The 72,089-nt window shown below is 31.3% G+C and overlaps 2 protein-coding genes and 7 non-coding genes across 10 annotated transcripts; all 9 read right to left on the minus strand.

Moving 5' to 3' along the window:
• Positions 1-15,994: 15,994 nt before the first annotated feature.
• On the minus strand, positions 15,995-21,668 carry LOC108486914 (phenylalanine--tRNA ligase, chloroplastic/mitochondrial). Of its 2 annotated transcripts, none has more exons than XM_017791074.2 (10): positions 21,281-21,668; positions 20,605-20,795; positions 18,667-18,873; positions 18,322-18,439; positions 17,861-17,937; positions 17,362-17,541; positions 17,221-17,265; positions 17,034-17,138; positions 16,345-16,458; positions 15,995-16,235 (listed from the first exon to the last, which is right to left on the minus strand). In XM_017791074.2, exons 1-10 carry the CDS (start codon positions 21,477-21,479, stop codon positions 16,185-16,187), a joined length of 1,287 nt encoding a protein of 428 aa, XP_017646563.1. In that variant the 5' UTR covers positions 21,480-21,668; the 3' UTR covers positions 15,995-16,184. The 2 variants fall into 2 exon arrangements, with proteins under 2 accessions (XP_017646563.1, XP_052876701.1); XM_053020741.1 differs by lacking the exon at positions 21,281-21,668 and adding an exon at positions 20,905-21,021.
• A 2,540-nt stretch (positions 21,669-24,208) lies between these two features.
• LOC108487841 (homeobox-leucine zipper protein HAT22-like) lies at positions 24,209-25,193 on the minus strand. Its single transcript, XM_053020265.1, is given in 5 exon segments — positions 24,209-24,502; positions 24,612-24,689; positions 24,783-24,920; positions 24,922-25,031; positions 25,073-25,193. Coding segments are annotated over 5 exon segments (741 nt in total).
• Positions 25,194-30,444: 5,251 nt separating this feature from the next.
• On the minus strand, positions 30,445-30,518 carry TRNAV-AAC (transfer RNA valine (anticodon AAC)). Its single transcript has one exon. It is a non-coding gene; the product is annotated as a tRNA-Val (tRNA).
• A 1,891-nt stretch (positions 30,519-32,409) lies between these two features.
• Positions 32,410-32,483, minus strand: TRNAA-AGC (transfer RNA alanine (anticodon AGC)). The gene has a single exon. It is a non-coding gene; the product is annotated as a tRNA-Ala (tRNA).
• Positions 32,484-34,401: 1,918 nt separating this feature from the next.
• On the minus strand, positions 34,402-34,475 carry TRNAV-AAC (transfer RNA valine (anticodon AAC)). Its single transcript has one exon. It is a non-coding gene; the product is annotated as a tRNA-Val (tRNA).
• A 114-nt stretch (positions 34,476-34,589) lies between these two features.
• TRNAV-AAC (transfer RNA valine (anticodon AAC)) lies at positions 34,590-34,663 on the minus strand. The gene has a single exon. It is a non-coding gene; the product is annotated as a tRNA-Val (tRNA).
• A 115-nt stretch (positions 34,664-34,778) lies between these two features.
• Positions 34,779-34,852, minus strand: TRNAV-AAC (transfer RNA valine (anticodon AAC)). Its single transcript has one exon. It is a non-coding gene; the product is annotated as a tRNA-Val (tRNA).
• Positions 34,853-34,966: 114 nt separating this feature from the next.
• On the minus strand, positions 34,967-35,040 carry TRNAV-AAC (transfer RNA valine (anticodon AAC)). Its single transcript has one exon. It is a non-coding gene; the product is annotated as a tRNA-Val (tRNA).
• A 114-nt stretch (positions 35,041-35,154) lies between these two features.
• Positions 35,155-35,228, minus strand: TRNAV-AAC (transfer RNA valine (anticodon AAC)). The gene has a single exon. It is a non-coding gene; the product is annotated as a tRNA-Val (tRNA).
• Between the last annotated feature and the right edge of the window lie 36,861 nt (positions 35,229-72,089).

Here is a 72,089-nt window from a genome sequence, read left to right on the forward strand (position 1 = left end):
GCCAAATACTAACACAAACCTCTTGTTCGTATACATTTTGCAAAATCTCAATTCATTAGTACATTTAGCATATGTTCACATACTTAGATCATATATCATCATTTGCACATATACTTACCTTTCATTCTCACACATATTACACAATTCAAACGTACCTAAATCGGATGTATATTCACTTTCTCGGAATGTCAGTTGAATCATTCAGAATCTTAAGGTTACGCAGATAACTCGGAAAACTCATACAATGCCAACATCCCAGACATTGTCTTACATGTAATCAAATATCGATGCCACTGTCCCAGACAGGGTCTTACATGAAATCAAATACGATGCCGATGTCCCAGGCATGGTCTTACACGTAAATCATAAGTCGATGCCAATGTCCTAGACGTGGTCTTACACGATAACATATAACGGAAATCCTATGTCATGACTTATGTATCCTAACTATTCCTAAGATTCGTACAGGGATTTTCGGATGTCAGAACTTTGTCGATACTTTCTCGAATAACACATATTGAGCTCGAATATTCATTCATCACAATGTCATATCATATAAGCAATAATAATTCAATTCAATCACATTTATTTGTATATCGACTTACCTCATACGGATTCGGATAGACAGAATCGACTACTCAACGACTTTCGACTTTCCCCAATCTAATTCCGTTTTCTCTAATTCTTGATCTATATAAATTTTAATTTAACTTATTCAAGCTCACATTCATTCAAAACATTCCAAAAACACACATTTAGGGCATTTTACAAATTAGTCCTCACATTTTCACATTTTGACACTTTAGTCTTTAATCACAAAAATCACAAAATTATACAAAATTTCCTTACACATATGCTTAGCTGAATTTCCAAAGTGTTCATATAAGTCCATATATTTCATTTATTTCACATTTTAGTCCTTCAAAATATCATTTTCACAATTTAGCCCAAATTACTCAATTTCATCAAAAATTCAAAGACAAAACATATTAACCCAAAACATATCTTTTATTTTCCAACAAATAACTTCAAAAAGATTATAATTTCATCAATGGCTCAACAAATAACAAATCATCAACGAAATCAGAAATTGAGACATGGGTTTGATAGTATACAAAGCAACGATTACAAAAACGTAGAAATTATCAAAAATGGATCAAAATACATACCTTAATCATAGATCTCCTTAGCCAAACCCTAGAGTTCTTTTTCTTTTCTTATTTCTTTGATTTTCGACAAGCATGGATGAAAAATGGCAATTTTAATGCTTTTGTTTTATTATAATAACATATTTACTATTTTACAAATTTAACCTTTAAACTAAAATTTTAAACCATTATAAGTCATGGTTATAATCGTCCATCACTTAAACAATGGTAATATTTCAACATAAATACTTCATATTATAAATACAACAACAATTAGGCTCTTTCACATTTAGCCATCAAATTTTCATTTTATTCGATTAAACCCTTTTTGCAAATTAAGCACACAAACGATCAAATTTTCATACAAAATTTTTACACATACTAATTCACATATAATAAACACAGAAAAAAATATTAAAATATTTTTCTAACTCATATTTGTAGTCCCGAAACCACTATTCCGACTAGGGTTTAAACCGAACTGTTACAGTATCGATGGTTCGATCCATAGCTTAGATTTGGGTGGTCCCTCCACCCTGCATTGTACGTGTTCGAATATTGATCATAACGCCTTTGATGTGGCCCTGGGAAGTTCCCAACGACATCTACTTATGTAGTTTTGTTCTCAAGTAAAATCGAACACGAGTCGGTAGGATGATTAGGCTTGGCACAAATCCCATACAACCGAGCTCGGTTTGTCTTTCCTGCAAGCATATTTTTAACCACATTAGTAAGCTCGTCAATATTATCTACTAAGGAAGGAACACTTAGCTCATTAACCCTTCTCATAGGTTCTATGATGGTCGATACTGTTGAGAATTCGCAGTCATGGTCGAAATTAATTCCTTAGCTCTTTGAGGAGTCATGTTCACAAGTGCCCCTCCACTAGCGGCATCAATCATCTTCATTTCCATAGGGAGTAACCCCTTATAGAAATATTGTAAAAGTGACTTTTTAGACAGGCCATGTTGTGGGCAACTTGCGCACAACTTCTTGTATCGCTCCTAATATTCATAAAGTGACTCTGCTTCTTTTTGTTGAATTCTGATTATATTTCTCCTTAATTCGGCTGCTCAAGCTGCTAGGAAAAACCTATCAAGAAACAACCGAGCCATATCAGTCCATGTATTAACAGATCTTGAAGATAAATAAAATAGTCATTCTCTAGTAAAGTCGACTAATGAAAAGAGAAAAACTCAAAGTTTAATTTGATCCTCAGTTACTCCTTCTGGTTTCATGCTCAAACAGACAATGTGAAATTCCTTCAAATTAGTGTGGGGTTTCTCGCTTTTCAAACAACAAAAAGTGGGCAATAAATGAATTCAACCCGATTTCAACTCAAACGGCGTTTCTCCCACTAGATAAGTTATGCATGGCTGTTTTTGTTCATCTAGTGCTGTTGTAAGTTCGCATATAGTTTGATCTGTCATTTCGTCTGGTTCTTCGAATGAGAAAATATCTTCGGTATATGATCTTATTTCGAAGTCGAGATATGGTCGTTTACTACGCCGAAAAGCTTATCATCGAGGTGATCGAGCTACCTTTTCTATTTTTGGTACAAATTCTAGAGTCCCCGATTCTGACCTGGTCATAAAGAAAATAAACAATGGAAATTTGCACCAATCCCCGGCAACGGCGCCAAATTTGATGGGCGTCGAAACCACCAAATATAAATTCCTATGACAAAATAGCACTAGATAGCAGTATAGAACAGTAGGGTCAAGTCCACAGGGACTGGTTATCTAATTTTGCCTTTTTTTTCATGACCAAAATTAGTATCATGTTACAATTGTGCCCACGACCTGTGTGTTGTGAGTTGAAAAATAAAAAAAAAAAGGGTTTAAGTTGATAGGGTAAATAAAATAAATAAATAAATATGTAGTGTAATAAAATAAAAATAGATTTGAAATTGCAAAAATAAATTTAAGAAAATAAAATAAATGGGTAAATAAAATATTTTAAAGCTTAGCTTTAGCCTCGGTACACCCCAAACTTAAACTAGTCCTTGAAAGAAGGTTTTTCCTTCCAACCAACAAGTTGGTTATAGTGATCGAGGATGCCTCAAAACACTAGTTTTTCCTCTTGTAGTCGGTTCCAGTACGACCTACGAATCGAACCGTGTCAAATTTCTAACCACATGACACATGCTCGTAATTTAAGACTTTGACAGCCTTGCAATCTGAAAAGCCCAACTCAAATCAACGGCCTCAACCGTGTGGTGGTTTAAATCCGATCACTATCTCCCTTGAAGGAATCCAACTAGCTTTTCTCACTTGAACACGCCAATTTGTTCGTGAGATTTTGAATACGGCACGGCTGACTCAACTTTCCAACTATATGCCAAACGATTCCAACCCAATGCGCTCTTTTTGAATTGAAATCGAATCAACTTTTAGGGACAAATTTATACTATCTCATATACTGAAGATATAGCAAATAACGAATTGCAAAGTATTTAGTGTGGGTTCATATCTCACGGTTACTTTGTCAGAGCGATAACCGGACTAAGGCTAAAAAAGACTTAGTTAATCATGAAATAAATCATGCTAGATGGAGTATGAAAGTGGCTTTTAATGGAAATTGTGAAAAAGGGAAATGGGAAAGGGTTTGGAAGGAAAATTAACCAAATTATTGAAATTGGGAAAAAAAATTGGCAGAATGCCAAATGCTTACTGACGTCGAAATTCAAAAGAAAGAAAGGAATTTTTTTTATTCAAGGCCAAGTCTCCCCATTGGTTATAGCCACCAGGTATTTATACATACTTCTAATGCTAAAACTTAGCTAGATTTTTCCTAAACATTATCATTAGATAAATCAAATTTTAAAATCAAATTTAAACTAAAGATCAATTTAAACTAATTACAGAATTTTAACAATATCAAAAATAATTTGATCTTTATCCAGCCATTTTTTTTACTCTTCAACCTTTCAATCTTTATCCGACCAACTTTAAATCTTCAATCTTTCAATCTAGCCCTCTTCTTTACTTCTTGTTCCAATTTAGCCCCTTTTTTATATGAATTCAAATTTCAACACACCAGCTTCATTCCTGATAAGAAAAACCAAATTTTAGTAGCATCTTATTCAATAATTAGCCAAAAATAAATGTATTAAAAATACAAATTTATCTTGCTATCAAACTCTATCTTGAATAACACAAACTAGCCCTCCAAAAACAAGCGGAAAATCACTTACCCTTGAAAGAAAAAACAACCAAACAAATTCTTACCTTCCCCTAACAGAACCAAATTTTTTCAGTCCAAAAACCTACTTCCTGACAACATAACAACGACCTACTAACAACAAAACAAAAGAAAATACAAAACCCTTCCAAACTCCAACAATATGCAAGACCACACCACATGAAGTGTTATCGACGACACCATAGAACAAGAGTAACAATAAAGAATCAAGAAAAGCACAAAAGAAAAAGAAAGTCTCTACAAAAAATGGAGAGATAAATGGCACAAGAGATAGTTTACTGTAAGAAACAGAAAGGAAAGGAGAAATACAGAACATGAGAGAGGGAAAATAAACTTGGGACGAAAAAAGTGGAATGAATGAAAAAAGGGGTAGCAGTTAGTGGGGAGATTTTGAGGGTTAATTTTGGGAAATTTTCAAAAAGATTTATTAGAAACTACCCACTTCTTCCACTCAATTTGATTAGCTATCCTTATCAGAATTCTCCCCTGAGTTTAAAACAAAAAATTCCACTTTGAACACACAAAATTCAAATACAAGACCTTTGAGTAAGCTGAAGCCTTACCATTGAACTAGCAAGCTCATTCTTATCATTAGATAAGAAAAAATAATATATAAGCTATAAGTTCAAATATAGGGGTTGGGACAAAATTAACAAAAATTCAAGAGAATGGATTCAAACCTAGAACCTCACACACACAACCCCAACACTCAACTACTGAACCAAATCAATTCACTTAACAAAATTTTCACAACTTTAATTCAAAACATAATGTGACCACTCTTAGTTTCACTAACGCAATTTCTACTAACCCAATTTTCAGAATGTGACAATATAAATATTAAAACAATATATATTTTAAGTTGTATGTGATTAAAATTTAAGGAAAAATAACATATAAAACTGTTAAATATTCAATTAAAATGATTAGGTGAGCTTAAACAAAATCAAGTTTATATGAGATGAAAGTCAAGGAAAATGAAGGGGAAAAAAAGAAAATGAAGGTGAAAAAAGGAAAATGAAGTAAGAGGATATTCCAACAGTCGTTATATGGTTGAAATTGAAATTGTTAGAAGTAATATAGTTTTTTTAGATAAAGAAAAAGATAAGTTGATCAATGGGTGTGTAATTAGGTTCATTAGGAAGAGAGGTACAATAAATGTATTTGTAATATCCCGAATTAGGGCCTAATCAGAATAGTGGTTTCGTGACCACAAATTCGAGATAGAAATAATTATTTTATAATTATTTTGAGGTTTATGATATGATTGCATGATTGTGGGAAAATTTCGTGACGAAATTCTATGCATAAAGTGCTTAAGTTGAAATTAGGGACTAAATCGAATAATTTGCAAAACTTGTATTCTAGAAGTTTTTAGTATGAAATTGCTTTGGAATATTAATGAGGAGGTCTTAAATGTAAATTTGACCAATTTCTAAAATTTTGGACAAAAATGGGCTTATACATGAAAATTTTCAAAGAAAGGTATTAAGGGTATTTTAGTCATTTTGTAATTAAAATTAACTAAAAGGGAAATTAAGGGCAAAATGTGTTCATCTTCATCAAGCCTTGGCCGAATCTTACCTCTCTCCATAGATAGGGTTTCTTCAACTTCCAAGCTTCATAGTAAGTGATTTCAAGCCCCGTTTTTAATGATTTTTATGTTTTTGAAATCCCGGTAGCTCGATTTAGCTTATGCTAGCAATAATTCAACCTAGGGTTCATATTTGGAAAAATACCCATAGGTGAAATTTGTGTATTTTGGTGATTTATAATAGAATATGAGGTTTTAAATTATGTTAGACAACTTGTGCTACTCGGTTTTAAGTGAAAGCGAGTAAAAGGGCTTAATCGGTAAAAATACCTAATATTCATAAGTACATGTTAGAGTGTGAATTTGATGTTTCCATAGAGGGGAAAAATGATCAGCATGTCATAAAACATAAGAAAATAGGATGAGGTTTAATTTACGAGCCTTGGGGCAAAAGTGCAAATATGTGAAAGTTTTGGGCCAAAATAGTAATTTTACCAAAGTTCATACTAAGGGCTGTTTTGATGAATGTATGTATTAAATAAAATTAATTTGGTATTATAGATCAAGAGAAACAAGATTCAAGTTGTGATCAAGGGAAAAACAAAGTTTACGAGGAATAGGCTCGATTGCTAATATTTTGTATCGAGGTAAGTTCATGTGTAAATAAGGTAACATAATTTTTATTTTAAGTGATTTAATGATATTTGTATGATATGATATTTATTATCATGAAATATTGTGCTTTGTGAATTATTATTTGGTAATATGCAAATTATGTGAATAATTTGATAAGTATGAGATGTTAGCAAGTATCGGTTTTTTACATTTCGAAGAAGGTGATCAAAATGTAAAATTGAGAAGAATCTCGTTTGAACCTTGGGAATAGATTAGGGTACAAGTGACATGTCACTAGGATGGTTGAGTTCCGAACTCGTTGAGTTGAGTCCGAGTTCGTGAGATGTAACTAGGCATCCAAGCTTGTTGAGTTGAGTCCGAGTTCATTTATGGGCGGGTTACCTGGTATCTTGGCTACATATATTTCAAAAGCTATGGAGCTTGTTCAGTTATGAGTATAGCACTTACGTGCACACTATCCGCGTATCCGAAATTATATTCTGATGTGTTCAACGGGAGAATCCTAAGAGAATAGAGAAAGTATTTAAAACGAATGTGATTCGATGATGAATGTGTTGAAGAAGTGAAAATGGACAGGCATGAGTTAAATCTTTGGTTGAGAATTGATAAGACAAAATTGTGGTAAGATAGTAAGTATTATTATGACATAGGTGTTTTAATGATGTTTATGTTGGATTGCATGATCATGGTACTTATTATTTGCATGTGAACTTACTAAGCATTTATGCTTACTCACTCCTTTTCATTCATTGTAGTTTTTACAAGCCGGCTTGAGAATCTGGATAGGTCGAAGGCTCGTTCACACTATCCGAAGACCTAAATTGGTAAATTGGCTTGTATATTTTGAATGTGGCATGTATAGCACTATACTCACTTTGTGTAAATGATCATATGATATGGTTATGGTTTGGTAAGAAAAGGGTTTGTAAATGATTAGCTATTAGAATGGCTAATCAAGTTTATATATGATAACATGTATACTTTATGTCTTAACTGAACCATGAAAATCCTTGGAAAGGTAAAATTGGCCACAAAACAGAATCAGACAGCAGCAGTGACGTGAATTTGAAAAATCACTAAAAATAGTAGAAATGGAATTAAATGATGAATAAGTTATAAAATCTAATCTTGATGAGTCTATTTTCATATGGATGGAACAAAACAGGTAAATAAGTTATATTTTATGAGATATTTAAGTTTTGGTGGAACAGGATCAGAGTGGTCTCTAAATCCCCTGTTCTGAATTTAAAAATTTATCATAATTTGTAAAACAATAATTAGGAGTCTTACCTTACATGTATGAAATCCTTATTGAGTCTAGTTTTATGAGGAACAAACGGCATAATCATTGAAACTCTGTACAGGGAGATATCTGATTCGTAATACACAGGGGTCAGATTAGTCGAACCCTGAAACAGGGGAGACTTTAACTAATAAACTATACTAATTGGCCTGACCAAAAATTCTAGAAAAAATTTATTAGATATATATATGAGTCCAGTTTTAGGAAAATTTACGGATCTTAATTTCAAGTTTCAGATCTCGAGATATGAATTTTTAAGCGACTGTGACGCAGTTAGCCAGCTTGTCTAGAAATTTTTAAAATAAATTGTTTGAGTTGTTTAATTAATGAATTAAGTTCGTTAACACATCGTGCTCGACTCTAGCAACAGTCTCTGGTACGGGGGTGTTGCAGCATTTTTGGATAAGAGAGAATTATTTTCACATGAGAAAGAAAATTTTACCTTACAAGAATAAATTTGAAATTTTATATGGCTAGATTCCAATTCTCGACATTTTGAACACACCTTTTTAGACATTGAATAGTGTATTTTTTTATATTATATGGAAGATATTGATTCAAATACTATTATATTCTTTAACAAATAATTTTAAAACTTTTATAATTTAAAAAAAAAGAATCATTAGAATGAATTTGGATAAATGATTATCCATATTTAAATATTAGGACAAATTTTTGTCTATATTCATGCTAGACTTAGATGAAAAAATAGTTTTTGTTATAAAATAAAGAGAGATAGAGACTAAAGAACAAAGAAAATATGAGAAACAATAAAGAATGTATTTTATTGATCAATGGGATGATTGCAATACTTCATCGAGTCTCTATTTATAGGCATAATAAATATAAAAGAAGTAGAGATCTAATTCTAATAACTATTAGAATTTAAAGTATATAAAAACTTTATCTTGATCATGATGGACATCCACTTAATAAGATATTCATAACACTCCCTCTTAGATGTCCATTGGTAGATAACGTGCCTCGTTAAAACATTATAAGGAAAAACATTGTGGGATAAAAACCTAATCAAGGAAAAAGAGTACACAATCTTCTATTACAAGTTGTCTCATTAAAAACCTTTACTAGGAAAATCCAATGGGACAAAACCTTGGTTAAAGAAAAAGAGTACAACTTGTTTTAGACTCCCCCTAATGGAAACATTACATTACATCTTTGAGTTGACACATTCCAATCTTGTGTAGTAGTCTTTCAAATTTTGAAGTTGGCAATACCTTAGTAAAAAGATATGCTAAATTATCACTAGAACGAATTTGTTGAACATTTATATCACCTCTTTTCTCAAGATCATGGGTTAAGAATAATTTTGGTGAAATATGTTTTTTTCTATCACCTTTGATGTAATCACCCTTCAATTGAGCTATACATGCTACATTATCTTCATATAAGATAGTTGGCATCTTTTCTTGTAAAGGCAATTTACATATCTTCTGGATATGTTGCGTCAATAACCTTAACCAAATACACTCTCAACTTGCCTCATGCATTGCAATTATTTCTGTATGATTTGAAGAAGTAGCAGGTAATGTTTACTTTGTTGAACGTCATGATATGGCAGTACCCTTACATATAAATAAATATCCTGTTTGAGATCGACCTTTATGTAGATCTGATAAGTATCCAACATCAGCATAGCCGACTAATAGGGATTTTGAATTATTTGAATAAAATAACCTCATATCAATGGTCCCTCTGAGATATCTAAATACGTGTTTAATTCCATTCCAATGTCTACATGTTGGAAAAGAACTAAATATTGCTAGCAAGTTTATAGCGAAAGCTATATCAAGTCTTGTGTTGTTTGCAAGATGCATCAATGCCCCTATGGAACTTAGATATGGTACTTCAGGACCAAGAAACTCTTCATCATTCTCGCAAGAACGAAATTGATCTTTATTCACAGCTAATGATCGTACAACCATCGAAGTACTCAATGGGTGTGTTTTATCCATGTAAATTCTTTAATTTCTTTTCCGTATAAGTCAATTGATGAACATGAATTCCATCTTTTAAATGCTTGATTTGTAAGCCAAGACAAAACTTTGTTTTTCCAGGATCTTTCATCTCAAATTCTTTCTTTAAATAATTTACTGTATTTTGAAGCTCTTTAGGAGCTCCAATAATATTTAGATAATCAACATAAACAAGTATCACAAAATCTGATCCAAACCTTTTTATAAAGACACAATGTAACATTCCAACACCCAACCTAGGAGTTTAGGCTGTATTTCGGAGGTCACATTGATCACCGAAGTGATCGTGGAATATTTTAGTTTAACAAATCGAAAAACATTACAATATTTAAGTTCCGTAAAAACTCTCAGATATAAAATCCTGGTATTACAAAAACCTCAGTCCAAATAACGTTTACAAGTATTTAATACAAAAATTCATACCATAGTTTTCAAAACAATACTTAAACTAATTATTTAAAACACATAACTCCAAGACCTCCGGCGTACCGAGTCCAGCATCAGAATTCGAAAATGTACCTGAAAGGGGAAACACTAAGGGGGTGGGCTACACGAGCTCAATGTGAGTTCGAGACATGACTAACAACAGAATTACAAACCTAAATTTCAGATAGCAGTACAACAGTGAAACGTACTTACAGAGATATACAGAACCAGAAGGTATACACGAAGCCTACGTCCCAAACGAACGTACTCAAGCAAAGCACTTATCATCACACACAATGTTATAAAACCTCAGCACAAGCAAGAACAGTCACAAATGATAAGTCAAACAGACAAAATGCAGACAAACAAACTTACACCCAATCACTGAATTAGATGCTTATGAATGCAGTCAAGTAGTGAAAACCCACCCATCCAGTCAAAACACCTCTCTGTCCCCCCATCACACCCAATAGAGCTATTTAAGCTCATCCAACCAGACACACCACATAGGATCTCAAAAGGCCCATCCAACCTTACACACCATGTACATGGACTAAGCCACTTAGATAATAGAACGTAGCAAAGCTGACATATATACAGTATAGTGCATTGAGGTAAACCGCTGTACAGATATGTTACAGTTAAACTGCCAGATCATATCAGAATCAGTCTTCCTTCTCTTCACAACCAAACCCCAAATCATGATACAGTGCAACAATGCACACCAAACACGAACAGTCACACAGACACGGAAGGTCGTAAATAGTCAGTCAAATACAGAATTCTGTGTGATTACAAAAATACACACTCTTTGGAATCAGACACACAGAATCAGAGTACAGAATTAGAATGCCCTTACACACACAACTCAATGTCAAATTTTTTCACATATATCGGACACGGTTTCGTTTCGTAGAGCACATTACAACACAAACTATCAAATCGAAAGTTTAGCACCACACTTACAGTTAATCACACGACCCCAAGCCATATCAGAGTTCTTAATACTTATACAGAGGCCCCAACAACCGTTGGACGGCATAAGAAACATAATGGATAATTTATGCTACAAAACAAAAATTTGTGAAACAGTGCCACACGGTCGTATGCTCCGGCCATGTGGCGATCAACACGCCTATGTGGAGAGGCACACGCCCGTGTGACCTAGAGACCTGGCCATGTGATCCGGCCGTGTAACTCTCTATCCGTTTGTGCTAAAATAGGGTACAAGAAAGACACACCCATGTGAGGGTCTCACACGCCCATGTGCCTACCAAACACGATCGTGTGTCCAAAACACACGCCCGCATGGGATCCCTAAATCCCCAAATTGGCCACTCGGACGTGTGGCCAGGCCGTGTAGCATCAGAACACATAACCCTAATTCTCAAGCACACACGCCCGTGTGAGGAAGGGACACGACCGTGTGGAAGATGACTAAAATCCTCAAATCATCCACACAACCGTGTGGTCAAGCCGTGTGGCACCCAAATTAACCCCAAATCCTAATTGCACATGACCGTGTGAACTGCCCGTATGGGGGTACACGCCCATTTGGCCACTTGTATGGTCACGAAACCACACCGAAACTGGCCAAAATCTCAGTTTTGCGACATCAGAACAAACCCCAGTCGTTAACCACTATTTAAACAACAGAATCTTACAAAAATCCTCCAAATTCAACAACAATTTCATGTCAAAAATAAGCAGTTCAGTACACACACAAGTTGCCAAATTTCACAGCAATTCGATACCAATTACCCAGTTCAGTACACACTCGAAATTATCAAATACTACAGAATTGAATTAACAAATTAAAAATTAGAAGAAAAAATGTTAGAAACCCACACTTGATTTGTAAGATAAGCATTCGAATTATTCGATTCGCTCCCCAAGCCAATTCAGAGACGCACCGATCAACAACAATGAACCAGAAATTAATTTGAAAATCATCAGAGGAAAAGAAAAAAGAAGAAAATCTCTCGACTGAAAGAACATACCCAAGGGAGGGAGAGAGGACGTCCAGAGAAAAAGAAAAAAGGAAGAGAACATGCCAATTTTTCCCAAAAATAAAAATAGCCAAAAATAAAGTTAAAAATTAATAAATATTTTTAACTCAAAACAATTAGAAGGTGAGAATAAGAAAAAATAAAAAAATAATTCCTTAAAGCATACATGAGGACTCGAATCCAAAACCCCAAGGAAAAGTAACACACAACTAACCATTAGACCAGTAGGCCCATTTTGACACTAAAACGTGAAAACAAACTCAAATGTCCGATCTAACCACTGACTCTACCTACAAATCTCAAAACTTCTAACCCCAAAATCTAGGGCGCTACACACATGGACAAATTGGATTATCTTTGTAACCTTCTTTTAACAAGTATTCACTAAGACAATTGTACCACATACGTCTAGATTTTTTTTAGTCCATATAAACTTTTCTTTAATCTGATCAAGCAATTTTCCCGAGAAACTTTATATCCTTCTGGGATTTTAAATTCTTCAGGGATTTTTATATAAATTTCACTATCAAGTATATCATATAAATGGGCTGTAACAACATCCATTAGATGCATGTCATGTTTTTCACGTACAGCCAGACTAATAAGATATCTAAATGTGATTGCATCTACCACAGGAGAATATGTCTCTTCATAAACAATATCGGGCCTTTGCGAAAATCCTTGTGCTACAAGTCGTGTTTTATATCTTATGACTTAATTTTTTCTATTTCATTTTTGCACAAATACCCATTCATATCTTACGGGCTTTACACCTTTAGGTGTTTGGGCTACAGGTCCAAAAACTTCACGTTCAGAAAGTGGATTCAGTTCTGCTTAAATTGCATCTTTCCATTTTGATCAATATTTTCTATTTTTCCATGAGTCAATAGATGTAGGCTCAGGATCTTCATTTTCTTTTATTATTTCAATAGCAATATTACAAGCAAAATTGTTGTCAACAATTACATTTTTTTTTTTGGTTTCATCTTTTTCTCGTATTGACATAACTTATCGAGATCTCTTTATTTTCATCATTTTCATTTTCACTTTTACGTACTTGAATCTCTTTTTGAGTTTTATAATTAGTTATATCATGGGTCTCTTCAAGAACCTCTGTCTCCACTATATAACCATCTTGAATGTTTGCTCATTTTCTTTTATAAGGATTTTTATCTTTGGAACCGATCGGTATTCCACACTTCAGGCATGGATTACTTTCTTTTGCACTAACAGTTTGCCCTATTAAGACATCAATTCGTATTGAAGCATTTTCAATTGGTATGTGGGATTTAATGAATCTGGCAGTTGATTTGTAAAATAAATTATCTGTTGAACTTCTGATTCACATTACTTTGTATGAGGATCTTAGACATTGATAATTCATTTCAAGTACTATATTAATCCAACTTTTTATTCTCTCCCCCTAATGTTGGGAAAACTGGCAACTCATGTCATAACTAAATCTCGAATTAATAGCTCAAAAATATTATAAGGAGACTCATATACATTCTCAATCTCTTATGATGACCCATCTTTGTGCGTTGTGGTGGAGTAGTTGGAACATATATCGCACATCCAAAAATTGTAAGATGGGAAATATTTGACTCTTAACCAAAAATCAGTGTAATGGAGAGTATTTATAATTTATTGGCTTGATGCGTACAACATTTAATCAATACAATCTCACACTAAAATAGGAAGTTTTGTTCTTATAAGTAATGGTTTAGCTATAAGTTTGAGGCATTTGATAAATGATTCAACTATATTGTTTTATGTGTAAACATGAGCTACAGGTCCTGATTGACATACAATAATTATTGAAAGCTTGGGACATAAACTCACCAACATAAGCAAGATGAATTCTTTTAATTGCATAATATGAAATTAATCATTTAAACAATCAATCTCGCAAACGACAGGTTGCGAGTTGATAACGCATGTGATTATTTTGTAGATGCATCTACCAAAATCATATAATGTCAAAATCATTCACATGGCGAATGAATAGGCCCATATTCATTTCGGAAATGCAAAACATTAAATCTCAACTTTAACCAGTGAGTTTGTAATAATCAATTATCATTGAAAACAAGCAACACATTAGAATTCTTGAAATTAAAGAATCTTTTGGTTCTTTAATAAATATCTATATAAATTCTCAATTAATTTTCGCATCATAAATAATCCAGGATGGTCTAACTGGTCACGCCAAATAGTAAATGTATTTGTATCAATAAACTTCTGATTTACTTAATCATGTTTTTCAATTGTATTAGTAATGTAAATATAAATTTTGACACTTAATAACTTTATCATCATTCTTTTATTTTGTATTCACATATAAACAATATTGTGACATTTATTTCGGAAATGTCTATATCAATGTGAAGTCCATAATATTATTGACTCAATAAAATAAATATAATTTGCAAACAATTATTTGCAATATTCACTTTAGGAATATACCAAAATCTTCAAATATTTTAACTACAATTTTCTTGTTTTTCATAATTATTCTTTTTCTAGTGGTTAGAAGTACCACTATTATAACTACATTGATAACGGTTATTAGTACGTCTCCAACCATATCCTCAATTATAACAACAATCATAATCTCTATATTTTCATTTTTCATAATTGTTATATACTGCTACATTCACTTCGATGAATGAAACAAAACTAATGGAAAGAATTTCATAGTTTTTCATTAGTAACTTATTATTTTGCTTAGCTACTAGAATGTATGAGATCGTTCGAAAATACTTTTAAAGTCATTTTCACAATATTGCTACTACAAGAGCACATTAGATATTTCAAGTATATAGTATAATGTATTCCTTCAGAAATATATATAATACATAAGTATCTCATGTTATTTCTATATATGGTTTTAATGTAAAACACATTAATGTTTTATTGAACTTATATCTTCTTGATCTGAAAAATAATATTATATTTTACAAAATTTTGCATCACAAGAAGGTAAAATATTAGCTCTTAAAAGTTCTTTTCTACAATTTAATGCAATATTAGCTCTTTAGGAGCATATAATAATTTTATTATATAACCTTAATGAATGCTTAATTTATTTTAAATAATATACACTTTTGCAATTCTTTTTAACATGAATGATAAAAAAAAGATATTAATCTTCTAAAATTTTATTTATTCATATAAAATGAATAGGTATAAATAAAACATATGTTAAACATAACAAATCATGTTACTAACAAATCATTATGGTTAGATAATATATATTTTATATATAAAAAATACAAAATATTATAACGTCAAATTAAAATAACTTTACAAATATAAAGGTTTAAACATAAACATTTTCTAACCTCCACCTCTTTTAACATAATTTTATTTCAAATTTCACAATGATATAAAATTATCACAAACAAGATAAATATCCCAAAGTTTATGACATATAAGTATTTTTACTGCATTCCGTAATAATCATATATCTTAATCAAAATTAAATCAATAAATTCTATTAAAATATATTTATTTCCACATAAAAATCTCAATAACTAAATGCGTGAAGAGTTTTATTTTATGTTTGTTTTGCTGTTCATAAAATTACATAATTTTAGTCTATTTTTCAAGCTTAATATATCATTTAGTATTTTATGTAATTGTTAATTTTATTAGTAATTTATGAATTTTCATCTAATCAACTCTAAAACCTGAATTAAACGCTAAAAATTTAAGAACGCATATAAAAAATGTATAGCTTTTATCAAATACAAGTATCACATTGGACTAGGAAAAAATTGTCAAATATAGATACCAAATAATGTATTAAACCTATATTCCATGAATTAACCAAACATAAAACCTTGCAAATAACTGAAATCTTTGTAGTACGGTAATTTAAGATGCAACACCTATAACTTCAATAGACAAAAAACAAGTTTAGACTACTCATCTTAGAACAACATTTAACTTGTTCTGCACCTGTTCTCGCACCTGCCACTGCATTCACAATTGAAAAACCAACATATTTTACCATCAAACAACACTTCAAAATTAAAACTATAGTAACATCAATCATAATTACGACATAAGTAAGGCATAGCGGTACCTGCAGGTCATTAATCTCCTCGTCTGTGAGTGAACGCTCCATGGATCGATATGCAATCCGATAACAATGGCTTGTCATTCCTTTCTTGTTGGTAAAGTTATCTATCAAGCTCACCTGAATGTGATGAAACAAAAAATTATCTATCAAACACCTATCAAGTAAGACCCTCAAATGCTTCGTATTTATGATTGTTGAAAGACTTTAGGTCATCATTGCTTAATACCTTTCCGTATTAAATTTAAAATATAATTAGTGCATCAATAAGACATCTTCATAGACACACTAGTACCCGCAACTGCCCTTGATATGCAAGGGATTTTAAATGCTTATAATTGCTATCATAGCCTCTGAGACAAGATATAGGCGAAAAAAATCTTTTGGCGACTGCCTACTTACATATCATATTAAGAATGAAAACTAGAAATCAGAAATTACGTACATAAACTCCATTAAATCAGTTATTTGTGTTTTGATGTCTATAAAGGATGAGATTAAGGAAGCCAATCAAACATGCTTACCCCTCAATTGACACCTTTTCCATTATTTCGATAATTTATAATATTTATAAACTGATAATATATACTCTATAGAACATTCAGTTAAGAAGCTTAAACACATAATGATATATGATATAGATGAACATGTTTCATGTCCTCAAAAGATATCTGGCCAAAATTTAAATTGCATACCTCTTCAACAAGATCCCCAGCTATTCCTCTTATAACTTCACATAAGTTGTTCTCTGTAAATGAATCATTGATCCAAAAACTCATGTCTTTGTAACAGGGAGGATACTGCAAAAACAATTGAGGTGTCCAGTCATGCTTTTGTAATAGTTATTAAACAGTTAAAAGAAACCATTTGCTTAACTTCTACCTTCGAAAATGGTTTAAACTTGACTCCCATTTGGCCTTCGGAAAACTGCGTTCAAATTGTTTAACCAGACTTAGGTGCAGAAACTAACTTAGGATTCCAAGAATTCAGCATTCAAATCATGGAGCTACATTCAGAAGCTACCTGTGAGGTGAATCGCTCATCAGTTGACCAAAAAAGCCGGATATCTGGAATGTCAAATAAAACCATTGCTAGCCGCTCCAATCCAAGTCCAAAGGCCCAGGCAACACTGTTTGATCTACCACTAATTTTCAATATTTCTTGCTCCATCACCCCACAACCCAAAACCTCCATCCATTTCCCCTGAAAGTTGTTGTAGTTTGCTGCTAAGTTATACTCAGAGCTAAAGTTACCAAATTAACTTAAAATAATTCAGATAGAACAACAATCAAAGTAGAAATGAGGACTACAAACCAGATTACAAACATGTAGTTAAAGGTATTAGAAATATCCATATCATAATTTAGCTTAATCAAATTTAAGATTGCAACAATAAGCATAGGGCTCACCCACTAATAAATGAAGCAGGAAAAAAAGAAAAAAGCTACTAAAAACCCTCAACCAAACAACTCAAGCTTAAAGAAAACACTGAAACTATTTTTATAAAATAAAAAAAAAATACCTGAAAATAGATCTCAAGTTCATAGGAAGGATTGGTAAATGGAAAATAGGCATCAATCCAACGCATCTCCACAGCACCTGGAATGTTAACAGATTGAGGCTTGGTGTTTTGCAGTCTTTACAATGCAAACCTTTGATGACTAATTCCATAAAAGTGATCAGAATTTATAGCAGCTAGTTAGATACTTTTCTCCATAAAATATGTTATACATTGCACAACGCTAATATATACATCTCCATCGTAACTAAAAGAAAAAAGAAGCAAATATGCGATGATTTATTTTCGCAAAAGTTCCCACTTCTTGCCAAAAACATTATTGCATTTATGATGTAAAAAAAGATCTCCATTCAATATGGAATATGATTTTTTCCGAAGCCAAATAGTAAACTCATTGTAGCAGATATGCATAATCTTTTTGCAAACTTGTAATCCCTCAATAAAGCTTTGAATCTAAAATTTACCAAATAAGTGACGAGCTAGGCCTTCTAGACTTTTCTTTAAGTCCTCAGCTGCATATGATGTTGGATCCAAACCCGATGCCTCCCAATTGTCTGGAGTAAAAACACGAACCCCTTCCATCTGCAATGCAAAGGGGAGAAAAATAATTGACCCTGAATTATCAACATAACCATCTTAGACAAATGTTACATGTCAAATCAAAGCTCTTCATCATGTGGACCCATAAAGAATGCCATGGTAGGGCCCAACAAATGGTTGAGCATCACATGTAGACTTAGCAGAATACCTAAGAGAAGAAAATTCTAAAAAGCTAGACAAAACTGAAGATGTTTTCAACAAAACGAAACCTGATGAAACACAGGGTAATGGGTGGAATCTATAGAATCTCTACGGTAAACATCGCCAGTTACAAGGAAATGAGTGTGTCCCCTTCTCAACAGCTCTGCTTGATGTGCACTTGTATGACACCTCAGCACAGTTTGAGAGTCAACATAATATGTATCATTATAACTCCGGCTTACATGATCAGCAGGCACGAGGACATCATCAAAATTCTGGAAAAAAATAATTATTTACTGTCATAAATAAATAAATATTCTTAAAAACCATTGTCCAAGAATCCAAATTTGATAAAATTATCCAACATATATTGTAACATAACTAAGACAATAAAATTAATTATCAAACAGATGACAAATTGTATTTTCATTTCAGAGGAGCACAATAACTGCTTACCCATCATCCAACTTTGAGCACATAATGTTGGACAAAACATAGAGCACAATAACTTTCCTAAAGAATGAATCTATTTGGAAGGTATCTTTAAATATTGGAAACAGCTAGAACTGGAAAAAGTTATTAAAGTTGCGAGTAAATGCTGCTTCAATCCTTAAATCACCTGCTGCAGTAAACAACAAATTGTCCGTGACCACAATCTGGAATTAAATAAGGATAAAGAGGAGAGTTACTTGAAGTAGACTTATTTGGTTTTCCCTGCATATTCGTATGCCATCTCTTATTGCTTGGATGGCTGTAAGGGACAAGTTGCCTACAAAATATAGGCGTATTTCATGGGGATTTAATGTAGAGGGATGCTGCAAATTATGCGAGGAAGGGATGGAATCTCATAATCACTTGTTCTTTGAGTGTGAGTACTCAAGGAAAGTGTGGCGGTGTTCTGAAATTATACCCGATACATAGAGGTGTCATGTCTTGGCACCAAGAGTTACAATGGGCTGTCAGGAGGTTGAAGGGAAAGTCACTGATTTTGAAGCTTGCTTGTAGTGCATATATATACATGATCTGGAAGGAAAAGAATAGAAGGCAATTTGAAGAGAAGCAGGTAAGTACATAAGAATTACTGAGGAGCATCAAAAAAATTGTATGGCTAAGATTGTTAGGGAGGAGTATAGATAGAACTGATAGTGTAAATCTTCAACTTTGGATAGATTGGGGTATACTGGATGCAAATAACTGATTGTATAGAGTTGTAATCCTATTTGCAGCTATTCTATCAGCAGTTGTTTTCTTGTAGCATAATTCTGCTTATTTTGGGTAAAAAAATCAAATTTATCCCCCCAAGAAAAAACATAGAGTTCTAGAATCTGTAAAGTACAACTTTAAACAATTCTGCTGAGTATATATGAGCTTAGATAGGCATGAAAAATTTTGAAACATTTTAAGTTCAGTTTTTAAGGAAATCAGTGTTGCATGTATGCATGCAAATTACTGCATTCATCATTCCATCACTTCAGAATTCAATTACTACAAAACCAAAAACAAGAACCTTACTGCCAGGTCATACTTCTTGCAGATCTCAAAAAACAGCAATACAGAACCTTTTTGCATTGGAGAGATTTAATAATACTCAAAAATCACATGCTCAATTTAAGAAGTTGACTAGAGAGCCACGTATTTTTCGAACAAACATGCTTTATGGGGCCATAGATGATACATATGGAGAAAAAAGGCCCATAACCTAAAAATATGCAATCCAAAATCATTCTCTCTCTCTCTCTCGCTCACTCGCTAATCCACAGCCAAACACATACACAGAGGTTCAAGCGTACATGGTAACACATGATATCAATAAGGTAATACAGAAGCATATAAACATCTGTAATCTGATCAAATCCATAGAGATACAAATTTCCCAGGAATTCCAAAGCAGAGCATAGGTTGAATTTTCAGAAATATCTAAACTCAAAAGCTATTCCTTTTCGATCCAATCATATGGAACATAAAAGAGGAAAAGAGAATTCACAGAGCAGTGGACCACATTGTACCTGTTTTACTGAAACAACTGGGCAGAGATCATCAAACTTGTGGAACATATTTGGGAAATTAGTATCAAAATATTCATATATTCCATTCTTCAGAATCCCAAGAGGATGGTTATTCCTTCTGTGGAGCTGCAACCCCAGCTTCGAAAAAATTGTGTCCGGAACATTGTTTGTCGGGTCATCCCTCACCACATCTACAATTCCCACCATCCAATAAAATACTAAATCATTCAAAAACTATGAAAACACATAAAATCATGAATCAAAATTCACCAATTAAAAAATTTCAAAGCATATACAAACCAGAAAATTTGGTTCCCATTGCATAAAATTTTCAATCATTTACCATTACACCAAAAAGGGTGTAATCCACCTAAAAAGCTTATACCTAACTTCCATTCCAAAACATGTTGCACCAAAACTCCATGAATTTAAATTTCCTATCAAAATACAACTTGAACACACAAAGGGCATATTTTGGAAACTCCAAATCAGATTAAACTAAGAGAAAAATGCCCATTACCCATAAACATTTTCTGGTATTAGAGAAAGAAAATGCAAGAATAGATAGGCTCGCCTAGTTAAAATTCAATATCAGCAAATATTGAAACGACCCAGTTCAATAACAGTGAAGAAAAACATAAAAGAAAAAAGTACATAAAAAGAAACATTTGGGTACCATCTTTGGCAATTTTGATTCCACCAAGCTCTAACACGGAGGAAGCCACGGGTTGTCTCCATTTTTTCTTAGAAGAAAGGGAAGCAACGGTAGAGGATGAAAAGGGTAAGCAAAAAGAGAAGCGTTTGAAACCATTTATGTGGTGAAAAAGGGAGGTTTTAGAGAAGATAGTTGAATGAGCACTTGAAACAACGGCCATAAAAAATCTTTTGGTCTTTTTTCTGTGTTGGGTAGGCTGGGGATTTTGCAAGGGGAAGAAACGAAAGATATAACTCAGTTTTGTATGAAGCAGAAGAGAAGAAAGCCACTTTCACACAGCCCAAAGAACAAAAAAGATAATACTTAAAAAAAAAAAAAGAACTTTAGCCATTCGACCCGGGTTTGATACCGGATGCCGAAAATGAACCCTCATTTTCAATATTTGAAAACTTAACTGATGATGAGTCAACTCAGCTCAAAAAAATATTTAAATGTCAAAACGTTTTCTAACCCTTCAAATTTTAATTTTAATTTTGAGATATTAGGTTTATGTATTTTTATTTAAAATTGTAGTTCTTTCTTTATTTTTATTAAATTTAATAATATTAAAATAATTTTTAACCCTTAATATTTATAATTTTTGTTAATTTTGTTTTAAAAATACATAAAAAATTTTGAAATTATTCCTTTCATATTTTAAATAAAAACATAAATATTTTAAAAATTAAATATATATATATATATTAAATAAAACTTATGGGAAAAATAAAAACTTTTAAATTTTAAAATAAAAATAAAAAGATTTTTAAAATATAAACAAAAATTTAAAATTCAATATTATCTAAACCAAACCAAGTTGGCGGTTGAGTCGAGAATTGTTGGGGTATCAGTTCGGTGAAAGATAAAAAGTTAGTTAACACGCAAATTGGTACAAACTAGTTGAATCGAACTAAAAAATAGTTGAACCGACATTTGAATCGATTTGAATTAGTTTAGCCAATTGATTTCAAAACGATCGGTCCAACCAATTCAAAGAAAATAAATTATCAAAAATAAAAATATTAAAAATTATAAAAATTAGTTCAATTTCCAGTTCAAATAAAATTTTAACTTTGATTTAACTATTTTGTATCAATTAATAGGTCTATTAATTTTTAAAATTTTAAAACTCGTTTAGATCTCACATTTATAGTTTTTGTCAATATGGTCCATACCCTTTAAAAGTATGTATTTTAAAAAATTAAAATTACTTTTTCTTTATTTTAAACAAAAAATTAAAATTATATTTTTAAAAATATTTAAAATTCAAAATATAAATATAAATATTTTCTAAAAATATATTTAAAATATAAAAATTTCACAATTCATTGTTATCTAAACTGGATCGGACCGATTGGATCAAAAACCAACTAGAGTATTAGTCTGGTGAGAGGTAAAAAACTGATTAACCCAAAAATCACTGCGGATTAATTGAATCTGGTTAAAAATTATTTATATTTTTTAAAAATTTATAATTTTCATTTTAAATTTTTTTTTTTTTATGTTTTCTATTTGAAATATGAAAAAGCTCATTTTTAAATTTTTAATGTACTTTTAAAAGATAAGGATCGAGTCTGCTACTCTAGCACATCTTAGTCTACTTCTCTAACAAGTTTCATTTTTAGGGTTTTTGTCGTTGTTCTGATTTGGTTTTTGCAGTGGTGGAGTTTAGGAGGGGTTGTTAATTTCTTTTCGTTTTGATTTTGGTCTGTATGGAAACTGATTTGGCGAGTCTTACTTTGGATGATGAGGAGGAGATCTTACAAATCCAAAACAAGGTTGAACCTGTGAAGAAGATTTTTTATCTTTGCTTGGTGAGGTGTTTCCTTACTGCGAGTGTGATTCACTTTCCCCAATGAGAAGTATCATGGCTAATCTCTGGCATCCGATGAGAGGGGTCCAAATTACAAATTTGGGAGAAAAACATTTTTTGTTCCGTTTCTTTCACAAAATGGATCTTGATCGTGTGCAAAATGGTGGTCACAAATTACAAATCTATTTGAACTTTAGCTTTCACTAACATCAAAGTATATAAGCCACGTATACACAATTCATCATCTAATCAGGATTTAAGGTATGCGACACTATGAATGTAACAAGTGAATATATTCATAAACTAATTTAGGATCTATTTTACTTGGATCCTATCCAATATACTGTTAGTCTAGTTAATCACATCTATATATTTATCTTTTGGGAATCATTCGTTCTGATATCCAATATAAGGTATCTCATCAATTGGACTTAATATACGTCATATTAGTCTTTTAATCGATTTGCTCAATTTCGATTGGACTAAGGACGTGTTTAGATTATTTACTAGTATAAGTTGTCTTTCCACATTACGATCATTCATGTAATGTTGCTTAATATTAATTAAATATTAGAATATCGGTGAGCTAATATTTACTTTTATTTTACTTTATGTGAAAAAACCGTTAAGGATAACATACAAATAATATTAATGATACTACTAAATATTTATTTAAACTAATATAATCAAAAATTACAAGTACATAGACGAAAATATTATAGTAAGGGCACTAGATCCCAATAATTTTGGCTTAAATATATTCAAATAAAAATCCTTGCAATTTAATTAGAAAAAAATCATTTTAATCACTCAAATATTAAATCTTTAACTACAGTTGATTTTACACATCACATTATATTTTTTTTATCATTTTTCTATCATGCTTACTTCATCATCGTCCCTCCTCACCACCCTTGTTTCCACTATTTTTTTCTTCTTTGCTCATTGGTTCCACCATTTTTTTTGTCTAGAAATTAATTAATTATAATTACACTACTTTTTAATCTCATGCAAACCCTTTTAACCCAAAACTAGAAAGGATGTGAGTATTTTTCTCCCATTATTTTGTTACTAAATTCTAAATCAAACTTAATTAATTAACATGCTACAAAAGGATTAGTGATGGGTTTATAGAAATGAGGCTTTGAAGGCATTGAAAATTGGTTGTTGGAATTCCTATCGCCAACAATGCCACCGATTCTTTCACAAGATGGGCACATGGTGAGAGTTGTTGCCAACATGTTCATGCAAAAAGGTTGAACCATTGTTTTTAGTCCTTTGAGTTCTTGTAACTCCTTTTGTAGGCTTTTGTTTTCATTTGTTAGTTTCTCACAAAACCTCTTCAAGAACTCACAATCCACCTCAATTTGCTTCAGCTTTGTCTTGCATGCCTAATGAAACAATTCATTAGGAAATTAAAACTTAAAAACAAGCTTTACAATATTTTCTTTGGTAATGATCAAGGAAATTTTCCAGGTTATGGTTTTTTCCTGACCTTGCTCTCCTGTTTTGAAACCATACAACTTGCCTAGGTTACCAATTTAACTGACTTGCTAAAGATTGTTGTTGGTTTTGTTTTTCATAATATATAGCAAAAAAGATTAATTGATGAGGTTGATATAGTTATAAATATATGGAAAAAAAAAGAATAATTGGAAAGATGTTTACAATATTGAGGGTGTTATGTTGTTTGAAGCTTTCATTGCAAAGAGTGGATTGTTGTTTGATGAGTCTAAGTTTTTCTCTTGCATCAATGTGATCTTCATCTTCATCACTAACTCTATATGAATTCTTATCTACCTCTACTTCTTAATTTGTTGCTATGGTCTCTCTTCCTCGTGACCCTACCACTAGAAAAAGATGAAAAAATACTAAGGTGAGAACATTGATGGTACAAATTACCGGTGGCAGGGGCAGGGGGAGAGTCTTTATGATGAAGATAAAGATAACCACCAACTAATTTTTGTTCACATCAACCTTTTTGATAACAGTAACTCTATAGCACTCATTGGAAAGACCCAGTGTTAGGCATGGTTCGAAACTTATGACCAGCACCACATTGGCTATTGACTTCTTGGGCATTCCTTGGCTATTGACTTCTTGGGCATTTAGTCGTTGGCCTTAGATGAGGAGGCTAGTCATGTATAGTCAGTCGTAGATAGGGATTTATTGTGTAAACATAGAAATGCTACAGTGGTTTGAAATAGAACGTAGTTTGTAAGTAAGGAAGGAGGATCCTTATAATATTAAGTAAAACATGCATTGTTATCCATTGGTTGGATAACACCAAGATGGTAAAATCAAGCTTTGGACATAAATAGCTGCCACTGTGTATTAATTATTTTCCTAGTATTTTGTTTGGGATCATACCAAAGTACTATATAGCTACAAAGAAATACAATTTTTGGTATAGTGTAATACATACCCATATGTTAAAAAGTTGAGAAGACAATTTTAGCCCATCAAGACTTGAGCCACTATGGATAAGATTTCTAAATAAGAAGATTATGCTATCTCCTAAAATTTTCAATCTTTCAAAAAGAAAGATTTCATGTAATCCATAAAAAGCATAACCATATTCTTCTTCTACAACCTTTTACTATATATTACTTTTGAATACCAAAATTTCAAACTCATACTTATATTGGAGACGAGTTCTAAGTATCTTGTAATCATTAGTTCAAAAATCATAGCCAAATCCATAATTCATTACTATTTCTAAGGTTTTATTAATAGTTGGATTCCACAATAAGGTTTTTGGGTGGTTGTCATTTATATAACTTCTACATATCAAACCATTACAAGACCCTTCAACAAAGGCGAATTCATCATGGTTAGATATTCAAGGTGGCTAAAATGATGAAGATCCAACAGTATATGTATCTTGAATACTTAACAACAATGTGTTATATCGATGAGTCGAGAAATAAGGAGTGGAACTAAGGTATTGTTGGCAAACTGCTAGTCAAGGATGTTCAATGTGGTAGGAATGTTGACCTGGTAGATCGGAGTGCTAAGAAGACCCTTTTGGAAATGCTAAAGGTGTAGAAAATCAATATGAAGCTTGTTGATTCATTAATGGGGCTACCACCTATGAGAGAGGTGGGTTGTGCATCAAACTTTGGGGAAAAAGTAGTGATGCAAATTGGCAGTCAAATCGAGTAAATGCTATAAGTGAGGTACATCTCAAACATTTTTCTAGTGTTTTACATTATGACTTATCGTTGGTTTGGCAAAGACATAAGGACCATTTCAGAGTTCTGAAATGGGTAAGTCGAAGGGCTTACAAATCAAAGTTAACGACAATAACTAAGGTTAACCTAGTGTTCAATGTGGGTGTGACAAAGCCTATTTTTGAGGATCAAGGGGATCCTGATAGAGGCGAGTCACAATGGGGGAAAGTAAGAGCAGTGGTCTCTTACGATTGAGATGTACAAGAGAGAAATACAATTCGATTTAGAAGACAATGAAGACATAAGCTGAAGAAAATGTTTCGATAGGTGAAATTACCTAACATAAAGACTAATTGGGAATCGACTGAGGTATTGAGATAGTTGCAAGACCACTTCCCTCGCTGTCCTCATGGACTTCAAAAGAATAGAATCAACACTAAATACAACAAATGATCAAAACTTATACTATCGTACGGTGCCTGCAAGTATGGACTACTCCGAGGATCAAACCCAAAAGAGTCGACGATTGAGCAAATTATAGCTACAAACATTCAAAATAAAGAGTCTAACTAACTAATTACTAAACACTATAGTACAATAAGCCATAAAATCAAGAATAATTACCCTAATTTATCAACTAATTAACATAAAGACTAAATTGTAAAATATACAAAATTATTAAATTAATCAATGAATAACAAACGATTTTTGAATGATTTCAATGCAGTTCACTAATATTCGAATTAGTGATTTAAATTGCTTAAACTCCTAAAGTGGTTATGTTTTACCTCTCGACCTCAATTTTACTAAATTAGACAAATTAGTTTGGTTTATCTCTCGACCTCACCGGCTAACTCGGGACTAATGAATTGGTGCTCAAAAAGATTACCTCTCAGTGTCACTTGCCTAAATATTCCCTTAGGGGTGTCAATCCTAAGTTTTTAGGTTTATTCAATTTTGTCCAATTTATTTACAACTTAGTCCTTCACCCAAAAATCAACTTACCCGCATCTTTATCAATCAATCCCTTTAGAGTTTTGTTATCCATCTTAAAAACTAAGCTAACAAACATGCAAGGCAAGGAAATGATAGTCATTAACATAAAGCTTGAGAAAAAGATAAAAGTTTGTATTTTTAATCTACAAAACTTAAAATAAAAGTGTAGATGAACATTCAACAGTAAAATGAAAGGTACATAAAAGCTAAAGTCTTTAACAGATTAAACTAAAAAAACCTGAAATATATTAAATTGAAGGCTGAAATGTCATTACAAGTAAAGGAAATGGACTAAAAGTGCAAATAAACCTTAGCTATAGTAATAACTAACTTAACTAACATAAAGAACAAGAAGAAAAGTTACAAAAAAATGACTCTACAATTAAGGAAGATGAAAACTAAGAAACCCTAAAAATGAAGAAAAAAACTAAGAGAACTAAAGAGAAAATTTAGCTAAAATAAGCTTCATATGTGTATCCCTCTCTCTTAATCCAAAATTAGCTATTTTAGCAGCAATTTCTAACCCAATTTTATTGACCAAAATGCCCTTAAATGGGTCTCATCTGATTGGTGCTTCGATTGGACAAGACTACATCTGGCGCCATTTTTTATCCCCTTTATGGTGTGGATAGCGTCATACTCAAGGTAGGATATCGCGATACTATAATCAGTATTGAAATTGGGTCCCTCTTGGAAGGTGGATATCACGATACCACTATAGGCGATCTTCATTCTAGGCCTGTTTGAGGTATCGCGATTCCCATGCTCCTATGTCATGATGTCCCTTTCTTCGGTGATGTTTTGGCACAATTTCGAGCCATCATTAAGTACCTACAATACTCAATCAAACGTTAAGTCCCCCAATGGTACAATTGGCCAATTTGGGTCTCAAAATGAATAAAAAGAGGTATTTACACTTATTAAATTGGAAATCTAAAATCTACACTAAACTATAGAAAAGACGTTAATTTTCCAGAAAACAAGCTCCTTAAGTATAATGGGGAAGCCTAATTTAACATATCAAATTATAGCAGATCACAAGACGAGTCAATCCAATGTAATTCTAAGGACACGATGAGTGCGTCGTGAGAATGGGTGGGGGAGATTGTCATGGGTTGCGGATCAAAACCCATGATGAATGCGCACAAAGCGTCCTATGAAGGTCAGCTAATTAAACAGGGCCCATTCAACTCACTTGAACTAGCCCAATTTGTGGAACACATAGAGAAACCCATTTACTTGAAGTGTTGATGATCCAGTGAAACATTTCTGTAAAACTAGAATTATGAGGGTAATTATTATAAATCCTAAAAGATAAGAACTCTTATCTTGTAGATAGACACTAATCTCAGCTATTGATGTAATCCAATTTATATCGTTTGTATTTATGCTTATCTGAATTTTGTATAACTTAAAATATTTCATTTCATTTTTTAGATGATATGTTTTTGTTCTTCCTTTCGCTATATTTTTCAATGTCTTAATTTTTTTTCAATATCATTTTTCTTTTCCATAATCCATTCATATTATTTTTATTCCTAATTTTCATGGTTTATTAAGTCTAATTTAAGAGGAATCTTTGAGTAGTTCTAAAATCGATGGATTTTTATGTAGCTTTTGAGTTCTCTCCCCATTACACTGCATTAAACCATAAGTTGAGCATCAATCTATTAAAATTCAGTCATGAATGCATCAATATTTAATATTTGTTTGTAGAGTGAATAGATTGCTTTTAATTTCATTAGAATTACTATTGATGTGTTTTCAATTGTTGTTTGCCAATGAGTTTCAGTTTGTTTGTCTACGTGACTAAATATGTTCCGTATTCAACCATGAGTTACCAATTACTCAGTAAACTTGATTCTATGAAAACAGCCAACAAAAATCAAAATCAGTGGCAAGACTTTGGGAAGCATTCACTGCTGCTGAACCGGACAAATTATTGAGCCTGGAGTTTGTAGGTACTGGGGCACAAGCATTTTTCAGAATGTTCCGTATTTATTGGATTACTATTAAAATAGTTTTTAGTAATAATTGCTTGCGCAGCTTTAATACATCATCGTAAAATAATGACATGCATTTCTACGTTGGAGCTTTTGATGCACCGATGTAATACCCTCATGGGTTTGGGTGGGTTGGTTGTGTGTTGATTTATATTGGCTAAATGGTTTCATCATATCTTTTATAATAGTTGAAGCACAAATTCTTCACCCTGTGTATTTTGTTTTGTCAGACAATAAAGTTTGGTTTAGGATGCCACTCAAAACGTGGGCGATTACATGTTGATATCGTGGCAAGCCTAGAAAAAATAACATAGAAGGATTTAAAATGCAAGGTGGAGAATTGAAATTTATTGCTTAAAGTGCATCATATAAAAAGCAAAATAGAAGTTCAATGGGAGATACTCTTTGCTAGCTTTGTAAGTATTCCTATTTCTTAACACACCCATTTTGATAGTCTTATGATTTTCAAGATTTTATTTGTTGGATATTAATTCCGTTAGATATTTGTTGTTTTTATTTATTTATTTTGGTGTAGGCATGAATTGTTTTGTAAGGTATTGCTCTTTCGCATCACATCCATCTTTGTAGTGTTTTGATTTTTAAGATTTTATTGGATTGATTGTGACTTAGTTAGATAGTTGCTGCAGGCATTAAGCTAGCTTAACTTATATCAAATTTAAGGTTAGTCTTCATTTTCATTGTTCCTTTGTTTTGAATTTTAAGGCTGTCTCTAAACAATGTCCCTCTTTACATTGAATAACAAACCCCATGCCTTGAAACAAGCTTCTTCCGGAAAGCCCCGTAATTGTTGATTTCTGGTTCACCTCGACCTCATTCAGTAGCTATAAAATCTTTCAAAAAAATTTCTTCAGCCATGTCATTATTGGCTACACAAATTATTTAATCGATCATAAAATAAGGAAATGTACAAATATGAGATGAATAAACCAATGTTTAGAACCTATTTTCAAAAGATAGAATTGACGACGGGTGTTGATATCGTTTGTAAGCCAACAAATATTATAGATGGGCTTTAATACGCTGAGTGAAGTATTAAAGTCGTAGTATAGTGGCTAGTATTCCCGCCTGCCACGCGGGTCACCCGAATCGGACTCTTTTTTTTATCAAAAAAAAAATTTAACAAAATATATTTAAAATTAATGGCTACGCCCGGACTCGAACCGGAGACCTTCAGTGTGTTAGACTGACGTGATAACCAACTACACCACGAAACCACGGCAATGATTACATTTACATTTACTGAATTACTACCTTTGATAAATAATATGTAGAAAGTAAAATGTACAGAAACCAAAATTTTAGATATTAGCGGGACGAAAACTTGAGGATAGAGGTGATCATGGGCCGGGCCGGGTTCGGGCCGGGCGGGTTTGGGCCGGGCCCAAGTAAAATTTTAGGCCCGTCTACTAGGCGGGGCCCGGCCCGCCCGAAATATGGGTCTAAAATTTTACCCAAGCCCGGCCGAAATAAAATTACTAAGCCGAGCCCGGCCCGCCCGACCCATATTAATTTTTTTTCTTATTTTATTAAATAAAAAATTTAAAAATATAATAAATCAAATATATTTAAAAACATAAAATAAATATTAAAACAAATAAAAATAATACTAAAACAATTCTTAAAACAATACACAAATTAACAATATAATAAAAATAGTTATATTAAAATTTAAAATAATTAAAATAAAAACAAAAATATATTAATATATAATTGGGGCCGGGCGGGCCCGGCCAAAAACTCTTACTGAGGCCTGCCCGTTTTTAAACAGGCCTCGTTTTTTGCCCAAGCCCATTTTTCGGCCTATATTTTTACCCAAACCCTCCCATTTTTCTAGGCGGGCCTTGGTAGGGCAGGCCATGACCATGATCGGCTCTACTTGAGGATCTTGGTATTCATTTAAGAATAAATTGAACTCTTGAGTAAATCAAACTTTAAACCTATGACTATATTATTTTAAATCATGATAGTGTCGAGCTAGTTTGTAATTAATACTATTGAAGTGTACATAATACTTTTAAAAGTTAAAATGTATTAAAAATTAAAATAAAGTTTAGTTGAAGGTAAATTTAAAATTTTATCAATGTAATTTGCTGGTTAAAATTTTATTACATCATAAGTTTTATTATTATTTTAAATTAAAAAATTAAAGCGTTTTTAAATAATATAATTTATCTTAAATAAGAAAGTATATTTTAATAAATTTCATAATAGATTTAGTTTTTAATTAGTGAAATTGATTCAATTAAAAATTCAAATAATAATATAAATATGTAATTGATAGAGAAAATATATTGTATATAGTAAAACAAAATTCAAACATATGAATAAATAAAACAATCTTGGCAAATTTAAGGGTTTTTTAATTATTATAATTTATATGAGTTCAAATGTCACTATATAAAATATTTTAAATATTGTTATTTATTTTAAAAAGAAAAGACATTATTGTATTTTTTTGATTGAATTTGTGTTAATTAGGGATTTTATTTGATAAATATATTGAGTTCTCTTTATTGATTAAACTATACAATTCATCATAAACAATCTGAAGAAATCACCATGATTTTAGATTAAATATCTTGTTGAGAGCAACTTCAATTACTGCATGAATTATAAAGTTTTTATTTTTATTTTTTTAAACTAAACATTGAGAATCATATATAATTTCACCAGACATTAAAAAAAGGGCTTCTCCTAGCTTTTATGTCTCTAAACAATATTCCTGATTACATTGAATAATAAACTCCATGCTTAGTTGCTGCAGCCATGCCTTTGAAATAAGCTTCCTCTCAGTTAACCGTTGAATTCTCGCTCACCTCAACCTCATTCGGTAGCTTTATCAACTATAGTCGTGTCAGGTGGTCACAAAATAAGAAAATGTACAAATACAGAAACTAATTTTGAAAGGTAGAATTGATAACTAGATTGTAAGCCAACAAATACTATAGATAACTTTTAATTCGCTTATTAATGTGAAAAGGTCGTTGTAGTATAGTGGTAAGTATTCCCGCCTGTCACGCTGGCGACCCGGGCTCGATCCCCGGCAACGGCGTAGAAGTTTTCATTTTGTTTTTTAAAAATGAAACGAACTTTATTCTATATAAATGGCTTCGCCCGGACTCGAACCGTAGACATTCAGTGTGCTAGACTGACGTGATAACCAACTACACCACGAAACCACTCTGAGAAGTGTATTTTTATAACAGTACTAATTTTGAGACACAATATCTAGAAAGTAGGATCTACAGAAACCAAAATTTTAGATATTAGTGAGAGGATCTTAGAATTCTATAAAAATTTTATCAATAAAAATTAATTAATAATAACACAAACATAAATCAAACTTTAAACATATAAATATATGATAGTACATAAATATAATTATTTATTATAGTATTATCATTAATCTTAAATTGATGTTAAGTTAATTGGTAATACTAACTAATAAACAATATTATTAAAGTATGCGTAATAAAATTAAAATTTATTAAAAATTAAATTTAAAATTTATTAATGTAATTTGCTTTGGTTCAAATTCCATATCCATAAGTTTTATTCTTTAAATTAAAAAGATTAAAGCAATCTTTAATGATATAATTTATTTTAAATACTGAAAAAATATTTTAGTAATTTTATAATAAAATTGGTTCTTAGTACTTATGACACCAACTCGGTTAGAAATTTTAGAAAATATTTTAGTAATTTTTATAATAAGATTGGTTCTTAGTACTCATGACACCAATTCTTAGCACTCATGACACCAACTCAATTAGAAATTTAAATAATAGTATAGATATAAAATAAATATAATGAAATACTCATAATAAAATTAAAATATATAAATAAAAAATTTAAGTATTTTTGTATTGTAATGGGTAAGATAATAAATGGGCTTTTATTTTTGAGACATGGATAGGTTATTTTCTCTTTATCCATTAATAGGTTATTTTCTCTTTAGTATTACTTCTAAGAAAAACTTTTGAGACAAAAAAATTCTAAACAAACTATTTTTTTTTTAAAAGTGTTTCACCTAAACTAAAAATTGGTCCAAAAGCAATTTCTTCGTAAATTGAAAATTTTAGCTTATCCCCAAAAATGTTTTTTTCTTATAAAGTACTTTTGAGAAGTATTCCTAAACTAGGCTTAAGTGAGGGCTGAAAAATCTTTTTCTATACACATCGGCCTCTCTTAAGACAGTGGAGACACATCAGCCTTCTCATGAGGAGGTGGAAACTCCCTCGAATGTGGCAAGTTTTAAGCTTCTCTACTGACAACTGACAAGATCTAGTCTCTTGTATTAATACCTTTTGTTCAATTTCCCCTTTCTCCATTTTCTCCCATTCTTAGATACTTTAACTAGGGGTGAGTATTCGATCAAGTTGAGTGAGATCGTGTCAAAAAAATTCAAGTTAGTCAAGTTGATGAATCCTAGTTTAGCAACCCAACTCAATTTGAATTTTTTTCGAATCGAATCGAGTAAAAAATTTCGAGTCAAGTAGAGTAGAGTTAACGAATATTATTATTTATACTCAATGTTGCGTTTACATGGACCGATTATTTAACTAGTAGACGAAGTACAAGATTACTTAATTGCATAAACAACATAATGATTTTGCATTTTAACTTAATGAGTAAACATTTATCAAAACGATGTAGTTTTTGCCTTTTAATTTAATGGTTTTGACTTTTAACCTTAGAAAAGGTAAACATTTATCAAAACGACGTAGTTTTGCCTTTTTTTATTTGAATTTTCGGATAACTCGAATTGTGTAATTTATATTTAAGTTAAACTGAAAAACCTAATTTTTTATTTAAGTTTATCCGAATAACTTGATTATCTCAAATAACTCAAATTATTTAATTAAAAATTTTAAATTTTTATTGAATTTTTCGAATCGAATAGTATTTGGATTACCCCTTACTTTAAACTCATTCTCGGTCACAAAATAAGGGAATGTACAAATATGACATGAGGTATCTAGGACGTTGCAGTATAGTGGTAAGCATTCCCGCCTGTCACGCGGGTGACCCGGGTTCGATCCCCGGCAATGGCGTAAATTAATTTTTCTTTGTGAAACAAAATATATTCTGCATGGATGGCTTCGCCCGGACTCGAACCGGAGACCTTCAGTGTGTTAGACTGACGTGATAACCAACTACACCACGAAACCACGTTGAAAAGTATTTTACATTTTTATTTATAGCTAAGTAAATAGTAAAATGTGCAGAAACCAATTTTTTTTTTTTTGGTTATTAAAAATGAAACAAAACACATTCTGTATGGATGGCTTCGCCCGGACTCGAACCGGAGACCTTCAGTGTGTTAGACTGACGTGATAACCAACTACACCACGAAACCACATTGAAAAGCATTTTACATTTTTATTTATAACTAAGTAAATAGTAAAATGTGCAGAAACCAACTTTTTTTTTTTTTGGTTATTAAAAATGAAACAAAACACATTCTGTATGGATGGCTTCGCCCGGACTCGAACCGGAGACCTTCAGTGTGTTAGACTGACGTGATAACCAACTACACCACGAAACCACGTTGAAAAGCATTTTACATTTTTATTTATAACTAAGTAAATAGTAAAATGTGCAGAAACCAACTTTTTTTTTTTTGGTTATTAAAAATGAAACAAAACACATTCTGTATGGATGGCTTCGCCCGGACTCGAACCGGAGACCTTCAGTGTGTTAGACTGACGTGATAACCAACTACACCACGAAACCACGTTGAAAAGCATTTTACATTTTTATTTATAACTAAGTAAATAGTAAAATGTGCAGAAACCAACTTTTTTTTTTTTGGTTATTAAAAATGAAACAAAACACATTCTGTATGGATGGCTTCGCCCGGACTCGAACCGGAGACCTTCAGTGTGTTAGACTGACGTGATAACCAACTACACCACGAAACCACTTAAAAAGGTTTTTACATTATGTTTTATAGCTCTATTAATTTTGAGAAACAATATTTAAATAGTAAAATGTGCTGCAACCAAAATTTTAGATACTGGCAGATAAATTTGAGAGTATCCTAATATTCTATACAAAAATAATCATACTAGAAAAAACCAACAGAAGCATGTATTTAAAAATAATATATAATAAATAATTAAATGTATGATTCAAAATTTATTAATAATAACACATAAATTATGAACAATTTTAAAATTAAAAAAAAATCAAACTTTGAGTAAATTAAACTTTAAACATATAAACACATCATATTAAAAATATTAAATGAATACAATTACTTATCATGATTTTGTCATTAATCCTAAGTTGACTTTGAGTTAATTAGTAACATCAACTCAATAAACAACATTATTAAAGCGTGCATAATAAAATTTGAAATTTTACCTATTTGGCTGGACTGTCACCTGCAGACACTGTTGATAGGAGTCTCTAGCAAAGAGAAACAGCAAGGAAGCTACTCAAGTTTCATTTTAAAAGAGCTCAAAACAGGATGAAACAAACAACTGATCATAAGAGAATGTGATCGAGAGTTTCAAGCGGGTGATTATGTTTGTCTCAAGTTACAACCTTACAGGCAACACACTATGAGGAAAGTCTTGAACCAGAAACTGTCTCCCGAGTTCGTTAGGCCCTTTACTGTCGAGGCTAGAGTAAGAAAGGTGATGTATAGGCTTCATCTACAACTGAGTTCCCGTATTCCCTCCACTTCATGTTTCCCAACTTTAAAAACATGTGGGAAAGACACTTGTTCAATCTACTCTACTGGTAGTTAGTATTGATGGTGCTATGCTCAAAGAACCTATTTGCATAGTAGATCGGCGTATGGTCAAGAAAGGAAATAAAACTGTCACCGAGGTATTGGTGGAATGGACAAACACATTTCCTGAGGATTCTACATGGGAACCTCTACAGGAGCTACAACAAAGATTTCCTACATTCGATCCTTTAAGGATCTTGGGAGGAATCGGTTTGTTAAATTTGTTGCTGCTACGCTGTGTTTTAGCAAAATGTTTGTAAATAAAACGATGTGTTTTAGTTAGTTTTATGTAGAGGTGATCATAGGCTAGGCTTCAACAAAACTTCCGGCCTATTTTCTAGGCTCAAGCCCTATTTGGCCCGAAATATAGGCTTAAAAATTTGTTCAAGCCCGACCCAATCCTATCCATATTAGAAAACGGGCTTAATTTTTTGTCCAAACTCATTTTTCGGGTCTATATTTTTCTTCAAACTCTCCCAATTTTCGAGTAGGCCTTCGAGCCGAGCTGGGTGGCTCAACCCATGATCAGGTCTAGTCTTATGTTTAATGTTTAATTGAAACAACTAGTTTTGTTGTTGGTGGTTACAACTGTTTAATAACAACTTCCATAACCAACTATGTAACTCTACTTCTTTGCATTTTAAGCAGGGAAGGAAAATGGAAACCATTATGCAATTATGTGAATGAAAAACTTCTTTGTTCATTCTCTTCTCCTTCTCATTCTTCTCTTTTTTCTAAAACTTACTGTGTTAGAATTGTAAATCAAGATATGATATAAAACTTAATAAATCATAAATCAGGATCTATCATGTCAAATCATCAAGAACAAAATGATAACATAGAACTAGATGTAAAAGCGTACCTAAATCCATGAATTCCTTGAAATTTTTCGGATCTTGAGAATTTGATCTTCAAAATTAGCACAAAAGTAATCTTGAGAAAGTGACTCTCTTTTCTAAAAATAGGATATTAGAAAAGTTACTTTGTGTATAATTTGGGGACCATAACCCTAATATATATAATTTTGACACATTAGCCCTAATTTCTAATTAGTCCATCATCAATTAGAAATTAGTTACTAGAGTATCTATACATATTCAACCCATACTTTATTTAGTAATTAATGCCCAATTAACCTTAAACAAATTAGATCACTTTTAATTTGGGCTAACCTATCATGATAGTAAATAATAATATGTAATTACCTTTATTTTATATGTGATGTCCATATTTTTCAACATCTTGCACCTTGTAATAATTTATTATGGGCAGTAGCAATTTCTTTTTATTTTACTTTTCTCTATACCTCTCTTTCATTTTCCTTTTTTGGATTTTGTTTTTATTTTATGCTTCTTCACAATTGATTAATTGTTTTATTGGGTTCAATTTGATAATAATTTCTTATAGACAATGTCAATTTCTCAACTCAACATGTTTGTATAAGTTTTGTTCTGTTTATAACAATTGGTATGTACCTAAAGTGGTGATTGGTATTAGGGTCTATTTTGGATGTTTTGGTATAAATGGTAGGAATATTGCATTTTGAAAATATCAATATGTATACTTAAATGCATATTCATGATCAAAGCTAGTAAAACAAGTGTATATGCTCATTTAGGATAAGTATGAACCATAAGACTTAAATGGATGTAAATACGCTTATGATCATATGTTTTAAGATGTTAAGAGTAGTTTAGGATTTGAGTTAATACGTATACAAAAATATGCAATGTTGAGTTTTTGGGTCACCTAGGTCATTTGAGTATTGTACTTTGCAGGTTTATGATGAATGGAGTAAGGGGGAAACTGCATTCGAAGTTGCAAGACTCCCCTATTAGTGTCCCGACTCGAGTTTTTATTGCCAAGAAAACTATATTTAAAACTTAATTTTAAAAAGAACTCACATTAAATATAACTAAAAAAAGTAAATATTTTGAATTAAAAAACTATCTCAGAACTAAAAATTTTCATATATGCTTTTGTACCTTTTTTTATATATAATAAAAATATACTAAATTATTTCATAATAAAATTTATTATTTATTTATATAATTTATACATATAATATGTGTGCGACGTAAAAATTTCTCTTTCGGTCGCTAATTGAGGCGATTATTTGAAAATTTAAAAATCGACTTTCGATTTTATTAAAAAAGGGAGTCGCCACCGATCTTTTTTCTAGGTGTGACCGGACACCTAATAAATCATCCTTTTTAGAAAAGAAAACTTATTGTTGCACAAAATGAAGGCGAATTTAGGTCTCGTCAAAAGCCGAGTAACGTTGGGTTCGGAGTCGATTCTGCGAGGAAGGTATTAGCACTCTCGCGACGCCCAAAATTGGTATCTTATTAAACACGTGTTGTCTTGATTTTCAAAAATACGAATTCAATTTGACATTTAAGTGTGATCCGATTGAAGGAAATGAGAAGTTGTAAGTTTTGGTTTTTAGAAGGATATCCGTTTTAACACGAGCCAACTAACTTCACCCAACATAGCGATGAAATCAATGACTTAATGTTAAAATCGGTACATTGCCTTATTCTTAAAATTAAAATGTAAAAAGTTTCTAAAATGATAGTAAAAAAATCTAAGAATATTATTGTAAAAATGCGAATAGTGATGTGAATAATATAAAATATTAAAATATCAAAATATTAGAATAATAATAATTAATATTGACAAATAAAAAATAAAATAGAAATAAAAAAGTGTACATAATATATATATTAGAAATAACAATGATGTTTAAAAATAATACTATTAATAATACTACATAAATATGTACATATATAAAAATAAATACGTGATAATATTAAAAATATGTACATAATATAGTGTAAAAATACATACATAATATAATTAAAATATATACATAAGATAACATGTAATATATATATATATATAAATAATATAGTATTAAAGATATATACATAAAATAGTATAATATATATATACGTAATATAGAATTTAGAATATACCTAATATATTAAAAGAATATATATATATATATATATAATATAATATAATATTAAGAAATATAATAATAACAAAAAAGAGAGAGGAGAGAGGGTGATTTCCTACCACAAGGCCGCCATCCGATCACTTGGACATGCCACCACCATCGGTGACACCGTACACGGCAGCCGGACCTAAAAAAAAACTTTTTCGGTAAAAATGGATAAGCTTCCTCCTTTTATTTTTACTTTCAGATAAAAGAAACAAAATAAGATTGAAAGAAAAAATGATAAGCAAACAAAGAACTTAAAACGAGAATAGACGAAGAAACCTCTTTTGCTTTGATCTTTGATTAATTTCCAAAAAAAACTACTCTCTCCAACAACTAGCCTTTACAATAACTCTTCTCCTTGATTACTCTCAAAAATCCTTTACAATAACTTTCTCCCCCAAAACTTCTTCCTCTCCTAAATACAAAATATGAGAAGGCTTATATAGCCATTTACAAAATATTTTTTATTGTTTATGTCTTCATTTTAGGTATAAGTGGTGGTGGAGTGTGGCTAGTGGAGTAGGTAGTGGAGCAAGTGTGGCTAGTGGAGTTGGTGGTGAAGCAAGTGTGGCTAGTGGAGTTGGTGGTGGCAAAGGCTAGGATTTAGTTGAGAAAAGTTTATATTGTGGGCTAGGGTTTTTTATTTTGATTTGGGCTTAGGGTTTGGGCCATTGTGGTTTTAATGTAAATTGAGCTTTGGGTAGTTAAGATTTTGGGTTTTGGGTTTAATTTGGTAGGTTAGGTAAGGCTAAATTGGGTTTTGATGTAAATGGGTTAAAATTGGCCTACAACAGCTGCCCCTTTTTGCTTATTATCGTGTAACGGGAATAAAGCAAAGACACAAAGAAAGGCCAATTCTGCCTGGTCTTACTAAGTATGGACTTTTTTGGTGCTCTTCTCATCCAGGTAGTCTCTTTCCAGTCCACTGCATCTTGTAGCTTTGGTTCAATCCACTGCAAATTCGGAGATATGCCTTGTAGCTTCAATCTGTTCCAATGTAACTTCAAGGATATGAGATTTGTGGCTTCGATCCGCTTCACTGTAACTTTAGAAAGATAAAATCTACAACTTCAATCTGCTCTTCTATCGCTTCAGTGAGATAAGGTTTTGGTCTTCTCTTCTGCCACTTTAGAAAGGTAAGATCTGATATCCTCGATCAGTTCCAACGCAACTTTAGGGAGACAAAATATGGTGTCTTCAATCAGCTCTAATCTTTATTCTTTACTCGGCATGTGATCTTGAGCTCAACTCATTTCTTGCAATATGAATTGACTCTCTCGCAATATGAGTTGATTTTTGAAAAGCAGAAATTGAAAACGCCTCAGCGTGTGACCCGAGGCTTAACTCACCTCTTGCAATATGAGTTGATTCTTTTGAAATGTAGAAATTGAAAAGCAGAAATTGAAAATACCTCAGCGTGTCCCAAGGCTCAACTCACCTCTCACAATGTGAGTTGATTTTTTTTGATAAAAATAGAATTTGAAAATACCTCAGCGTGTCCCGTGGCTCAACTCACCTCTCGCAATATGAGTTGATTTTTTTGAAACACAGAAATTGAAGAACAAAAATGGAAAACACCTTAGCGTCTTGAGGTTTAACTCACCTCTCGCAATATGAGCTGATTTTTTTGAAAGATAGAAATTGAAAATACCTCAACGTGTCTTGAGGCTCAACTCACCTATCGCAATATGAGTTGATTTTTGACAAACAAAAATTGAAATTACCTCAGCATCTTGAGGTTCAACTCACCTCTCGCAATATGAGCTGATTTTTTTTAAAGACAGAAATTAAAAATACCTCAACGTGTCTTGAGGCTCAACTCACCTCTCGCAATATGAGTTGATTTTTGACAAACAAAAATTGAAATTACCTCAGCGTGTCCTGAGGTTCAACTCACCTATCGCAATATGAGTTGATTTTTTTGAAAAACAGAAATTGAAAATAGAAATGGAAAACACCTCAGCGTCTTGAGGTTCAACTCACCTCTCGCAATATGAGCTGATTTTTTTGAAACACATAAATTAAAAAAAAGAGAAATTAAAAATAGAATTTGAAAGGACCTCGACGTGTGACCCGAGACTCAACTCACCTCTCGCAATATGAGTTGATTCTTTTGAAAAACAGAAATTGAAAATACCTCAGCGTGTCCCGAGGCTCAACTCACCTCTCGCAATATGAGTTGATTTTTTTGATAAAAATAGAATTTGAAAATATCTCAGCGTGTCCTGAGGCTCAACTCACCTCTCGTAATATGAGTTGATTTTTGACAAACAAAAATTGAAATTACCTCAGCGTCTTGAGGTTCAACTCACCTCTCGCAATATGAGCTGATTTTTTTGAAAGACAGAAATTGAAAATACCTCAACGTGTCTTGAGGCTCAACTCACTTCTCGCAATATGAGTTGACTTTTTTTGAAACATAAATTAAAAAAACAAAAATTGAAAATACCTCAGCATGTCCTGAGGCTCAACTTACCTCTCGCAATATGAGTTGATTTGAAAAGCAGAATTTGTAAGGCAAAAATTGAAAAATAGAAATTGAAAATACCTCAGCGTGCTCTGAGGCTCAACTCACCTCTCGCAAAATGAGTTGATTTTTGAAAAACAGAAATTAAAAGTAGAAATTGAAAAGCAAATTAAAAATACCTCGGCGTGCCCGAGGCTCACTCACCTCTCTAATATGAGTTGATTTTTGAAAAGCATAAATTGAAATTACCTCAGCGTGTCCTGAGGCTCAACTCACCTCTCGCAATATGAGTTGATTTTTTGAAAAGCATAAATTGAAAAAACGGAAATTGAAAATACCTCAACGTGTGACCTGAGGCCCAACTCACCTCTCGCAATATGAGTTGATTTTTTTGAGAGACAGAAATAAAAACATCAAAATACCAAAAGATGTCATCTGGTGAAACTCAGGTGTCCTTTCCTTTGATTCAGTACAACTATCATCGAAACCTCTTGTTCTGCTGAAATACATGTATATGTCATGCATGATGTTATCATGATATGCACATGTTTACCTTAAATGCCTTTATGCCTATATGATCATGCAATGCGCCTTGGGCTTGCTTGTCATATGTCCCTTTCTATCAGGATTTTTGATGATCTGCGTTCATTGCTTTGACTCTTGACTTTCTCTTCAGGCCCTGTACCCGTCCTCTAGCTTCACGACTAATCTGCGTTTCTCAGATATCGCTCTTTTGCCCCTAGTTGAACTTTTTCCTTGCTTTGAGGCTCTTGTACTTATCAAATTCTTATCCGGGTAATACTTAGCACTTCTTTTGTTTAGAGTATGTCATTTCACTATTTATCATATAAATGAACCACATAATGAGATGCATGAAAATGGTCAGGTAGGGGACAAAAGGATACCTCACATTTATTCATTTCAAATGTAGCAAACAAAGAAAGTTAATCAATGATAGTAAACAAAGTGTCATAAAGAGAAAGGGGACCGCATTTCAACAAATACAAATGCTCTAGATATTCAACGCATGAACTCTTCCACGTTCCTCAATCAAGAATCTTTTCGAGCATGGCTTTCTTGCGTAAGAGATTTAAAGTTTTCAGAAATACTTCAAATACTGTAGTCTCTCTGTTTGACCCACCGTTCAAAACGCCTTGCTTTTTAAGCCAGTGCTTGCTTCATTAGAACGCCTTTTCGGGTTTTCATCCTAATCTTTTGTGTTAATCAAGACGCCCTTTTTGGGTTTTCACCTTGATCCCTCTCTCTTTTTCTTTTTTCTTTTCTTTTCTTTTTTTTTTAAGATGTCATTTTTCGGGTTTTCATCTTGATTTTCCTTTTTTTAAGCATAATATTTCTTCACAGCATCTGAATTCACTGGATTCGGTAACTCCTTCCCATCCATCTCAGTGAGAATCAAAGCTCCACCCGAGAATACTTTCTTTACAGCGTATGGTCCTTCCCAATTTGGGGCCCATTTTCCTCGAAAGTCCTTTTGTATTGGGAGAATCTTTCTCAGCACAAGTTCTCCTTCGTGGAATTCTCTTGGCCGTACTTTCTTATCATGGGCCGTGATCATTCTCTTCGGGTACATCTGTCCGTGACAAATTGCCTTTAGACGTTTTTCTTCGATAAGGTTTAATTGATCATATCGAGCTCAAACCCATTCTTCTTCTTCTAGTTTCGATTCTATTAAGACTCGTAGAGAGGGGATCTCAACATCGATAGGTAGTACAGCTTCCATTCCATATACCAGAGAGAAAGGAGTTGCTTCCATAAATGTCTGTACAGATGTACGATATGCATACAAAGCAAATGGTAGCTTCTCGTGCCAATCTTTATATGTCTCGGTCATTTTCCCAATAATCTTTTTAATATTCTTGTTGGCCGCTTCAACAGCTCCATTTATTTTCGAGCGATAGGGTGATGAATTATGATGCTTTATTTGAAATTGTTCACACACCTCCTTCATCATCTTGTTGTTCAGATTCATGGCGTTATCTGAAATGATTATTTCAGGCAAATCATATCGACAAATGATTTCCTTTTTCAAAAACCTGCAAACTACAGTCTTCGTCACGTTGGAAAACGAAGCGGCTTCTATCCATTTTGTGAAATAATCAATGACCACAAAAATGAATCGGTGTCTATTAGAAGCTTTTGGGGAAATTGGCCCTATAACATCCATGCCCCACATACAAAAAGGCCACGGAGAAGTCATGACGTGAAGGGGCGAAGGGGCCGCATGAATTTTATCACCATAAATTTGACATTTGTGGCATTTTCGTGCAAAACTAATATAGTCACTTTCCATCGTCAGCCAGTAATAACCGAGTCTCATAATCTTCCTAGCCATAGTGAAACCATTGGCATGTGTCCCTCAAATTCCCTCATGGACATCTTCAAGTATTTTTCGGGCTTCAACAGCATCTACGCATCTCAAGAGCACCTAATCTTTTCCTCTTTTGTACAGGATGTCCCCATCAAGAATGAATTCCGCTGCCATTCTTCTGATTGTTCTTTTGTCGTTCTCATTTATTTGTTCGGGGTACTTTTGATTCTTGACGTATTCTAAGATATCATGGAACTATGGCCGTCCATCTGGCTCTTTCTCAATGCTGAAACAATGTGCAGGGACTTCATATATGCTCATTTGAAGATGCATTATTTATGTTTCTCTGTTTGCTTTGAACATTGAAGCCAAAGTGGCCAAGGCATCAGCCAATTGGTTTTCTTTTCGTAGGAAGTAATTAAAAGTTATTTCTTCGAATTCTTTAATCAGCTCTGCCACTAGATCATTGTATTTAACCAATTTCAGATCCCTCACTTCCCAATCTCCACGGATTTGGTAAATCACCAACGCTGAGTCTCCATATACCTCTAAAGTTTTGACGTTTCGTTCAATAGCCGCACGAAGTCCCATGATACAGGCCTCATATTCTGCTATGTTATTGGTACAGAAAAAATTCAGCCTGGCAGTGAACGGATAATGATTCCCGTCTGGTGAGACTATGATTGCTCCAATTCCATGCCTCAAGGCATTCGATGCACCATCAAAACTCATCTTCCATGGCTTCTCTTTTGATGACTCGAATTCCTTTTCTGTGATACACATTAAGTCTTCATCTGGGAAATCGAATCTCAAGGGCTCATATTCCTCTGTCGTTCGAGTCGCTAAGAAATCAGCTATTGCGCTCCCTTTTATCGACTTCTGACTTACATAGGCAATGTCGTATTCTGATAGGAGGATCTGCCATCGTGCCATTCTTCTTGAGAGTGCCGGTGATTCCATCATGTATTTTATTGGGTCCAGCTTTGAAATTAGCCATGTCGTATGATACAACATATATTGCCTGAGTCTCCGAGCTACCCAAATTAGAGCGCAACAGTATTTTTCAATGGACAGATATTTTACCTCATATTCAGTGAACTTTTTGCTGAGGTAGTAGATCGCCTTTTCTTTCTTTCCTGACTCGTCGTGTTGCCCCAGTACGCAACCCATTGAATTTTCAAACACAGTCCAATACAATATCAATGGTCTTCCCGGAGTTGGTGGTACTAGCACTGGAGGATTAGACAAATATTGTTTTATCTTATCAAAGGCCACCTGGCATTCCTCATTCCATTCTCCCGGGTTATGTTTTCGAAGAAGCCGAAAAATTGGGTCGCATTGGTTGGTAAGTTGAGCGATGAATCGGGCGATGTAGTTTAATCTCCCTAAAAATCCTCTGACTTCCTTTTGTGTGCACGGAGGTGGTAACTCTTGAATGGCTTTTATTTTATCTGGATCAACCTCGATACCTCTTTCACTGACAATAAAGCCTAACAACTTTTTCGAGGTAGCCCCAAACGTACATTTGGCTAGATTAAGTTTTAGGTAAAACTTTCTCAGCCTTCCGAACAACTTCTTGAGGTTCACTACATGCTCTTCTTCCCCTTGGGATTTAGCAATCATATCGTTGACGTAGACCTCTATTTCTTTATGCATCATGTCATGGAATAACGTCACCATAGCCCTCTGATATGTTGCCCCAGCATTCTTTAACCCGAATGGCATCACCTTGTAACAGAATGTTCCCCACATTGTTACGCAGGTAGTTTTCTCCATATCCTCAGGGGTCATCTTAATCTAATTATACCCCAAGAATCCATCCATGAAAGAAAATAATGAATGTTTTGCTGTGTTATCCACCAACGTATCAATGTGTGGTAAGGGAAAATTATCTTTAGGACTTGCTCGATTCAGGTCACGGTAATCTATACACATTCGTACTTTGCCGTCTTTCTTTGGTATCGGGACTATGTTAGCCACCTATTCTGGGTATTTGGAAGCTTGTAAGAAACCCGCATCAAATTGATTTTTGACCTCTTCTTTTATCTTTAACAGCATCTAAAGTCTCATCCGTTTTAGCTTTTGCTGAATGGGTTTGCATTCTGGTTTCAGTAGGAGTCTATGGACTGCTACATCTTCATCCAATCCTGGCATGTCTTGATATGACCATGTGAATACATCTTTGTACTCGCGGAGCAAAGCAATCAAATTATGCCTGGTGTCCTCTGAAATAGAAGTCTCAATTTTCACTTCTTGCTTCTTTTATTCAGTTCCCAAGTTTATTGTTTCAACAGATTCTTATTGAGGCAAAATCTGTTTATCCTCTTGTTCCACCATTCTTAGCAAGTCAGGAGACATGACATAGTCTTCAGCATTTTATTCGGCTTCGAATTCTCCTAAACAAACAGCCTTCTCAAAATCAATTTCAGGACTCGTAACGGGTTTGTTCATGCAATTGATATCTGAGCACCTAAAAGTTGAATGGAAAAGGAAACGATAGAGGGGCATCTAAGTATTGAAACCAACAAACTGAATGTTATGGTATTGCATGAGGCAAATGTAAAGATAGGCTATGAAATGATTATGGAATTAGTGATAATGCGAAAAATTGTGACAAAATGCATCTTCATTGATATTCATTTAAATGATAAAGTGCGAATGCAAGCTCTTATAAAAGAATTCTATTATATCTAAGGACATAACAGAATGTTAACGTTTGAGCATTACACTGAAGACTTATAAACTACAAGAAAATCCTCGGCAGTCCAATTGTTTAACATGAAACCCGGGGGACAAGGGCGTATCTTTGAGACGTCTTTACTCGCGTTAGCTCCTTTGTCAATGACATTTATACTGATATTCTGAAAACCCTCTTCGATCATTAACATTGTGCTTTGTGCACTATACTGCCCTGGGTTTATCATTCCCGCAGACGTAAATGTTTTTGACAAAGGAGGGTACGTTATAGGCTCCCATTCTAATTCTCGGCCTAAGGCTCTTACAATCCACCTTTCTCGATCTTTCTGTAACTATTTTCTTCTTTATTGCATGTCTAGCTGGAACCCCAAATCGTATCGGGCCTTGTGGTGCACTGGCTTTAGAGCCCTGACTACTCCTTGCAGATACCTTCCCAAACCTTTCCTTACTCGGGCTTTTTTTCGTTTGACCAAAGCAGTCATCATCTCCATTATTTTAACCATTTGATCCCTTTGCTCGAGCGATTCCTCTTGAGATCTCACCATTAAGTCTCTTGTCTCTTGTTGTGACTTAGCCAATTGTTCTTGTAATTCCCTTTTGACTCTTTCCATTCTTTCGATTCTTTCATTGAACTCAGCCTCAATTGTTCTAGCTTGTCGACGTGTTCTATACAAATGGCGTGATTCCAGATTTGAAGTGTTGTGACTGCGAATTATATGATTCTAACCTTAGCGAATGATCATGGGATAGATATATGAATTGAATGAATGAGTGTATAAATGAATGTCAATCATGAAATATATGCAAAAAATGGGTGTTGATTTCAAGATAGCCCCTATTTAGGCATTTCATTCATCAAAAGAGTCTATTACACAATGCTTCGGTCACTCGTATAATTGACTCCTCCATTAGAAACCCGTTTTTGGCAACCATTCTCTAATCAACACATTCCTAACAAGATGCCTATAATACATGATGAAAATAAAGCAAAGACGAACAACCCTGGTTTGTAGTCAAATATAGGCAAAAAAAAAATCATGGAAAATTTATCAAATTACGCTACCCGATCTAGTTTATTAACCAACCCAATCCCCTTGCATACAAAGTGAAAGTGCAAAAGGTAAGAGGCGTTTCTCCCGTGAACTTATTTTGGTGACTATGGAACAAGCGGAGGTTCGGCATGGCTCTAGTTAGGGGGCTCGTACTGTAATACCCTGAAAATCTTTACAGTAATATATTATCCTTGATATAATAAAATAAGGAAATAAAGTGATAAAAAAGGGAAGTTTTGAGTTATGGCAACATTGGGAAGTAAATTATGATATCTTGATTCAGGAAAGGACTAAATTGTAAAAGTTAGAAAAGTTTTGTTGCCTAAGAGTAAATACTCAAGACTTAAAGGGTTAAAGTGTAAATATGAAAAGTTGAAGGACCAATAGTGTAAATATTTTAAGGGTAGAATGATCTAGAAACTAAGGAAAATGGATGAATTAGGACCAAATTGAATAAGTGAAGAACTATGAGGGACTAAATTGTAATTTTACCAAATTAAATGATGACTCAAGGATGGAATTCTAAAAGATCATGAAGGGCAAAATGGTCAATTAGTAAGAGAGAGAATTCTAGAATGTAATGATTATGTTAATGATATTTTAAATTAATTAATTAGATAAATATTATTTTATTAATATTTTATGAGATATTTAATATTATTTTATTATTATTTATTTAGTATATAAGGAAAGAAAGATGAAGAATTTTCATCATCTTTCCTTTCCATGCAAACTAACGTGAGAGAAAGAGAGGAAGAAAGAAAGTTTTACTTTCTTTACAATTTGGTCCTTTACCAAAAATTCACCATTTTCACCCAAAATCAAATGAATTTCCATAGCTACCAAGAGAGAAAATGTTAAGGAGAACATGGGGAGTTAGAATATCAAGTTGGATTCAAGAAATAAAAGCTGGAGGAGAGAAAATAAAGTTAAAGATTGGTATCAAGAGAATAAGGTAAGTACATCAAGATTTCAATATGTTTTTAAGTTTGTTATTGTTGATAAATCATGGAAATAATGTTATAGTAGAGTTTTATTACATAAGGTCCTATGTTCTTGATATGTTAGTGAAGAGAAAATAAGAGAAAGTGATGAGAAATGGTGTAGAAAAGAAAATAAGGGTGTTATAACATGGTAATTAATATCTTGCACTAAAACAGTTATGGACAGCAGCAGTAGTCTAACTTTGAAAAATCACCATAAATGTTATAAATTGAATTAGAAGATGAAAAAATATGGAATTAAATCTTAATGAGTCTAGTTTCTCATAGAAGAAACAGTGTAAGCAATGAATTTGTAAATTTTGATATATAATGAATTTTGTGAGACAAGGTCAGAATGAATTCAGGTTCCCTGTTCAGACTTTGAAAAATAATAAAAAATGAATAAAAATAATTAGAGGCTTAAATTTATATTTATAGAATCCTGAATGAGTCTAGTTTTATTAGAAACAAACTAGAACATCATTTGAATTCTGTAAAAGGAGATAACTAATTTTTAGTGAAGAAGGGTCAGAACTGTCAGACAGCAGAACAGGGTGACTTTAATGAATAAACTGTACTAATTGGCTAAACCAAAAATTCTGAAAATTTTATGATAAGAATACATGTGAGTCTAGTTTCAGGAAAAATTAACGGATCTTAATTTCGAGTTCTGTAGCTTAATATATAAATAATTTAGTGACTATGATGCAAATGGACAGTTTTGAATGTACATATAAGTAAATAGTGAAATTATTGATAATGTTACTTGTTTTATGTTATATAAATTAAGGATGTGGAATGGAGAGGAGGAGGAGGAAAATATGTATGAATATTCATCTAGCATGGCTAATTTGCATGTTTTAGGCTCGGGGACTAAATTGAATAAAAGTAAAATTTTATGGGCAATTTTGTAAAAATGTCGAAATGACTAAACTGCATGAAATAGATTATTTTATTATTTAAATTACAAAATTTAATGAAATTATCAATTTAGTTCAAGATCGGGGAAAACATGTTTTAGGGATTAAATTGAAAAGTGTTGAAATTATGGAAAATTTTGATATTTTATAGAATTCATGGACTGTTATCAATATATATGAGAATAATAGTTGGAAATAAGGATTAAATTGCAAGAATTTTACTTTCCGTCCCTAAGGATGAAATCGTCATTAATTAGAAGTTTAGGGGCAAAATGGTAATTTTGCCTAGAGCATTAATTAAATGTATTAGAATATGAAATGAATGAAAATGATGATCAAATTTATTTATAAAGATCCGGACGACACAAATACGAGACTTGATCATGGAAAGAAAATATATCGAATAATGAAATAATAAACACGAGCAATCAATGAGGTAAGTTCGTGTAACTTGAATTATATTCGAAATGCTTGAGATTGTATGTTATTGATGTGAATATGATTTGAATGTTCATTGTATGAAAATTTATAAAACAGTGATATATTTGATAAAATGGGAAGAAATCCGGTTGAATGAAAGGAAAATTCGATGGATCTCGAAAAGGAATTGACGGTAAAAAGGATCTAGCAGGACGGGTGATCCTATCTGATATAGCCCTCCGAAGAATATGTGTAAAATGGATTTAGCTTGGACGGGTAATCCGAATTAGAGTCTGAATTTAGCTCGGTAGTAATTCGGATCCAAGCTCATTAGAGTAATTGTCGTTCTGGGATTTAGCTTTGGACCGGTAATCCATTGCAAGGATGAGGTTCATGGAGTGTGCTCTCGATATGAAATGTGTAAGACCATGGTTGAAAGATACCATGGCAACTGAGTGTAAGACCATGGTTGAAAGATACCATGACAACTGATATGAAATGTGTAAGACCATGGTTGAAAGATACCATGGCAACGTGATATGAAATGAACAAGACCATGGTTGAAAGATACCATGGCAACATGATGAAAATGAGTAAGACCATAGTTGAAAGACACTATGGCATCATGTCAAAGATAAATAAGACCGTGGATGGGAGACGCTCTAGCATCTGTTGAACAATTGATATTCAGGTAATATGTATCAGATGACGAATGGTTATATGAAATAATTATGAAGATAGATAAACGAAATAAGTATAAGTATATGAAATATAATTTATGTTGAGTTTGATATAAGCTATTACCGGAATAAATATACATAAAATATATGGAAATGATGGAGCATGAAATATTGATATAATGAAATGAATGATATATGCTTATGAAGAAACGGTAAGAGCATGATATGTTTCATGACATGTACATATATGATTATCTTTGATATGTTGATACAAGGAAATTATGTAATTGAGACTATTATTAAACTCAAGTGCGATATGTCGAGAAAATAGATATATCAGTGTTGAATTTATATGAGATATGTGCAAGTATACTAACAATATTGTTTGTTTGATGCTTATACAAGCTATCAAGCTGTTGATTGAATGGTAATATATTTATTTATATGATGCATTGAATCGGTAAGTATTTAAATTTTTTAGTGATCTGTAAATGGTAGTAATGCTCCGAAACCCTGTTCTGGCAGCGGATACGGGTTAGGGGTGTTACATTTAGTGGTATCAAAGCTATGGTTTAGTCGATTCTCGGACCAAACGTAGTACATGTGAAGTCTAAAAACACATGTCATTATAATATGTGATAGTGTGATATCTTTCGACTCTGATGAGATTTGTTTTATTTATAGAAAGAGATATTTTTCAACCAAGCTAATTCGATAATGTTAAAAGCGATACTCAAGTATATGAGTAGAAAGTTGATTATGATGAATCGGTATAAAAAAATGGTATGAATAAATGTTTTATAATACATGTCGATGATTAATATGATGCTATATGTATTATTAAAAGCAAATTATATTACTACATGAAATATTGTGCTGATGACTAAATTACAAAATATATAAAAGTAATATATGAAGTACATGATAAAGATTATTAGAGAATTATGAATAAATAGTGAATTTTGAAATATATTACATGTATGGAAGATACGAAAGATATAAGTATATGAATTATTGGTACAAGGATTAAATTGTAAAGCATGTAAAAGTATCATGCGAAAGGTGTAAAAGTGATATGCGTGCATGAAATAATTTGCCCAAGTAGACAAGATTAGAACTACTAGTATATTAAGGGACCTCAAGATGCTTTACGATTATTAGCACATTCAACATTTGTACTTTCAGTATAGCACTTGATGTTTTACATTTAATAGTGCATAATAATGCACCTTTATATAAGTCCCATATATCCAAAGTGTTCTATCTAGTCTCTTGGGCCTCTGCTAAGTAAAAAGTAAACAATTTTAGATTCTGAAGTAAAGGATTATCTCTGAGTAAAAATGTTAGTTATGATGAAGTAGAACTCGTAAAAGTACGAATAAATGTTTTATAGTACTTGAGAAAGATAAATGTTATTTGAGTAAATATATGACAATTAAATTATGAGACTTTACGATCTATACCCTTTACTAGTACAATTATATGCAATGAAATTCATGAGATTTATATTGATTAAGTTCGAAGCGGAAAGTGAAAAACTCAATGGTTGAACAATTGATAATGCAATGGGCGAGAATGAGTTAATAAGTAAAGATGGGTTCGAATAAAGATATCGATTTTTCTTAAACTAGTTGAGATATACTGATATCACCGTTAAAGAAAGAAGTTATTTATGGGAAAATCGATTTATTTAAATATGGTATTTGAGAATAGTTAACTGAAAATTTCTTCCGAATTAGTTTTTTTGAGTGGAGTAAATGATGTGAAATTATTGATGACTATACTAGTCAATAGATTGGTGAATAGATTGCAAAAATATTTGAATATAGCCGTTATAACTGGGTATATTATAGTAAATTTTGGGATTTTATATGGGTATCTTATATATATTGATATTTTCGAGGCATATGGAACTGTTCATGTTTGGATGCTATAATCAATATATGAAAAGGTTGGATAAATATGCTAATAGACGAAATTATCGCAAGTCGATTGATTCACAAGTGGTACTACTCTATCTTTCTTTGGTTTTCAAGCTAATATATGTGATAGAACACTTGATAATAAGATTCATATGATATTATTTTCTATTTCTATTGGTAGAAGCTCGAAAGGTAAATGTGAAATATTGTATTGAAAATAAATTATGAAATGAAAAGATAGAGAATGGATATAAATGATAAACTGGGTAAATATGTACAGAAAGAAACTATAGAACTATAGAAATAATGAAATTCATGATCAAAAGAAAACAAGAAAATTTCGAGGACGAAATTTATTTTAAGGGGGAGAGAAATGTAATACCCTGAAAATCTTTACAGTAATATATTATCTTTGATATAATAAAATATGGAAATAAAGTGATAAAAAAGGGAAGTTTTGAGTTATGGCAACATTGGGAAGTAAATTATGATATCTTGATTCAGGAAAGGACTAAATTGTAAAAGTTAGAAAAGTTTTGTTGCCTAAGAGTAAATACTCAAGACTTAAAGGGTTAAAGTGTAAATATGAAAAAGTTGAAGGACCAATAGTGTAAATATTTTAAGGGTAGAATGATCTAGAAACTAAGGAAAATGGATGAATTAGGACCAAATTGAATAAGTGAAGAACTATGAGGGACTAAATTGCAATTTTACCAAATTAAATGATGACTCAAGGATGGAATTCTAAAAGATCATGAAGGGCAAAATGGTCAATTAGTAAGAGAGAATTCTAGAATGTAATGATTATATTAATGATATTTTAAATTAATTAATTAGATAAATATTATTTTATTAATATTTTATGAGATGTTTAATATTATTTTATTATTATTTATTTAGTATATAAGGAAAGAAAGATGAAGAATTTTCATCATCTTTCCTTTCCATGCAAACTAACGTGAGAGAAAGAGAGGAAGAAAGAAAGTTTTACTTTCTTTACAATTTGGTCCTTTTACCAAAAATTCACCATTTTCACCCAAAAATCAAATGAATTTCCATAGCTACCAAGAGAGAAAATGTTAAGGAGAACATGGGGAGTTAGAATATCAAGTTGGATTCAAGAAATAGAAGCTGGAGGAGAGAAAAATAAAGTTAAAGATTGGTATCAAGAGAATAAGGTAAGTACATCAAGATTTCAATATGTTTTTAAGTTTGTTATTGTTGATAAATCATGGAAATAATGTTATAGTAGAGTTTTATTACATAAGGTCCTATGTTCTTGATATGTTAGTGAAGAGAAAATAAGAGAAAGTGATGAGAAATGGTGTAGAAAAAGAAAATAAGGGTGTTATAACATGGTAATTAATATCTTGCACTAAAACAGTTATGGACAGCAGCAGTAGTCTAACTTTGAAAAATCACCATAAATTTTATAAATTGAATTAGAAGATGAAAAAATATGGAATTAAATCTTAATGAGTCTAGTTTCTCATAGAAGAAACAGTGTAAGCAATGAATTTGTAAATTTTGATATATAATGAATTTTGTGAGACAAGGTCAGAATGAATTTGGGTTCCCTGTTCAGACTTTGAAAAATAATAAAAAATGAAGAAAAATAATTAGAGGCTTAAATTTATATTTATAGAATCCTGAATGAGTCTAGTTTTATTAGAAACAAACTAGAACATCATTTGAATTCTGTAAAAGGAGATAACTAATTTTAGTGAAGAAGGGTCAGAACTGTCAGACAGCAGAACAGGGGTGACTTTAATGAATAAACTGTACTAATTGGATAAACCAAAATTCTGAAAATTTTATGATAAGAATACATGTGAGTCTAGTTTCATGAAAAATTAACGGATCTTAATTTCGAGTTCTGTAGCTTAATATATAAATAATTTAGTGACTATGACGCAAATGGACAGTTTTGAATGTACATATAAGTAAATAGTGAAATTATTGATAATGTTACTTGTTGTATGTTATATAAATTAAGGATGTGGAATGGAGAGGAGGAGGAGGAAAATATGTATGAATATTCATCTAGCATGGCTAATTTGCATGTTTTAGGCTCGGGGACTAAATTGAATAAAAGTAAAATTTTATGGGCAATTTTGTAAAAATGTCGAAATGACTAAATTGCATGAAATAGATTGTTTTATTATTTAAATTACAAAATTTAACGAAATTATCAATTTAGTTCAAGATCGGGGGAAAACATGTTTTAGGGATTAAATTGAAAAGTGTTGAAATTATGGAAAATTTTGATATTTTATAGAATTCATGGACTGTTATCAATATATATGAGAATAATAGTTGGAAATAAGGATTAAATTGCAAGAATTTTACTTTCTGTCCCTAAGGATGAAATCGTCATTAATTAAAAGTTTAGGGGCAAAATGGTAATTTTGCCTAGAGCATTAATTAAATGTATTAGAATATGAAATGAATGAAAATGATGATCAAATTTATTTATAAAGATCCGGACGACACAAATACGAGACTTGATCATGGAAAGAAAATATATCGAATAATGAAATAATAAACACGAGCAATCAATGAGGTAAGTTCGTAACTTGAATTATATTCGAAATGCTTGAGATTGTATGTTATTGATGTGAATATGATTTGAATGTTCATTGTATGAAAATTTATAAAACATTGATATATTTGATAAAATGGGAAGAAATCCGGTTGAATGAAAGGAAAATTCAATGGATCTCGAAAAGGAATTGACGGTAAAAGGATCTAGCCGGACGGGTGATCCTATCTGATATAGCCCTTCCAAGAATATGTGTAAAATGGATTTAGCCAGACGGGTAATCCGAATTAGAGTCTGAATTTAGCTTTGGATGGTAATTGGATCCAAGCTCATTAGAGTAATTGTCGTTGCGAGGATTTAGCTTTGACCGTAATCCCGACAATACTCTATGAGTTTATATTGCGGATTTAGCTCGGTAGGTAATCCATTGCAAGGATGAGGTTCAGCGAGTGTGCTCTCGATATGAAATGTGTAAGACCATGGTTGAAAGATACCATGGCAACTTGAGTGTAAGACCATGGTTGAAAGATACCATGGCAACCTGATATGAAATGTGTAAGACCATGGTTGAAAGATACCATGGCAACGTGATATGAAATGAACAAGACCATGGTTGAAAGATACCATGGCAACATGACAGAAAATGAGTAAGACCATAGTTGAAAGACACTATGGCATCATGTCAAAGATAAATAAGACCGTGGATGGGAGACGCTCTAGCATCTGTTGAACAATTGATATTCAGGTAATATGTATCAGATGACGAATAGTTATATGAAATAATTATGAAGATAGATAAACGAAATAAGTATAAGTACATGAAATATAATTTATGTTAAGTTTGATATAAGCTATTACCGGAATAAATATACATAAAATATATGGAAATGATGGAGCATGAAATATTGATATAATGAAATGAATGATATATGCTTATGAAGAAAGCGGTAAGAGCATGATATGTTTCATGACATGTACATATATGATTATCTTTGATATGTTGATACAAGGAAATTATGTAATTGAGACTATTATTAAACTCAAGTGCGATATGTCGAGAAAATAGATATATCAGTGTTGAATTTATATGAGATATGTGCAAGTATACTAACAATATTGCTGTTTGATGCTTATACAACTGTCAAACTGTTGATTGAATGGTAATATATTTATTTATATGATACATTGAATCGGTAAGTATTTAAATTTTTTTTAGTGATCTGTAAATGGTAGTAATGCTCCGAAACCCTGTTTTGGCAGCGGATACGGGTTAGGGGTGTTACACGTACGGTTCACTATATGCGGTTTTGGTTCTAGATAGGTACTCAAATTGTTCGTACTATCGTCTACTAAGACTAGTACGAAGTCTCAGTCATGGCCCATCACAGGCTCACGAGTTCAATTCGAGGGATCACATTTACTTATGCCTATGCGGAGGGACAAGTTAACTCACGAAAGCATAAGTCATATGTAACCCGAAAGTATTCACTAGCCTGTGCGAAGGGACGAGTTAACTCACGAAGGCGTAGCATTTACTTTCACTTAAACAGACGAGGCCCGGGTAGAGAGCTCATGTTATGCAAAGATGCTCGTGCACGGTGTGTGGGGAGAAACTCACAAACCTTTACGTTTTATTTAAAAAACTAAACCAAAACTAAAATCACAAAAATTTAAAGCTGAAAAACAACCGGATAAAACAAGTTAGAATATATACAACACGATGCAAATGCATGATTTTTTTTTAAAACAAAAAATTTGAGGATCATGACTAAATCTTAATTTGAACAAGGAACTTTGAAAATTTTGACAACGCGAGTTTAATTCGACTCGACTCTCAAAAAGGGTCCCAGTGGAGTCGCCAGTTGTAGCGACGTAAAAATTTCTCTTTCGGTCGCTAATTGAGGCGATTATCGAAAATTTAAAATCGACTTTCGATTTTATTAAAAAGAGAGTCGCCACCGATCTTTTTCTAGGTGTGACCGGACACCTAATAAATCATCCTTTTTAGAAAAGAAAACTTATTGTTGCACAAAAATGAAGGCGAATTTAGGTCTACGTCAAAAGCGAATAACGTTGGGTTCGAGTCGATTCTGCGAGGAAGGTATTAGCACCCTCGCGACGCCCAAAATTGGTATCTTATTAAACACGTGTTGTCTTGATTTTCAAAATACGAATTCAATTTGACATTTAAGTGTGATCGATTGAAGGAAATGAGAAGTTGTAAGTTTTGGTTTTTAGAAGGATATCCGCTTTTAACACGAGCCAACTAACTTCACCCAACATAGCGATGAAATCAATGACTTAATGTTAAAATCGGTACATTGCCTTATTCTTAAAATTAAAATGTAAAAAGTTTCTAAAATGATAGTAAAAAAATCTAAGAATATTATTGTAAAAAATGCGAATAGTGATGTGAATAATATAAAATATTAAAATATCAAAATATTAGAATAATAATAATTAATATTGACAAATAAAAAATAAAATAGAAATAAAAAGTGTACATAATATATATATTAGAAATAACAATGATGTTTAAAAATAATACTATTAATAATACTACATAAATATGTACATATATAAAAAATAAATACGTGATAATATTAAAAATATGTACATAATATAGTGTAAAAAATACATACATAATATAATTAAAATATATACATAAGATAACATGTAATATATATATATATATATATATATATATAAATAATATAGTATTAAAGATATATACATAAAATAGTATAATATATATATACGTAATATAGAATTTAGAATATACCTAATATATTAAAAGAATATATATATATATAATATAATATAATATTAAGAAATATAATAATAACAAAAAAAGAGAGAGAGGGAGAGAGTGAGTGATTTCCGGCCACAAGGCCAATACCGTCGATCCATAGGACGTCATTAACCACCATCGGTGACACAGTACACAGCAATGGACCTCAAAAAAACTTTTTCGGTAAAAATGGATAAGCTTCCTCCTTTTATTTTTACTTTCAGATAAAAGAAACAAAATAAGATTGAAAGAAAAAATGATAAGCAAACAAAGAACTTAAAACGAGAATAGACGAAGAAACCTCTTTTGCTTTGATCTTTGATTAATTTCCAAAAAAAACTACTCTCTCCAAAAACTAGCCTTTACAATAACTCTTCTCCTTGATTACTCTCAAAAATCCTTTACAATAACTTTCTCCCCCAAAACTTCTTCCTCTCCTAAATACAAAATATGAGAAGGCTTATATAGCCATTTACAAAATATTTTTTATTGTTTATGTCTTCATTTTAGGTACAAGTGGTGGTGGAGTGTGGCTAGTGGAGTAGGTAGTGGAGCAAGTGTGGCTAGTGGAGTTGGTGGTGAAGCAAGTGTGGCTAGTAGAGTTGGTGGTGGCAAAGGCTAGGATTTAGTTGAGAAAAGTTTAGATTGTGAGTTAGGGTTTTTTATTTTGATTTGGGCTTAGGATTTGGGCCATTGTGGTTTTGATGTAAATTGAGCTTTGGGTAGTTAAGATTTTGGGTTTTGGGTTTAATTTTGGTAGGTTAGGTAAGGCTAAATTAGGTTTTGATGTAAATGGGTTAAAATTGGCCTACAACAATATGATAAATAAATTAAAAGATTGAAATTAAACCATTATATATGTACACATTTAGATTATCTTAATAAGTAAAAGAAAGAACTTGAGGCATATACAAAGAAGAGAATATATATATATACACACCTTAAGTTTTTCTTGTTGGCTTAATTGTGTGGTGGTTGTGTTTTATTTAAAATCCTTTCAGAGTTCCGGTAAAAATAGTACGTTTTAAAGAGCTTTTAATCCTTTTTTTACAGATTCAAATTTTAGAGTTTCATTCATATCAAATATTATTTTCTAGGTTGGTTTGTTTATTTTAAATTTAATTTCTTAAAAAAAAGCGTTGCCTAATTGCAATTTTATATTTTTGTTTATGATTTTAATTATTTTCGAAATTATTTAGGAAGAAAAATAAAAAAATGTAAAATTAAATAATATTTATTCTTATGATAATATTATTTATCTTTATGAAAAATATTAAATTTAATTTTGTTTTTGGTGAATTACAATAATAGGACAAAATTTGTACAACAAACATGACTACTACAACTTGAACCCACGCTATACCTAGAATGATGAACACCCTTTACTATCAGGTCATCACATAAATTTCAATTTAAATTTAATATTAAGATCTATATCACTTATTTATTGACATTTTGGTTTTTTGTCAACTAAGTTGGTGCCATGATGCCGTTTTAACTCGTGGCACGAATACATATACATATATACATACATAAGATTTGATTCTTAATTATCAATTTTACAGATATTATAATTAGAGGGTGAATTTAAAAATTATTTTAAGGGCGAAAAATGAATTATTAATTTTGAGATATCAAATATGGATTTCAACATATATTAATTTATTATTATATCATTTTCTAAAAGATTAAATATATATTATTTATATCTTTTGAGATGTCTTCATATTAGCTTGTAATTTGATAGGTTAGAATTTCTAATTTTCTATTTTAGAGAGCGAACCTCTTGTATCTAGAGGTGATCATGGGTCGGGTCAGGCTAGATTTGGGTCGAGCTCAACTAAAAATTCAGGCCCATATGTTAGGCCCGAGTCCAGCCCGGCTTGAAAAATGGGCTTAAAATTTTGCCTAAACTCGACCCGGATAAAAATGCTAAAATCAGGGCTGACCGGCCATATATTAATTTTTATATTATTTTTATATAATTTTAAAAATATATAATACATCAAAAATACTAAAAATTAAAATAAATATTTCCCAAAAATTGAAAATAAAATTTAAAAATATAAATACTTAAATTACACTAAGATAGATGTAACTTAACAATCAAATGTCTCTAAAATAATAACAAAACTAACAAATGTCTTTAAAATAATAACAAAATTAACAATAAAATAAGTTTTATACAATATCCAAACAATAACAACAAAATAGTAGTAACATAATAGTAAAATGGTATCAAAATAGGGAGAAAACAACAAGAAAATAATATTAAAAAATATTTTTTTTGTCTTTTAGTGGATTCGAGCCGGGTCAGGCCGAGCTTGGGCCAAAAATGCCTTACTCGAGGCCCGATCCATTTTTAAAACGAGCCTTATTTTTTTATCCAAGCCCATTTTTCGGGCCTATATTTTTGCCCAAACTCTCTTACATTTCGAGCGGGCCTTCAAGCCGGGCCACTTGTATCCGCTGTTAATTATAATTGATTAAATTTTCTATGTAATATAATGATATTTTTAGAGGAATAATCATACATGATGTAATATATAATAAAATTAAAAGGTCATTCACATGTTAGAATTATAAAGCATATGCATAAGAATGTTTTCGTTTTTTAATGTATATAACGATGTAGTTGACAAAATATAATTAAAATTTTGTCCTTAAAATTTCATTATTACAAGCAATTAGGTCAATTGTCAGAACAGAAAAAAAAAGTTTGGTCAGATATTCTCAAATTATATATAATATGATTAGGATTTTCTCAAATTTTGTCCTCTAAAAAATGCTTGGTAAGTAAGCCAGGCGGATATCCTTGAAATGTTTTTATTATTATTTAATTTGAATAATTTATTTGATGTTAAAGATTATTTTCTCATATTTTCTACTTTCAAGATTTTATTTTTCAGAAGTGGAAAAGTTGAGGGATAAAAGAAAAAGTGAAAAAGAGAAAGAAGGAAAAAAAGGTGAGAGATAATCATTTTCAATGCATAATGATTAATCTTTTCAATTTTAAATAATGAGAAGAGAGAAAATGAAAGAGATATATGTATATTAGTTCAAATTTTGATTAGATTTTAATGTTGCAGGGATTGTTGTTAATAAAATGACAGAACTACGACTAATTGATCAAATCCTAAAACGTAAGTGTAGTGTGCAAATTCAACATATTCCTAGAGACCATAACAAAATTGCTGACTACATGATTAAATTAGCTTATCATAATCTTAATAGTTTATAGAGATTTAAAGAACCCTCAAACTTAGCTCCGGTGTTGCTACATGGAGGCTTGGATGCATTATCCCTTTCTGCTACTTAGGAATTTCTTTTAATTGTAATCTCCATTAATTGGCTGTCATTTTTACCGAAAAAATTATGCATTTTCATGTTTTTTTTTTCAACTCTATTAAACAATGCATAGAAAATTGCTTTTTCTTTCCATTTTTCAGTGTCTCCTACTAAACACACTTATGGAAAAAAGTTTATATTTTCCATCTTTTCAATTTTCTTTCCATCCGACCAAGCAAAGTTGAAATAAAATTGAAAGGGTAGAAAGCTAGAAGGATAAAAACCAAAATTTTTCTTTGGATAAGTGTGGTTAGTAGGAAAAAGAAAAAATATTTTATTCATTTATTGATTGGTAGAGTTAAAAATAAAATGAAAGAAAATAAAACATTTAAAAATATATAATTTGAACTAGCATACATTTCTTTCTCATTTCTCTTCTCTCATCATTTCAATTTCAAATGATTGGTTTTATCCATTAATATGAAAGATAATTATCTCTCTTATTTTCTTTTCTTACGCTTTTCTTTCATATATATATATATATATATATATATATATATATATATATATATATTTGGTAATACACAAAGTTAAATCCTAAATGATATTAAGAAAAAAACCTGTTGGGCGGTTGAACAAACATACCTGCAATGGCCTCGGCTTTTGCCTTCTCCAATCTCCTCAAAATTTCTTTATCCGAAAAGGTTAAATCTTATAAACAAAAGTTTATGTGTATTTAATCTCTTTATTATAAATTCGATTGTTTTTTTATTTTTTTCTAAAAACGTATATTATGTTTAGTTTTAAGATTATTTTGTTAAATAATTTACGTGACTTAATTTTTAAAAATATAAGATGGCGTTGTATATACAAATTGATATTTTGTATTATTAGATAATTTATTTACATTAAAGAAGACAAACAAATAGAAAAAAATATAATATTTTTCAAATAGTAAAAACATTAATATATATATATATATATATATATATATATCATATTATTAGGGTGAAGTCATAAAATATTTTTAGGGTTGAAATTAAATTGTATATTTTTACGATAGTAAAAATGTAATTTTACCATTTTAATATCTATATATTTATAATTTTTAAGGATTAAATAAAAATTTATTATTTTTAGGGGCTAAAATATAATTTTACTTTTATTAATTTAAATTTTTATAAATTTTAAAGAGACCTAAATGAAAATTTTTTCATTTTAGGGGTCGAGCTCTGCCAACCTCTGACTATGCCCTTACCTATTATATCATCATAGGCTTAAAATATTAAGAGACAAAATATTTAAAAAAAAGTTGACCTTGAAATAAAAAATATATAATATAGTTTATTTTGACGGTATTTAATATAAAATAAAATTTGACTTCATAAATGCTTATGTGTAAAACGAATAAGTTTTTTTTTTTTTTTTTTTTATAAATAAAAATACACTCCTAAAAATTAGAAGTGAGCAGAAACAATGGATTCTTTCTGTAGAGACTTATTAGCATCTTTCTCAAGCAGTAGTATAACATAAATCGATGGTTATTTGAAGTGAACTAATTGATTTAAACCCTTTGACAAACAATCAACTATCTTATATGATATTTGTGGTAATACTTTTACATTTCAATTAAATTGTTTATTAAAACACTCTTCACAAAATCTTTCTTTTTAGCTATTCAACTCACTTAAGTTTAATTCCTTACAATTTAAAGGTAATGGAAATAAGAAAAATGAAAGATTATTTTCAAAATAGAAAATGGAAATATGTTTAATATATATTTTCTTATAATATAAATATGATAAATAAATAATTATTATATTTCTATGAATTTAATGAAGTTTTAGTTTTTTTTCACAATACTATTATTAATAAAAATCATGAAATGATAAATATATTATTAAAACCTAATGTACAAATGTCATGGCTCTAGAATAATCTCAAAAAAGATAAAGACAAAATGATAGTAACTACAACACCGTAAGAATTTTAGAAACAAACTAGAGATGCAATAACTTGATTAAATCGCTGAAATTTGTATAATAATCTCGCAATAATCAAATCAATCTGACAATGAACACCGATCAATCAAGAAACAACTACCAAAAGCCTTAAGAAACTCACCGTATCTACGATACACAAAAAGGCCAAGTCTCAAATTATCTATCTTCCTCCTCATCACCTTAGATTTATCACTATTATTATATACTATCATGATAATGACCTTTGAGAACGGTTCCTAAAAGATTTAGTGACATTCTTATATTAAAAATATCATATATATATATATATATATGTCATAACATTATTAAAACTAAAACTATTATCACATCTGTTTAAAAAAAATCAGGATGAATAAAACAAAATAAAAAAAATGAATAATTGAATAAATTAAAATCACGAGGCTGCGCACAAAACTAAAATAATATCAAGGTTAATATCTTTAAAAACTAATGAAATTTTAAAAAAAATTTTACATAGACTTCAATCATGGTTTATCAACTAAATTTAAAATTTAAAATCACTTGTTTACAAATTTTTAAAAATATTTTAAAGAAAATCAACAAAAAAACTTTTAATTTTCATATATTTTTATTTTTATTTTCAACTAAACATATTTTGATTAGTATTTGAAAATAACATCTATTTTTCTAAACCATGCACACCTTAATTTCTTTCTATTAAATGCATAATAGAGTTAAAATGTGAAGAGAGAAAATGATTTTTTCCTTTTAAGAAAAACCCATAACGTGTACACTTGCATCTTTCATATTTTCTCTCTTTGATTTTAAATTAGAATGATTTATTTTAGAGTAAATTACAAGACTAGTCATTCAACTATGTATTTGATTTTATTTTATTCAGTCAATTTTTTTTAATTTTATCATTTAAATTTTTAAATTAAATATTTTAATCATGTTCTCATCAGTTGTGGTTAACTTAATAACAGAAATCTATCTTGAGTCTTTTTTATTGGCCAAATAATAAATTTAGCCCTCCAATGTTTATACATTTTATCAACTTGATTCCACATCTAAAAAATTCAACTTCAATATTTATAAAATTTATTATATTTGTTCTAATTTAAAAAATTTAAAACTATTACGATTGTATGACTGCTGCTGGAAACAATTTTTTGTGGAGGAAAAATCTGACCGATTGATTTAAGAAATATTTTACTGCAGTTATGGAATTGCTAGTTCTTAAACTACTCTTGATTGTTCTAGTTTCTATTTATTCAAAACATAACAAAATTTGATGGCAAGGGCTGTTATGTGATTAAGTGTATCTAGTTGTATATGTAAGGACTTGAATGCATCTACTTTTATCATAATAGAATTGTGATTTATGTTCACAAAGTCTGACTGTCAGAGTGATAAGGAGGCAAGACACAAGAAAATGCAACAAATATGGTGGTGTAATCGACCATTATCATCTAGGAACATCAAAGTTAATATCCATTATTTCTAAAAAATTATAAATAATATTTAAAAATCTTTAAATTATAAAATTTATAAATAAAAATATATACTAAAAATGACAAAACTTGTAAATATTGAGGGCTAAATTTATTGTTTTTAGGATCAAATTGATATAATGTGTAAAGATTTAAGGCTAAATTCATTATTAGACTAATAAAAATGTTCACGGTAGACTTTTGTTTGAGTTTAACGACAATTAATAGGAAAGTAATTAAGATATTTATCTTGAAACGTTGAGTGACTAAATTGAAAAATTTAAAAGTTGAATAACCAAAATAAAACGAAGTGCATAGTTGAGTAATTATTCTTATAGTTTACCCTTGATTTTATTAATGTGATAAAAAATGATCTTCTTTCATAATTTTGTTTTCCATACTTTTCTTGCTACCAAACATATTCAAAATTGATTTTTTCTCTTTTTTTTATAAAAAACTCTAAAACTAAAAGAGGGCGATGTTACATTGGGTTCCTCCAAGCTTTTTGCTTTCAACAATTGTTTTACTCGAAAAATTACATATATATATATATATATATATATATATATATATAAGAAAATAAAGATTTACTTTAAGCTAAAATTATAATTTCATCTTTTAGTTATCCAACTATTCCAACATAAAACTATTGATTTTGTCCTATGGTTACCTATATCTATTATATATATAAGCACGACTTTGAAGAAACTTTTGAATTGATCAATATACCCTTATTGTTGATTATATTATTAAACTAATATTAGAAAAATACCAAAAGTTAATATTATTAAGGCAGTTTTTGAGTGATGCCAAGGACCACTGCCCACTGGTGTCAAGCACTACCTGCTCAGAAACTTACCATGTTTAAGTTAATAAATTTTGACAACAAAAATCCTTTGCCTTTGATTCTAGTTGTTACTTTGGACGACAACTAGCCCATCTTGGATATCCAAACTATACATATCAACATATATTGGAAATTAGTTTGGATTTGAATCAGGACAATCTATTTCCCAAAATTGGTGGAATGAATCGAATCAGGCAAAGCTTTAAAGTATATCCTGGAGTTTCAGGATTTATCTTGAGCTAATTGAAGATATTCTTTATGCTTATTATCTTGTTGGTTTTATGAGGAGATTGATTGTAATTGATCTAGTATGTTAGCAAATCTTAATTCCTTATAAATTGAGGAGACTTGTATAGGTATTGTACTAAGTTGAGAACACTTATTCTTGTTCATTGAGAAACACTTTGAGTGAGTACGTTAAATGTAAAATCAAGTGTGTTACTTGATTATTGTCCTAAGTTTTTAAGGGGAACTTAGAGGAGTGTTGTCTAGATCTTAGGTACAAAAATGAGGAGTATAATCTAATGAGTGTTAGAAGTTGTAACCAGTTGTTATACAAGTTGCTAAGATAGTGGAGTATCTCTTTGAGCAAGGCCTTGCAAACGTAGGGAAATCAAAATGCATAAATATGACATGTTCTTTGTTTTTTTATCTTGTTCATGCTCAGTGCCTGAATAGTTGGCATTAGTTTGTAGCACTTCTTCTGGCACTACTCGTTTGCAAGCATTGATTTATAATTTCCAATTGGTATCAAAGCCTGCCACTTAGCAAATCTAGTGGATTTCTTGGTATTGGTATTTTCTTGCAATGGAGGGCGCGTCCATGTCTTGCTCCCTATGCTCGATGGTGCAAACAAAGCCTATTGAAAGGCCAAAATAATTGCTTTTATCAAAGCTACAAATGAAAAAGCTTGGATATTTGTTCTTACTAGTTGGGAACACCCTTATATTGAAGACTCTGGTGTCAAGACTCCAAAATCAGAAGTTACATGGACTATAGAGGAGGAAAGGCTTGCCAATGACAATTTTAAGGGGCCCAAGGCAATCTTTTGTGGAGTAGATAGTTAAGAGTTCAAACACATCTCAAAATGCACTATTGCAAAGAAGTTAGGGATTTCTTTCAAATTGCTTATAAAGGTACAAATACTATGAAACAATCAAAGTTGCAAACATTCACTACAAAATTTAAAATTCTAAGGATGAAGGAAAATGATACAATTGGAGAGTTTTATGCCAAACTCTGTGACTTATCCAATCAAGCTTTTGTCCATGGAAATGAGTATTCGAATTGGAAGCTGGTCAGGAAGGATCTTTAATCGCTACTTAAAAGATTCAACATCAAAGTTACAGCAATTAAGGAAGCTAAAGGCATTGGTACTATGTGTATTAATGAATTGATTGGATCTCTTCAGAAACTTTTGAGATCAATCTTGATTAAATAAAGAGAAACATGAGTGTAGACACTTAAATATATTCGAGCAGTCAATTTTGAGCTCATTAGGCCTTGATTTTCTTGAATTAAAGGGTTATGTGGAATTTTCTCTTTAAATTAACTTTTAAACTAATTATATAATCGAGTTAAAGTATAGTTTGGTTTTAAGATTAAGGTTAGAGGTGCATTTTTAGGATTACAGGGTAAGCTTAAATTCTTTCTAAATTGAGTCAGTAAATTGGACCTTTGATATTAAAATTTGGCCATTCATTATTGATTTTAATATTAAAATAAAAATGAAATCAAACTCTTTCCAAATTAGAGCTCGATCTCATTTTTACTTTAAATTATTATAATTGGATTTTACCCTAGGATATGTCTCCCTTTTCCTTCACTTAATTTTCATATTTTTCATAAGCAAAATTCTAAAATTGTGCATACTACTAAAAAATATAAAAGGAAACCTGCATAGTTAAATTTCTCATACAAGTGGCTTGAAGGGAAACACTCTGCTGCCAATCTTGAAGCAAGCTCAACCTTTTTATGTAGTGCTTGTTCTAGTTGCCACTGATGTAGACACTCCTGACCAACTTTTAGCCTTTGAACAAAGAATGTTGCAACACCTTGATGCTAAGATTGCCTCACAGGAAAGGACTATTCAGAAACTTTAGGCCAATGACCATTATGCCAAAGCCTTGAGGAATGATCTTCTGGTCAAGCAACTCGAGTGATACGCTGGAAAACTTCTTAAATAAAAAGGGGTAGTAGTGCCTGTACAAGCCCAATTTTGGGCCCAAAACAACAGAAGCCCACTAAAGACCCAAATACCCCCAAACCCAAACCCATACAGCCCAAATACAACCCAAAATCAAAAAGAAGAAAAAGAAAAAAAACCCTAATCTATTCACCCTAGCCGTTCAGCCTCTGACCCCTGTCCCATCCACCACCGACGCCTGCAGCACCGCCCCACCGTCATCCAAGTTGCACCCCTGCAAGCATTAAACGGGAATTGACATAAAGCAGGAATAAAAAAGCATGTAAATGGCTATTTAAAAGCCAAATCCAAAATTTTTTTGTACAGTCGGCCTTTTGTGAAATGAAAAAACAAGATTAGATTTTAAAAAACACAAGCAAAAACAGAAATCCCAGCAATATCCAAAAGCAGAAAACAGTTCAGACAAAGATTCGAAATCTAATATTTCAAGGTGATTTTATTTAATTATCATTATTGTCTTCTTTCTTTTTCTTTTTTTTAACCTATTTATTCACATGCATATACATATTATAAAGACATAAAAAATACAAAAAAAGATATACAAAATATACCCTTTTTTAAAACACGCGGTGGCCGGCGACAGTGCCGGCGGTGTAGGGTGCGACAGACGGTGAGGAGTGTTGGCCGGACCTAGGGCACCTGCAGAGGAAAATGAGAGAAGAGAAGCTTTTTTTTAAAAGCAAGAAGGAAATGAAAAAAAAAACAAATGTTTGACTTATATAAGGGTACCAAACGGTACCGTTTTGGCCCTCCCCCCCCCTAAGGTGCAAAACGACACTGTTTTGGGGTGGAGCAGGCCGACCCGACCCGTCGACCTGGGATCCGCGTGTTTTTGAAGCGAAGGGGTTATTTTCGCTTTTGGCCCCTTCGCTTTTTCGTGCATTTACAATCAAGTCTTTTTACTTTAAATTCGGCCCTAAAACTTGTCCCACTTTTCAACTTGGTCCACGGCCACGTGTTACACTTTGAGCCGGCGGGAATATTACACTTTTAGTAAATCTAGGTCATGTTCCAGTTGCAATTAGGTCGTTTCCTTTTTTTTTCTTTTGAAATTTGTCCCAAAATTCCTTTCCGTTTTGATTTTCATCCCTCTTTTACTTTTGCTCATTATTTTATTTCAATTTTAACATTATACATACTATTATATTTCATTATTATTATTATTATTATACTTATTATTTATTAGCCTTAGTATCATTCTCGTTTAATACTTATATGTATGTATGTTATATAGTATATTAATAGTTTGATATTATTGTTTTCTTTTATTAATATATTTGTATGTTATGCATGTATTTCGATACTACATCATGTACATTTCTTCTTCTAAATACAATGTATGCATATATATTATATTTTCTAATACATACATATATATAGATATATTATGTACATATTATCATGTATTTGTTTATATATATATATATATATATAGTAATTTTATCATTTTAATTTAATATTTAATATATTTTCTTTTCATATTTCTATATTATTATCATTATTATTATTATTATTTGTTATTTAATATATTATTATTATTATTGTATTTTTATTACCATCATATTATTATATTGTTACACATTTTACTATTATTACTATTGTATTTTTACTATTATTGTTATTACATTTTCCTCTTTTGTATTTACATACGTTATTATTATTTTTATATTAACTAATTTAATACATATATTTAGCACACTTATTTTACTTATATGTCGTTACCCCTGTTATTAATATTTCATCATTTATTTTATTTATATCTTTTAAATAATAATTTTAAACTTTAGGTTATTTATTATTTATATTTTGTTATTACTATTTGTATTTACCATTATTATTACTATTATTTTCATTTTTATTACTATTACTAATATCATTCCTTTATTATTTTCTATTATTATTATCACTATTATTAATACAAATATTAATACTCTTATTATTATTTTATTATCATCAATATTATAGTTTTACCACCACTATTATCATTATCAACATTATTATTATTATTATCGTCTTCATCATTATTGTCATTTTTGTGCTATCATGTTTTATATTTCCTTTATTTACTTATGTATTCGATCATTTCATTTTTCTCACGCATTTGTTTATATTTACGTATTACCAACCTTGCTTCTATGTCATCTTTTCATAATTACTCGTTATTATCACTCATTATTATCGTTATTATTAATATCATAATCGCTTTTATGTATTACTATAAATTACATTATGTTTTTACTCAATGTCTTAAAATAATTATTTCATAAAATGATATTCCGTATTTGGTAATTCGAGATAATCGTGCCCTAACTTCTGGGTTTTGGTTTTCTCGTTTAACCTAAATAACGGACTACTCTTTTAAATCGCATGTCTGAGTTTTGAAAATGCTTATTCTCGGAGATATGAGGTCTGTGCCCTAACTCACGGGTATGACATTTTGTTATCTCGAAATAAGATTTTTTTGCAAGTAAAGGCAATATTCGGTGTTTGGAAATTTGAGGAGACGTGCCCTTACTTACTGGGTTTCGATTTTCCTCGTTCACCCTAACTAACCGAATATCCTTCCTAAATACACAAATTTTTAAATAAAGGCAAGCTCATTCCCGAAGTTCGAGATGCCGGGCCTAACTTACTAGGCGAGACATTTTATTACTTCGAGATGAGAGGGTCCTTAATGTCCGTTTTAATTTATTCAATCTTTTTTAAATCAGCATCAATACAAAGAGGGATCGTATTTTAAATTCTTTCAAGTTTTTTAAATCTTCAACACTAAGACACTAATTAATCAACTAGGTACCAATTTTGGGCGTATCGAGGGTGCTAATCCTTCCTCGTTCGTAACCGACTCCCGAACTTATTTTTTGGTTTTCGTAGACTAAAAATTATCGCTTTAGTAAATCTTAACTTTTATTAAAATGATTAATTTAAGGTGACCCGATCACACATCGCTTTAGTAAATCTTAACTTTTATTAAAATGATTAATTTAAGGTGACCCGATCACACCTCGTCAAAAATGATCGGTGGAGACTCCCTTTTTTTGTTTTCATTTTCAAAATCCAAGCCGATTCCCGTTTTTTCCAAAAAATGGTTACGACAGTACCTATTTTGAGCTGCCACTATTGCTTGCCACCAATATTGATGTTATTATTGCTTTTGAGTTCTCTTTTTTCTGTTTTATTTTGAAGTATTTTGGAGTTGTAATTTTGAAACTTTGAACTCTTATTACATTTACTTCAATTGTTATATTGTGAACCAATGTTCTTATCTGCCTACCATAATATAATTCTTAGTACTTTGGTTATTAATGCGATCCCCTTTACTTATGCATTAATAATTAATTTTTTTTATTATGTTAATAGTCGAATATGATGGATTAAGGGAGAGTTACTTAAGGGAGCATTTGTATCTTTTGTGAGTATGTTCTCTTATTACAATTTTGTTTAAAAATTTGCCAAAGGGGGAGACTGTTGAGGCAATTTTTGAGTAGTGCCAAGGACCAGTGCCCATTAGTGTTTGGCATTGTCTACTCAGAAACTTTTTATGTTTAAGTTGACAAATTTTGGCAACAAAAATCCTTGAGCTTTGATTCTAGCTACTACTTTGGACAACAACCAACTCAAATTTTTTAACCAATTTTCCAATGTATGATGCTATGTGTTCAAAAAAATCTTACCGAAGCTTGACCCATTTTCTAAACGGATCTTATTTTTTTTACTCAAGCCCATTTTTCAGACAAGTCTTCGGGCTGGGCTTGGCCCATAGACAACCCAATATTCCACTCTTCCTTATTGCATTCTATTATATATAGGACTCTTCCTTTATAAATACCTTATGTTAATTTATGAAAATGAATTACCATTTGGCTTTTGTGAATATTTCATTTTTCACTTTTAAATAAACACCATTATTTAATTTATTTTTGGTTTCGTTTTTTTTGTTGATTAATGGGTTTTTTCCAGAAATTAGTATTTATTTAAATTAAATTTTAATTTTTAATATAAATTCTACATCTATTTAAAGTATTTTTATTTTTAAATTTAAAACATTATACATATTTTATTATCTTGTTATTAATTAATTCAAATTTTAAATAGCTAAGATAGTTGAATATATTTTAAAAATAAAAATAATTTAATAAATTTAAAACAAGAAAAATTGAATTTCTATTTTCTAGAACAAGCATTTAATTTTTAACTAAATCCAAATGTAACATCCCGGTTTCAGCTAAATCAGAACAGTGGTTTCAGAACCACAAATCCGATGTCAAAAAATTATTCTAATATTATTTTTGGTGTTTACAACATGATAGCATGTATGTGTGAAAATTTCGTGACCTAATTTTATTGATTAATTGCTTAATTTGAGAAAATGGACCTAATTGCATAAAATGCAAAAGTTGCATTCTACTTGTTAAAGGTGTCAAATGGCTTGGTT

Source organism: Gossypium arboreum, chromosome 10, assembly GCF_025698485.1.
Source record: "Gossypium arboreum isolate Shixiya-1 chromosome 10, ASM2569848v2, whole genome shotgun sequence".
NCBI classification, from domain to species: Eukaryota; Viridiplantae; Streptophyta; class Magnoliopsida; order Malvales; family Malvaceae; genus Gossypium; species Gossypium arboreum.

What these genes read in the sequence shown, in the direction of transcription:
- LOC108486914 (XM_017791074.2), bottom strand. Translation starts at nt 21,479, where the DNA reads ATGGCCGTTGTTTCAAGTGCTCATTCAACTATCTTCTCTAAAACCTCC. An exon ending in AACTTGAGATCTATTTTCAG is followed by an intron (nt 17,542 to 17,860) that starts GTATTTTTTTTT and finishes AACAACTTTCAG; the next exon opens with GGGAAATGGATGGAGGTTTT. An exon ending in AGTTTAAACCATTTTCGAAG is followed by an intron (nt 17,139 to 17,220) that starts GTAGAAGTTAAG and finishes TTGTTTTTGCAG; the next exon opens with TATCCTCCCTGTTACAAAGA.